Consider the following 72089-nt stretch of genomic DNA (forward strand, 5'->3'; position numbering starts at 1 on the left):
TAACCTACTAATCTCACCCCTTTGCTCTTAGTTTAAGGTACTGTTATCAGTATCTTCTGAGGAAGTAGAAATACTGTGTCCCCACCTCACCAAACTAACATTTAAGCTTAACTGGAAGTCATCCTAGGATAGATAACATGTCATATAGTCTGACATTGGTTTGCTGAGCTGTTAGGGTCACAGAGTATTTGAATATATGGTGGTTGAGTCAAATGAGAGTTGATGCTCTCTCCGAGCTAAGAATGCTTACCAAACTACCCAAGCAGAATCACAAACATCAGGCAACTTACCCAGTCAAATCACACGTAATAAAATGTAAGTAATCAAAAAAGCATAGAGGAAAGTCTGGAGCATTCTATATGACTTCTCACATCCTACCTTTTCATGTTGAACTGGTCCCGTCTGCCTGAAGAATAGACGAGAACTCTAAACGAGGTTTGTGAGCCACTTTATACATTTAGGATGGTAAGTTTTAAAGATCATTGCTTTCTACACACAGACAGCCGTAGGAATTACATGACGTTTTCACATTTTACGATGTCGTAGGTTCTATGTGATTTTAGCATAATTTTAAGCCAGAAACAAACTATATTGAATATTGCATAGATAAGGACTCCCCTTCTAGCAAATATCACTGGTCTATTTACCTGAAGGGTCAGTTATCCCACTTACAGAGAGATTAGATGGCATCAGTTGTCCTTGTTTCTTTGCCTCAGAAGCATCACCCTGGTACTTAGGGTAGAAATGGACCACACTTCTCCCTTAGAACTTTTCTCACTGTCATCATACTGTCCTAATTTACTTTCTGTTGCTGTGACAAAATATCCTGACCAAAAGAAACTTTCAGAGGAGGTTTATTTCAGCTTAAATTTCAAGGTCATAGACCTTCAATGAGGGAAATCAGAGCAGGAACTCAAGACAGGAACCTCAGCAAGAAACCATGAAGGAATGCTGATTACTCGCCCACTCAGTGGCTCATGATTTTTGACATATCTCAAGTACACCTGCCCTAGGGATGTTACCGCCCACAGTGGGCTGGGCCTTTCTACAGCAATTAGCAATTTTTTAAAAAGTGCCCCACAAATATCCCCACACACCAATATGATCGAGACAATTGCTCAGTTGAAGTTTCCTCCTCCTAGGTGACTCTAGGATGTGTCGGGCTGGCAAAAAAACAACCAGCACACATGCATGTCCTCATTTATTCTTATTAGAGAGGAATAATCCCAAGTTTATACTAGTAAGTACCCTACACTTGATTCTCTTGGCTATTCTTTCCACCACACCTTCTGATGGGTTTTATTTTCCATTTCCTGGTGTGTCTTCTTTTGCTGTGCCCTCTGATACAGCTTTAATGTACAGGTCAGCATCTTCCCTGTACCATTACTCCCTCCCTTCCACACCCACCACAGCCTTTTGCTAAGTGCTAGGGATTGATTCTGAAGCTTTACCCTGTGTTCTACCCCTGAGCTAAACTTCCAGTCCAGCACTTTTTCTTTACTATATAAATAATTTATTTTCTCCTATTAACAACATTTCTTAGTTGTTATCCTAAAAGTATTAACATCTCCTTTGTCCTTATGTTTACAATGTGAAATTCAAAGTATTTAGTGCTAAATGTGACTGTTAACTACTAATATGTATCATTTGGGTATTCCCTGAGCTATGTAAGGTATTTTTGGCTGCTCATTAACTATCCCCATCTGCATGTTTCATAAGTGCTTGAAACTTTAAAATCTGAAACTAGAAATTGTATCTATTTCTGTTTTCTAGTATGTCTTTATATCTTTTCCAAAACTGTAGTGAGTCAAACGCACATACCTGGATGTGCAGAATAATAGTCATGTAAAATATTCTTTTATCCATTGAGCATGACATCTGCTCAGCAGAAAGCAGTATTATTTCTATCTTCAAGATAACTCTCAAATCTATTTGCCTTTCAGAACAATAAGATTGCTTGCCCTGAGTCATTTATCATGTGAGTCCAGTAACTCAACACCCCAAAAAAGTTGTATCACACATTTTCGAGTCATCATAAGAAATAGCTCCAAATCCTGAACCCAAGGTCTATGAAATCTATCATCTTAGCATGCTGGTTCAGAAACCTCGAGATGGAGAAAATGAAAGAGTAAGTAGTAATGCTATGGACTCTGACACTGAGAGTGCTGCACGGTTTCTTTTCGTTTGTTCATTTCGTCTTTGTCATCGCGATTGTTCTAGTTTTTGCTCATGTCTATCAGTCTTTTATGCACAGCAATAGTTTTCCTGGTCTTCAGTTCCTCTGGTAACAATTTTAAGCAATATTTGGAGGTAGATAACAGAATTGTGAAATCCCAAATACATAATTCAGGTTGGGACAACTTTGGACTTCTGCAGGAAAGCCAAAATGATAATTTTCCATCAAGAAATCATATTAGTATCTAGTTTTCAGAATTCTCTAACAAGTCTTAAGTGGTTAGAAATGCACCACACTCAGTTATGTTCTTTCCCTTAAGTCTGGGCATGTTTATAATAAATACACATTATCTATGCATAATAGTGCAAATTACAGAAACACTATATTTATAGGGAAAACCTGCAAGCTAGGAACTTATCATGAGTTGGCTGATGCTGCAATCTTGAGAAAGAAATCCCTTCACTAGACAACCTCAATTTAGACTTTTAAGCTCTTCATCTGACTAAATGAGGCTCACTCACACTGGGAAAGGCAATACAACTTAAATATCACACATAGAAAGAAAATGGAAAGAAATAAATGAAAATGTTTTCTTTAATGTGATAATAGCTGTATCAGTTTTAAAAAATCTCTCAAGCTAGGGCACTGACCTAGCTTACATCAAGCCACTGAATTCAATCTCTAGCATTACAAAAGTAAACAAATAAACTATAAAAATTATTGCAGATATTAATCACACCTGCATAGCATTATCCAAGCACCTGCATTAGTATTTGATTATCCACTGGACACTATTTACTAGCTAAAGCCATATATAAAAAAATAATTCTCGCAACCATATGACAAGTTCTTACGATTTTTTTCCCTCTGGGCATAATTAGTATGATTCATGTAAAAACCAAGATAAAAATCTGTCAAAAGGGGAAGCATTTTAAGAAGAACTTCTTGAATTGAAGAGTGTATAATTATTTTTAAGTTTTCATTCATATGCTGTTGAGGATGGAAACAATAGCATTTCACAGTCCAAGAAATGTGCTTCGTTATGCCAGTTCACTTATGAGACGTTGGTATCACAAAGAACTCTTCAGATGACCTGGGAATAATACCTGGAGATGTAAGCCATGATCATACAAGTGGAACTGAGTCACACTATTAGGCAAGTTCACCAAAGAAGTAAATGTAGATACAGAAAAGAAGAGACACTAGAACTGATCCCCTGTATTCTCTAGGATTCGGGAACCCAGAGATGATGAGAAACACCAAAGCTACTTAAGTATCACCCACCAAGTTAGAGGGGGGAAACATTCTAGAAGCAAAGGGAACATAAATTAAAGAAGAGAGCATATCAAATGCAAATAATCTGCTATAATAGGTGAAGCTATCAGGCTAAATAAGAGGAGCATGGGCACTGATTATTGAATCTGATAGTCATTACGGGGACCTTTCACATGCATTTTTACTGGAAACTGATTGTGTCAGGCTTTGCTCACAATGCAAACCAGTAAGTGAAGTCATAGCTAGAATGTAGAGCCATGGAAGGATTATTTATTTACTTGTGCAAGAAGAATAAAAGTAAGTGTGTAGGAAAGCTAATGAGGGACCTTGAAAATTGTAATGGGAAATGATGATAAATAAAAGTGGAGAGCTGAAAAACTTCTGTCTTTAAAAAGGCAAAAAAGGGTAGGATGGAGTCTCTGTGGAGGAGTCAGCTATGATAGGAGCAGAAGTATATTGGTAATGGCCATCCAGGTACAGCTCTGTGAAGACAGACACTGACATCAGTGAGTAGCTGTGGAAATGCTGGCTAAGCTGGCTGAGTCTCACAGGATAAACAGGACCACGTGAGTTAGAGACAGTTGATGAGGAGGAGGAGCACAACAGATAAGAAGATAAAAACTTTAATTCCCAGCACAATGACACTCGGCTCTCCTGTCCAACTCTGCTAAGTCCAACTATAAATGCTTCTCTACAGCAAGAGACAACTAAGAGAGAACTCAGAAAGGCAGAGAGCGGAAGCTGAAGTAAGTGCTCAGGGACACAAGAACCAGAGAAATAGCCAAGTAGCATGAACAGCCCTCCCCAACCCATAAAAGCTGATTCTGGCAACTGTTTGCTAGTTTTCAGCCTATCAAGGGAGGGCAGTCCAGGTAGGTTTCTTTCTTCCCCTGAACATCAAAGATGTCCCATCATGAAGAGCAGCAAAGCTTTGTGGGCATTTTCTCCATAGTTGGACTTGAATAATTTTTAACAAGAGCCAAAGGAAGAACTCTCAACCCCTGCTGCCACTTTGTCCCCATTTGCAGACACTGGTGGCACTGAGAGAAGGAATTCTGCAATAATACTTTACCCAGAAGTCCCTTGTTCCTGAGGATATGAGACTCAGGTTTTTTTTTTCCTGATAAAATGCTGGGTAACTGCGAAGTCCAAGTACCTGACAACAGTAAGAGGTTCTGAATGCAAAATGACCAAAAGCAAATTCAGCATCAATGGTGTAATGAATCTGAGGTGTTCCCAACAAAGCTTACATGTGTTGTGTCGTGAGACTTCATCACAGCGTTGGTTCTGAATACATAAAAGACATTGCACTGTGCAAGACACCATATTGCATGACCCCTTGACCACTGAAATGGTTCAAGATGATTAAATGTCATGAACTGAAGGGCTTTACTCTCTGTAAAAAAAAGTTTTCTGCTTTTACAGAAAAATATTTAATTATGAAAAACAAAAACATTTTATATTTTCCTTCCATTACTCTTCAGAATTTTGATATCAAATTAGGATATGGCTGGCTTCTATTGTTAGAATATTTGACCTTAAAAAAATGTTTGAGTTGCTACATTGAGTTTCATTTTTAAAAACTTAGCTGAGCTGGGTATGAGGGCACATGCCCTTGATCTCAATACTTGGGAGGCAGAGGCAGGTGGATCTCTGTGAATTCAAGGCCAGCCTGGTCAACATAGCAACTTCTAGTCAAGACTCTATAGTGAGACCTTGTCTCATTAATTAATTAATTAATTAATTAATTAAAAATTGACTAGATTTTTACTTTGAAATAGGAATGCCCTATATTGCTGCTGCCATTTTATACTATGTGTTTATTGAAAGTTATGTTTTCAGCGTTGATAATGAAATCAAAATATTGATCAACTCTGAAAAATATTGAACAGGCTCTATGTCCTTCAGTATCACAGATTGAGGTGAGTTTAATTCTTTATGTAAAAATAAACAAGCACACTTACCTCATTAGCTTGTAAAGTTGTTTTTATCTTGTAGAAAACAGTAAAATTATATGTATACCACAGACTTTTTAAAGAACTTATTCATGGTTTGCGATCAATAAATGATTGACTTGTATACCTATTTTATATGTCTACATACCCAGGTCACATAAAATACTTCTTAGATTTTGAGGGGTAGTAGTAGAAAAGGTTAAGAAGTCCTGATTTAGAGTCTCCATGCCTGGGGTCGGGGGTGGAGTACTCTTATTAGGAAGCAGTTGCTGACCCAGGGTAAATCAATTGAAAAGAATAGCATCACAAAGATTTTGAAAGTTAAATTTTACTGAAACCGTGACCCATAAAAATAGTTCAGGGCTAAAAGCTGAAGACAGAGATTCTGAGTCCCAAAATAAAAGATTTAAATAAGACTCTGTCTCCTAACTTAACAGCAAAATGATAGACTGAGATTGTCTAAACTATGTGCCATGGGGTGGGGAGAGGGAAGTTTGGAAATTACGTAAATATAGTACATTTGTATGAAATTCTCAAAAAAAATTTAATGAAAAACTACCTCTGGAAATAAGAAATTAGGAAAAGAAAATTAGGAAAGCAGAAAATGTCCATAGTAAACAAAAAAAGCAGTATCCAGGACTTATAGAATTCAAGTGATGGTGCCACTGAGAAAGCAGTTACTAGAAGTAAACAGGTTTTTCGAAACACAACTTTGAGATATTTCTATAGCTGACTGCAAATTATCAAAGTATATGAGCACATGATGCTGCATGGCTGTAATCCCAGCACTAGAGAAGATGAAACAGGAGGATTAGAAATGTGAAAGTCAATCAAGAAAGTAAATGACTAAATCAGTACCCTAGAGTTCCATACAATAAAACAAGAAAAATGGTACATATATAAAATTTAACAGGAGGAAATAAATGATAAAGACCAAAAAAAATCAATGAACCATGGGAGTTGGGGGTCTCAATGAAACCTAAAGCTAGTTCTCTGGCAAGATCAATAAAACTAATCACAAGACATATGGTTTGAGAAGTAAGGAAAAGAGTAAAGTAATATACATATATATGTGTTAATAATTATACCAGAGGTAGAGAGAAACCTGTAGTAGAACTTTTGTTTATGTGTGTTACTTTTGTTTATGTTGCATTTGTTTAACTCTGTGAAGCTGTGTTACTGTGCCTGTGTAAAACACTTGATGGTCTAATAAAGAACTGGCCAATAGCAAGGCAGGAGAAAGAATAGGCAGGGCTTCCAGGCAGAGAGTATAAATAGAAGGAGAAATCTGGGAAGAGAGACCTAAGATCTAGCAGATAGAGGAGGCGGAGGACATCAGTGGCGAGCCACCCAGCTGCACAACCTGAAAGCCATGGAGTAAGAGTAAGACTTACAGAAGTAAGAGAACAGGAAAAGCCCATAGACAAAAGATAGACGGAATAAGCTAAGGAAAGCTGGCAAGAAAGAAGCAAAGCTAAGGCCAGATATTCATGAGTATAAACCTCTGTGTGTGATTTATTTGGGAGCTGGGTAGTGCCCCTCCCCCCAGAAAAGAGCAAAAACACACAACAATAGAAACCATTATAGACCATGTGGTCATAGAAAGGATTAAATTATATGACAGAAATACAAAAAGCCTTATCTATATTTAGGAAACAGAATACTTCTTTTAAAACTTTCCCTGAAACAAAAGTCTAAGCCTAGGTAGCCATCACTGGTGAAGTTTATAAAACACAATGGGAAAACTATTGTCATTATGAAACAATATCCTTTAGGAAAATAAAATTCATCATATGAGGCTCCATTACACAAATACCAAACCAGACAAAAACATGAGAAAAAAATTACTATTGGTTTTCTTCCTCATAAAACTAAGTTGTCAAAATTATTAGTAATTCATTGATCAATAGGTGTTAAGTTAGAGTGAGATAACTGTGAGCATTCTTAGCTGTCAAGTAAGTGAAAATTAAAACTACTTTGACATCCCATGCCACCTTGGCTTTGACCAAGAAAACAAATGATACAAAATGCAGGCAGGGATGTGGAGAGACTGGAGCAAGCTACTCATTGCTGGTAGGAATGCAAACTAGGATAGCTGTTTTGGAAATCTTCTGGAGGTTCCTCAAAACATCGAATTCTCTTTCCCTCGCCCCCGGTGGTTTGTTTTACTCAGGAGACAGAGGCTAGTGGATCTCTGTAGGTTTGAGGCCAGCTTGGTCAACATAGTATATCCCAGGAAAGCCAGAGCTATATAGAGAGACCATGTCTAAATAATAATACAAGTACAATATTACCCAGCTATGACACAGCTCACAGATACTTAAAGGACTCTACAGCCTGCCACAGCTAGATAATTTACATATCCCTGGGTTTTTTTTTTTGCTGCATTATTCATAATAGCAAGAAAATAGAACCAGCCTAGATGTCTCAACAAAAGAACGGATAATTAAAGTGTAATGTATGCCCATAAAGGAATTTTACTCAGCTGTAAAGAAAATAAATTCATGGAATCTTCTGAAAAAGGAAAACAGATGAATCTAGAAACTGTTATGTTAGGTGACAAACTCAGAAGACAAAAATTGCATCTTCTCATGTATGGATCCCAACTTTCAATGTTTGTGTAAATGTACATGAAGAGCTGTCTGTCAGTAGCTAACAGTTAGATAAAGCCCTGTGAGTCCCTCCCTAATCCGTAATTCACTATGATAGGCCAGTCTTTTATAGGCTCATTGTAGGCAGCTGATATAAGTTCATGACTATGGTGGATGTGTCATACCCAGAAGACAGCAATTCACAGCTCCAACTCCTGATTTCCAGCTCTTAGATTCTTTCTGCTTCCCTTTCCACAATATCCCTGAGGCATAAAGGAGGTAGCACAAATGTCCTTGTTAGGAGTAGTGATTGTCTTCTGCTGTGTATCCACTGAGACACACACTAGGATAGTTCCAAGCACATGTTATTAAATATGGATGATCCTGGTTAAATGCAATGATTCCAAATAAATTTTAAAAAAACCATAAATATGGGGAAGGGACATGCAGAGGATTTTATAGGGGTGAGAGGGAGATTAAAAAGAGTTGGGGATTGACTATAGTCATAAAAACATACTTTCTACATTACGAAATTATAAAAAGAGCAAATTCAATCAATTTATTTCAATTCAATAGAGGGGTGTGATAGTGAGTTAGATTATGAAACTAGGTATAAGACCATGTGAGCAAGAGTTCTTCCGGGGAATGTAAAGAACATAGGTGACGTGAAAGTAGAAGGGAGGTGACTAGGAGTGGGACAAGGGGAACGGGGAATTTGAGAGAAACAGAGAGGGAGAAACAAAAACAAATTTCATTTAGAATTGCCATAATGAAGTTTAATTCTTTGCATTACAATAAAATTTGTACTAAAATAAAAATTTTCAAAAGTTGCAGTCAAATAAGAAAAATGTAATGGTGTGTTGCTGGAGAATTTCTCTCCAGCTCCCGCCACCAAGTCCCGCCAGTCCCAGAGCTCACTTATAAAATAAACACACAGACTCTTAAATTATTTAAACTGCTTGGCCATTAGCTCAGGCCTGTCATTGTCTAGCTCTTACTCTTATATTTAGTCCATTTCTATTAATCTTTACTTTGCCACGTGGCTCATGGTTTACCGGTACTTTACATCTTCCTTGTCCTGGTGGCAGCTCCAGGCAGTCTCTCCCTTCCCTTCCTGTTCCCTCAATTCTCTTTTCTGTTAGTCTCGCCTATACTTCCTGTCTGGCTATTGGCCAATCAGAGTTTATTTACATATAGCGATATCCACAGCAATGGTGTAATGTACAGCAGGGTGAGTAGACATTTACTTCCCCTAAAATATCTGGGAGAAAGGACTTTGACTATGTAAACCATAAGTGGTGAATCTTTGAGGAGCTAGAAATGTTCGCCCTGATTTGACCAGTTCACAATATACTTGAATCAAAAACACACATAGTACCCCTCATAACATGAACAATTTTATGACTCTTATTTTCAAAATTAGCACTTTGAATTTGTAAGCATATAAAAGAACAGTATATTATGACCAAATAAGGATGTTTAAGGATATGAAGTATTGGTTTAATGTGTGAAAACCATAGAGGACAGAGAGATATCTCAGTGGTTAAGAGTGTTTATTGCTCTTCCAAAGGACCTGAGTTAGCTGCATCCAGCTACCTCCAACTCCAGTTCCAATATATCTGACATTATTCTGACACAGAGACAAACCCAAAATCATATAAAAATAAAACATTAACATTTGAAAACTAGCCCAAAAGCCTCATCACGTTAGCGCATCAAAAATGATACATGTATCATCTCAGTAGATGAGAAAACCTGCCAATGAGAAAACTGCCAAGGAGCTAGAAATGGAAATTGACTTTCAAATCAGAAAAGAAAATCATCCATGGAAAACCCACAGCAAGCCTCATATTTAATAGTAGAATTCAGAACTGTTTCCCATACATTTGGGAATAAGGATAGTATGTTCGCTCATGCATTTTTACTAAAAAAAAAATCCACCTAGTGCATTCTTTAAAAAGTATTCATTTTTAGATTAAAACATAATTACATCATTTCCCCCTTCCCTTTCTCCCCTCCAAAACCTCTCAAATATCTCTCCTTGCTCTCTTTCAAATTCATGGTCCCCCTTTTCATTAACTGTTTACATACATATAGATATATATTTCTAAATGCATAAATACAACCTACTTGTCTGTATATTACTTGTATTTATGGTTTCCCTGATGGCCATTTAGTACTGGATAACCAATCAGTGTGCTCTTCTCTGTGGAAGACTATATCTACTTCTCTCAGTATTCCTCAGTTGCCTGTAGTTCTTTGTCTAGGGCTGAGGCCTCCTAAGCATTCCTTCATTCACGATGAGCATGTTTACTGATGTCTTCCTTTTTCATCTCATGGTTAGATAGCCATGCTCATGGGTGTACATTCTAGCATTCCTAGGAGATACAGTCTCATAGAAAACTCCCTGTTCCACTAGCTCATACAGTCTTCCCATGCCCTCTTGTGAAACGGCCCATGAGCCTTGGGTGTAGCATTGTATTGTAGAAGTGTCATTTGGGGCTAGGCTCTGTAACTCTGCATTTTGATTGGTTGTCATTTTCTGTAGTGGTGTCATGTCAGTCTTTTGCAAAGAAAAATTTCCTTGATGAGGAGTAAGGACTATACTTTTCTATGAGTATAAAGACAAATATTTAGAATGTCTTTAAGGACTGTGATGGTTTAGTAAAGTAGTGGTTGTATGTTCTCCAAGACTTCACTAGCCCTGGATAGTTGGCTACAAGTACCAGGCATGATTTCCCTCTTGTTGAACAGATCTTAAGGGCAATTAGAGAGCTGTTGGTTACTGCCAAAGTATGCATCTCACTACTGCAGCCCCCTGTTATGCTCATCATTGTTTTAGTTCATAGGTGACGTAGCTGGGCAGGACTGTTGGTTGCTTCCTTCATTTGGAAATACCAAGGCTATGAAAGCCAGTCTTTAGGAGAGAAGTTTTCTGATCATTTCCAGCCCAGGGGTCTCTGGGTTTGGGGTCTGAATTGTGTGGTATCCTCACAATAGGAACTTACCTTTCACCTCTAAGGGGCAACCAAGGGCAATAACAATAACATAGCCTGCATGTTCCGGCAGTCTCTTGGACAACCCTATCCAACAATTGAAAAGAAGGAGGTTTCTCATTCCTGGTGTTGGGGTCTTTTGGCTCTCGGAGGGAGCGTTGTCAGCCCAGATGGGAAAATTTCATTTATACATCAATTTACATGTATTATAGAAACTTGTAGTTGTATAGTAAATAGATTCTTTATGATTTTTTCAGATGTACTGTTATTTTACCTTTCTTATGCCTTCTTTTGTATATATTTCTCTCTCACCCATTAATTAAAATCCTTTTTTTTTCAATATGGTCTACAAATTACTTTTACTCTTCTATTTTCCTCTGTATTTTTCCACACTCCCTCCCTCTACAATATCCATTTATACTTTCATGGTTTCTGAAGTTACTCTGTCATGTACTCATAGCTGAAGATTTCTATCTAGATGCCTCAGCTGAGAGAAAGGATGTGACATTTGGCTCTCTGGGTTTGAGTTACCTCATTCACTATGATCTTTTCTCATTCTATCTCTTTAACTGCACATTTCATAATTTCATTTTTCTTCACAGCTGAATAGTATTCCATAGTATATATGAATCATATTTTCATTATCCATTCATCAGTTGAAGGTCATTTAGGTTGTTTTCATTTTTTATTTATTGTGAGTCAAGTACCAATGAATATGGCTGGCAAAGTATATGTAGAGTAGGATATTGAGTCCTTTGGGCATATGCCAAAAAGTGGTATGCCTGAGTAAAATTTATTTTTATCTTTCTGAAAATTATCCACACTGATTTCCACAGCAGCTGTATCAGGAAAGCAATGCTTGTCTCAGAAGGAGTCAATGGAAAGAGAATAAAAGATAGGATGAATCATAACCAGAGAAAAGAACATCATGTAAGTTTAAATGCGCATATAAAACTCAAGGAATGAAAAACTGATGACAGCTTCAGGGAAGAAACTGTCGTTTCTCCTGCTTATCAAGAAAAGGAACAGAAGGGGAAAGAGCTTCAGAATAAACAACTGTTGTCCATAGATTTACTATACAAAGTGTACTTTAAGTAATAATGATAGCCATAAATTCACTTCATTTCAAAATAGTTATTTTCCATGCTATAGATTTGAGTGAAAATAACACAAGGGACTTTAAACTGCGATGGCTTTTATTCATTGTCCAACCTGCATGCTCCTTCTCTTGGGATCCTTTTCTTTTAATCTGCTCATGAAAGTTCTTCCAGGTAGCATCTCATTTTCCAAACACTGCACTTCTAGAATCTCCTAGTGTATGGTTGCAAGCTTAAGTTAGGACCTGGCTATAGCTCAGGAGGAGGGGTTTTTTAACTCTATTTTAATGGTACCTTCTATTTTGAAAGTGGAGATCGGCTCCTCCTTGCTCCTAGACACATCTGCAGGAACAGGATCTGCTCCTTCAGAGTTTCTATCACCTGTCAAAGAAGACTCTAATTCTTTCTCTGAGACATTTGCTACTGGGGACAATTGATGTTCTTTTAGCAGAGCCTTATCTTCAGGAGTTTGTTCAGAAGCTGGAAGTGGAGCTTCAGCTGGTGTCTCTTGCATGGGCAACTCCTCAATAGGAACCGTGTCAGATTTGGAAGGCTGTTTAACAACAGGAGACTCTTCTGCAGGGATCTCAGGTGGTGGGAGCTGAACTTCAACAGAAGCCTTTTCAAGGCTCTCCTCAACTGATGTCAACTGGGCCTCCATAGTAGTTTCTTCTATAGGATCCCCCTCAGATGAAGGAAACCCAATTTCAGCTGCAGGGCCTTCTCCAACTGGGACCACTTCAGGAAAGACCTCCTCAGCTGGTAGAGATTGAACTTCAACAGGATCCCCTTCTAGAGGAGTCTCTTCGGTTTGTGGAAATCGAACCTCTGCAGGGACCTCATCTACAGGAGCCAATGATAGAGGCTGAACTTCAGAATCCTCTTCTGCAGGAACCACTTCAGCTACTGGAAGCTGAACTTCAGCAGGGGCTTCTTCTATTGGAGCACCCTCAAATGATGAAGGCTGGACTTCAGCAGTGGCCTCTCTTGCAGGGGATTCCTCAGCTGGAAGAGCCTGAAATTCAACTGGGACCCCTTCTGCAACATCCTCCTCAGCTGGCATTGGCTGCGTTTCAACAGGTAAATATTCTAGAGGGGTCTCTTCAGCTTGTGGAATCACAACTTCTTCTTCTAGAGGAAGACCTTCAAGAGGATCCCTCTCGAGGGAAGGAACTTCTGTGGGAGCCTCATCAGCTGGTGGAGGTGGAACTTCCGTGGGGCCCTCCTCAGTTGGTGGCGGTGGCACTTCTACAGGGCCCTCCTCAGTTGGTGGAGGTGGAACTTCTTCTGCAGGGGCCTCCTTAGTTGGTAGAGGTGGAACTTCTTCTGCAGGGGCCTCCTCAGCTGGTGGAGGTAGCACTTCTGCGGGGGCCTCCTCAGTTGGTGGGGGTGGAACTTCTTCTGCAGGGGCCTCCTCAGTTGGTGGGGGTGGAACTTCTTCTACAAGGGCATCTTCAGTTGGTGGCGGTGGCACTTCTGCAGGGGCCTCCTCAGCTCGTGGGGGTGGAACTTCTTCTGCAAGGGCCTCCTCAGTTGGTGGGGGTGGAACTTCTTCTGCATGGGCCTCCTCAGTTGGTGGAGGTGAAACTTCTTCTGCAGGGGCCTCCTCAGTTGGTGGGGGTGGAACTTCTTCTGCAGGGGTCTCCTCAGTTGGTGGAGGTGAAACTTCTTCTGCAGGGGCCTCCTCAGTTGGTGGAGGTAGAACTTCTACTGCAGGGGCCTCCTCAGTTGGTAGAGGTGGCACTTCTTCTGCAGGGGCCTCCTCAGTTGGTGGGGGTGGAACTTCTTCTGCAGGGGCTACCTCAGCTGGTGGAGGTGAAACTTCTTCTGCAGGGGCCTCCTCAGTTGGTGGGGGTGGAACTTCTTCTGCAGGGGCCTCCTCAGTTGGTGGAGGTGAAACTTCTTCTGCAGGGGCCTCCTCAATTGGTGCAGGTGGCATTTCTGCAGGGGCCTCCTCAGTTGGTGGAGGTGGAACTTCTGCAGGGATGTCTTCTACAAGGGTGTCTTCAGTTGGTGGAGGTGGAACTTCTGCAGAAGTCTCTTCCCCAGGGGCTTCCTCAGCTGGTGGAGGCGTAACTTCTGCTGGAGCCTTCTCTGCAGGGACTTCCTCAGTTGATGGAGGCTGACCTCGTTCAAAGATCTCTTCTGAGGGAAATTTCTCATCTAGTACAAGAACGATTTCTGCAGGTACTGCTTCTATTGCTTGCTCATCTAATGGTGGCTGAACTTCCACAGGTATTTCTTTAGAAGCCTCCTCAGATGGTAGAGATTGAACTCCATCAGTGGACTCCTCAGCAACAGCAGGCTCTACCTTGCCTGAGCTTTCAAGGAGAGCCTCAGTTGCTAAATTTTGGACTTGAGCAAGCACTTCTTGTGAGAGTGCAAGTAGAATTTCAGTAGGAAGTTCTGAAGGAGCCACTTCAGCTCCCTGTGGTTGCTGTTGATCATAAGACTTATCTGAAAGAGCCCCTTGCACGGACAGATGACTGATGTCAACAGGAGCTTCTACAGAAGGAAGCTCATCAGCTGGTAGAGCCTGGATCTCACCAGAAAACTCTCCTTCAGTGAAAGGCATTATGGCATCCGAGATTTTTTCAGTTGACAGTACCTCTATTTCAAGACAACCATTTACTTCCAACAAGGAACCCTCTTGGGCAACAGGTGTTGTTTCCTCCTTTGACTTAATCAGGGAACTGCCTGGCATAGACATGATAGTAATTTCTAACTCACTAAAGTATGTCTGCTGTTCTTTGTCCACTTTATCTATAGGGCAAATGTTCAACAGACTCCAGTCACCAGTACAGCTGGTCTGCTGAGATCTGTCTATTAAGTGACTTGTGGGTCTGTTTGCTGGAATCTCTACTTCTAGAACACTCTGTGGCAATTCAGGAGCTGTTTCTCCAACACGGGCTGGGGGTTCTTCAAGGGTAAGGGTTTTATCAACGAATAGGACTTTTTCTTCCATAGGAACGTCTGTCTGTAGAGATTTATCAGTCATTTCCATGCCACGCTTTCTCTTTGTCCAAGTTTGCTGAAGTTGAGAAGAAAGTCTAAGAGACTCATATTCTTTACCAGAGGGTTTGCCTTTGCTTCCAGAAATACTACCAATACTGAGGGTAGCTTTGGGGGCAGGAGGTTGTACTACAGCCACAGGTTTCTTTTTTTCTGTCACATCTGTCTGCTGGGACTTGTCTACCATCGGTTGGCTGGGTCGTCTTCTCCTTCTAAATTCCTGCCTCCCTAAGGAGATAGGCTGTTCAGGTTCATCACTTTCTTCCATTTCTATGACCAATGATATCCAAATTTCTCAATCTTCAAGTTATTAATCATTAAGAATCATAAATGTACCCAGTGGTTAAGTCTTTGCCCTCCTTCATTGAGTTTTTCTATTGAGCTCAGGAAAAAAATAATTCATAAATTATTTCATTCTTCACTACCCTCTTGTTGGATCCCACCTTACTCATTCATCATCTTTCTTGGTTAGTCTCTATGAGGATAATCTCACTTTTAGAAGTTTCCCTCAATGGTCTGTGACATCACAGCCACTTCTCTTCATAAGGTTCCGGAAGTTATATTTTCAGCAGTTTTAAGCTTGGTGTATTCACATAAGCAATGACTAAAAGTGAGGTGTCTAGCTTTAAAAAAAAAAAAAAAGCAAACACGTTGAAAGAAACATTTCTTTCCCAAATGAACAAGAATTTAACTCCAAGAACACCACTAATTGTTAAGGGTGATGCTTTCGAGCTTGCAACTTGGTCCTTTTCCTCTTATTAACAAATCATAATACAGAACTCGGTGTGCTGGAGAAGGTTGTCGATTATTAGAGTTAACATATGTGTAGGAATGTCTGCTAAACGGATGCTTATAGGACTTGAAAAAAGCTGCTACTTTTTAGAAGACTCATGATTTGAAAGTCAACATCCATGGAAGATCCACTCCTTTGCTTTTAAACTTCAGTGACCACAGCCACGTACTACCAAAAGATGATTCATGTTTTCAGTCTCAAACAACTTAAGGTATTTCTAATTTTATTTCTAGTTATTTTAGAAAGTAGTTTTATCCAAAGTTCTAAAGATGTGAAGCTACTGAGTCTAAATATAAGCCAAGGTAAAAAAAAAATGTTTTTAAAGCAGTCTCTATAGATTCTGCTGAACAACCACATAAAATGAATGCTACAATTGGAAAAAATCGTCTTTCTAGTAATGAATGGGACTGGTTTTATTGAGGGGTTTGATAGGGACAAAAGGTGAATGAGGGAGGCTGAGAGGAGAGGGCATTCAGAATATATTGTATACAATTTATTAAACTGTCAAATAACAAATTAACTGATAAAAATTTGTATTGAACTGGAAAAGAGAAAACTCACAGAGGCATATCATAGGTGGCAAGTTCAGATTTTATCACATTCAATATGTGTGTGTGTATTTTATATATATATATATATATATATATATATATATATATATATAACCTATTACTCATATATAACACAAGAACACTACAAGATATAGATTGATCAAAAGACATGCAAAAATACTATTCATCTGACAAAAGCAGGCAAGACAAGAATAAAGTTTTAAAATGTACTCACAAGGGTCAAAATAATGAACAATTGCTAAATAATAGCATTAATTTAAAAATATTTCAAAATTTTCTTCATTGCTTCTAGACAACATGAAAGCAAATTGAACAATGCCTGTTGACACACAGTGGTGCTATGGATGATATACAAGGGTGCTATCCCTTGTATCTACCTCCAAATTCATAAATTGAAACCTAAGCCCAGAGGTTCTTCTAGAACCTTCTAGAATAAAACCATCTACAAAGTAGAAACACAGATCAACTGGCACATTGATTATCTTATACTTTCAGGTCTCCAGAACTCTGAAAATATATACTTGACTTTAAATTCAAAATAATAAATGAATATTCCCAATACAAAAATATATTTACTTATGATATGATGTCATATCATATGACAAATACCTGTGATGATAGATATGCCAGTTATTCTAATCATTACACATTGAATTCATACGTTGAAATGTCAGCATATGATTGAATCTTAACCCATGTGTATGTACAATTACTATGTCAATTAAAAAAAATTTAAATTAAATGAATAAGAACTTTATCTTACCTAATTATGACTGAATTCTTTTAGTATATTCTTTGTTTCTACTAGTAATAGTGAGCTCATAGCCACGATTGATCATGCATACACAATCAATTAATGATTCTACCTAAGATTCTAAACAGGCTTGTGAGGCACTTTATGGAACATTTTCTCATGCTAATTTTTTTTCTTCTTCTTTTTTTTTTTTTTTTACTGAAAATACATTCTTTTCTCAAGCAATATATCCTGATTACAGTTTCCCCTCCCTCTGCTCTTCCCAGCTCCTCCCCCACCTCTCCTCCTCTACAGATCTACTCCCTTTCTGTCTCTCCTTAGAAAACAGCCGGCTTCTAAGAAGAGATCACATGACAAAATAAAATATAATAAGATAAAACAAAAACCATCCCATCATGGTTGGACAAGCAACCCAATAGAAGGAAAAGAGCCTCAAGAACAGGCACAAAAGTCAGAGACATGCTCATCCACACACTCAGGAGTCTCATAAAAATACTAAGCCGAAAACTACCACATGTATGCAGAAGACATGGTGTAGACCAGGTTAGGCTTTGTACTTGCTGCTTCAGTATCTTTAAGTTCAAATAAGCCTTGCTCAATTGATTCAGGGGGTCTTATTCTCCTGGTGTCCTCCATACCCTCTGACATGGCACTCTTTCCTCTTCTCTGTGGTCCCCTGAGCTTTGAGGGGAGAGATTTGATGGAGATACCCCAATTAGACCAATGTATTTCCAAGGACTGTCTCTTGCTGTGGATCTCAGCACCTGTTTCTGTCCACACCAGGAAAAAGCTTCTCTGATAATTTCATACTTTTTCTTAAGGCCTACAGATGCTTTCACAGATGTTTCAAGTGGTGATCTTATTACCCTCTGTTTAAGGTTTGGAATTTAACCCTTTTTCTTGGTAATCTTACATGACTTAGCACTTCTCACTTGATTCACACCTATTGATTATTAAACTGTGATACCCAAATGAAATTGAAATCCTAATCTTATTACCTGTAGATGTGACATTATTTAAGAATAGGGTGTTGACTGGGGGCATGAAGATATACTCCTTTAATCTCAGCACTTAAAGAGACAGACACAGGCAGATCTCTGTTGAAAGCCAGCCTGGTCTACAAACAGGTTCTAGGGCCAGACAGAGCTACATAGGGAGACCCGGTCTTTTTTTTTTTTTTTTTAAGTCTCTGCATATGTAATCAAATTAAAATGCTAGTCTTATGGGAAGAAGAATATTTAGACACAAAGACAGAGAAGATGGGGGTAGAAAGAGGCGTTTGCAACACAAGGTGGGAGGATCTAAAGTTACCAGAATACAGGAGGAATAATGAAGCCTCAACCCCAGGAGAGTGCCTACCTCTGCCGCCAACTGTATTCAGGATTTGTAGCCTTCAGGAATGTGAGCAAATGTATGTCTGTCGTTGTAACCCACTTTTGGGGACTTCCTTGTAGAAGCACTAGGAACTACTGTAGCATGGTTTCCCAGTTCCACACTCATGACTTCTGCCTTGCCGGCACTTCAGGCTGAATAACTGGGGCATTTATATTCAGACTCAGAACTGACAAGTATTTTGATACTGTACATGACATATTCCCATAATCAAAGAACCAGAGGGATTTTCTAAAAGGCTTCTGCCAGTTAATTTGCATTTAATTTTACCAAAAATAAATTTTCTGAATAATTTCATTTAGAAGTTTAATGAATTTGAAAGCCATAATTTAGAGGTATCAGACATGCTTCAAACTAATATGGACCTAATATATAAACTGTGACCTATAATGCTTTGTTCCTAACTGACTAGATCAGATAAGATAAAGCCTGGAATATGTTCTTAGATCAGTGGATGATAAGGGCAGAGGGTATAAAATGTAAATCTCTGTGTGTGCCTAAAAGTAAATTAAATTAAAATGTCAGGAGAAACCATAAAATTATGCCAAAATATCACATAAAGATCCTTAATGTCCAAAACACTTTAGGAATCAATATGAAGATAGAGACAATAGAAGACCAAAGAGCACTAGTAAAAACAAAATTATAGATGAAAACAAATGACCGACAAATACATGAGAAAGATTACCAACAATTATATTTTCAAGAAACTTGAATATTGGAAATAATAGCTACCTCAAGAAATATTTTTCACGTGTATATATTTCAAAGATATTTCAGATGTTAGGAAAAAACAAACAAAACAAGATGGCATGGTTTCCTGCCCTCATGGACCTTACCTTTCTATAGGAAAACCTAGTGTACACAACCTTAACCAGACATCTGCAATGAAACGGTATGTGCTGGTGGGTCTGCAGGAATCATTGTGTATACGAACTCACTGTGGCTCTGACTGTATGCATAAGATCTGCCCAAGATCATGTCAGTGAAATCTCTCAGCAGGAATGGGGTAGGGGCTTAGGAAATCCCACCTCTAGCTGAAGAGCTATTGGTACTTGATGGCTTCTGGGAGGAGAAAAGTCAGTGTTCTGTGGGGATATGGCCCCCGAGAGACTCCTCATGCTCCAGCAGAGTGTCCTACACCTATGTCCGTACAGGTAGCCCTAAGTGGACTCTGGAGATTTTTTAAAGAAGAGCACATGAAGTTGGTACGGAAAAGTATGTGGAGAGAGGAGGGGAACTGGAGGGGAAGGAATAGGGGCTGGACTTGATCAAAACCTACGTGTGAAATACTCAAACAAAAATGTGAACTGTTAGAAGTACTTTTAGAGGATGAGGAGAAAAGGATTTGTAGGAAAGAGTATGGAATTGAGAAACCACAGAAAGTGGGGGTTGTGTTAAGAAGCAAATGCCACATTCTTGGGAATTATGAAAGAAAGGAGGCCAGGAGTGGTGTGGTGGTACATAAAATGTGCTGGAAAAAGTTAATAAGGGGCACCGTGACTTACAGAATATATCAAGAAATACTGTTTTATTTTAAACACTAGAAAATGATTTCTGTCCTCTGTATTCAGATAGTTATAGGAAGAGGAAGAGGGGAGATGAGAATTCGTTTGTACTGCTGCATTGTAAATGGCCACAAATGTAGCATCTTTTTTTTTTTTTCATGCAATAGCAAACTTTATTCAGGGCATCAGACAATTTATAGTCTCTGTGTTAGAAGAGTCACTTGAGTAAAGTGTAGCATCTTAAACCAATACAGATGTACTATCTCACAGTTTCGATAAGAGCCAAGGCTAAGAGCTGAGGCAATCAACTGAATGTACCAGGCTTTGCTGACTCCCCATAGGAGGCCTTACCTTTTCAGAGCAGGGAATGGTGGGTGGGTTGGAGGTGGGGGGAAGCTGGGGAGTGGGAAGAGAGGTGAGAGGAGGATCTGTGGTTGGTATGTAAAAATGAAAAAAAAAAATCTTAATAAAGAAAAAATACAAAAAAAAAAAAGAGCTGAGGCAAAGATGAGCAAGATTGTCTGTTATGAATCCCAGCAGGCTAAATTGTATCAGTTGGGGGAGAAATTGTGACCCATGTTCAAAGCTTCTTTCTGGCTCACTGAGCACCAGCAGAATGCTTCAGAATGCCTCTAGCCATGTTTTTCTTGCTGGCCGACAACTGAATCAGCTTTCAGCTGCTGTCACATCCTGGTCAAAATAGTAACCTCACAACATGGAAGGTTACAAGGACAATATCTTTTCAGTGTGCTAGAGGAGAAACTTGTACTTTGCCATACAACAAAACCTAATTAGGAAAGTGAATAGTCCGTGTGATTTAGAGACTCCATGCACACACGTGTTGTATACCGGCAGGGTGTGGGGCAGGGATCTTGGCCATCATAGAGGTTTATGTGCCATAAAGGTAAGAATAAAATTCCAACAAGCAGGCACGGTGCTGACAAGAAAGGAAACCCCATAGCAAAGCCCTCACCAGCATGCATTTAAAAGCCAGGTAGAGTTTGGACTGGAAAATATGACTGCAAGTAAATAATGAATGGACAGCAGTGTGGATAGAAACACGAAGAATGGATATATTGGTCCATGCTGTAATTAACAAGACTTGGATTAGAACTAGGGGACAAAGGAAATGTAGGCTTCTGGGGAAGAGAGAGTCGGTTTTCTTCAGGCATGTGGCTTATGCTCCGGTGGACCACATTCATACCGATGTGCATGTGGGCAGCACTAATTAGACTCAGTGGTTATAAAGGGAACTGGGAAGGGAAAAAAATGACATAAAGTTCGGAGGGGGTACGGTGATGGCATCTACAAAGAGGGATGGATAGGATCAAAATGCATTATATAAGTGTATGAAATTCTCAATAAACAATTTTTTTAAAAGGATGATTATCTAGCTAGTGGCTTCTAAAGATGTGTGAATGGAAATACCATTTACTGAAATGGTGAGAGAGTGAGAAACAAGGATCAGCTATTAAAAACAATATCCAGGCTTAAATTTGAACATTTTTATTTTGAGATGCCTATGGAAAGAAAAATGGAGGTGTTAGGAGATTTACTGGATGAACAACTCCAGATATCATAGGAACGGCATGAGATACACTTGCGACATCATTGGAAATACAGGCAATATTTACAGTCATGAGTTAGATATGCTGACCTAACAAAGTCCAAAAAGATACCTACAATTGAGCCTGCTAACCAAAGAGTATTTAATGTAAGACAGGAAAAGAGGCCAGCCAAAAAAATAACTGAAGGTAAATAGAAAACTGGGAAGCTGTGTTGTAGACACTACAGCAGAAAATGGTTCAAAACAGTGGTTACTCTTGTTGGATGATGTGAGGGGTCTGATCTCTACTTTATGTGTCAGTGTGGTTGTTAACTAAATGGACCTAAGGTATTCTCATTGAAAAGTTTAGCTTGGAGCTATGTGGCATATACTGGAAGAAGGAATCTGCTCACAGGTAGATAACTCTCAAAAAGCTTTAAGCTAAAGATGATAGGAAAAAAATATTTAATGTCATACTAAAAAATTGGATACTTCCAATTTTAATCATAAGGGAATAGCAAATAGCATACTTTTATTTTTAAATATTGTATAACCATTAAGAATTATGCTACTGAAAATAGTAGACAGATAATAACCATGAATACATACTAATTTTAAAAGGAAGACACAAATTTTAATAAGCTTATTTTCATAAGATAAATACATTACACATATATATGCATATGTTTGTGTATACATGTTATATACACAAAGTTCTCACTGAAAGAAATAAAATGATACAGTTATAGGCTATATAATAAAGGATACATAAGTTATTTTGTATTTTATCTTTTCTATGTTTCCATATGTTTCACAGTAAATAGTGTTTTTATTTTCATTGGAAAAGGTAAGGATTATTATGATATAGTAAAGTTCTGAAGCAATTAAAATATATACTGTAAAAAAAATAGAACTAATCAGCATTAACAGAATTTTGTCAGCAAAGCATAAGTAAAAACCATCCAACTAGTTGAATCTTCAAGCCTTACAATTGGTTTTTTCCAACTGTGGTCAGGAAACCTGTCTACAAATTCATAGAATCATAATAATTACATTGCTTCACATTTTGGATGTTGTCCAGGGTAATGGAGCAGAGAAGTACAAAGGAACTGGAGACTAAATACAACCTAAAGCCATGTAGGATGTAAGACAAGTGCAAGGTGAAATTCAGAAAAAAAATGAGAAAGAGGAAGTAAAGCTCAATGGGGAGAACTGGTAAGTCATGGAAATAACAAATAAGGAGGACAGTCACAGTACTACCTGCTTGGGATAAAGTCAAGAATGTACTTGAAATGAAATGGAAGTGTTAATTTGAAGAATTCAAAGGCATTTTAAAATTAGATGTTGAGATAACCAAAGACAGTTGACTGAGAATAGTGACTCCCCATTCAGTCTGAAAACTGTCATTTCAGTACATATGCAGAAACAGCCAAGAAACTATCTACTACAGAGACAAGAGGAGACAGAGACTGAGCCAGACTGTGCTACAGCAGGGAGAAATTCAGTGGTCCCTTCATGTCTATATTTTCTGTGTTTATGGAGTCAGTCAAAAATATTCATAAAGTGGGATAGAGAGTTGGCTCCGTAGTTAAGAGTACTTGTTGCTCATGCAGAGAACCTAGATTTGGTTCCCACCAACTACATGATGGGTCATAACCATCTGCAACTCCAGTTTTAAGGGGTCTGTTCTCTTTACTGACCTCTAAGGGCACCAGTCATGTATACATGCAGGCAAAACTTTCATACACACAAAACAAGGCAAAACAAAAAAAAATCTAACAAAAATTATTTTTATGTTTTATGAAAAAATGTGACAAACATGTATGGTCTTTTTTTATGTCATTATTTCCTAAACAATTATCTATACAACATTTACATCATATTAGGTAGTTTAAGTAGTTTAGAGATGACTTAAAATTTATGGGATGATGTGCATAAATTATATAAAAATATTGTGCCTCTTTTTCTTTTATTATTATTATTGTTACATATATATGTGCGTGTGTATGCTTGTATATATATATATATATATATATATATATATATATATCGTCATCTATTGTTAAAGTTCACATGAGCTAAAAGAGAATTAAAAAGAGGGAAGAAAAGATCTGTAATGGTAGATAGAATACATCAGAATAATACATAATTTAACATTTAAAATACATATATACATATATATACTTATACATATATATAAGTATATATATGTGTGTGTATATATGTGTATGTATGTATATATATATATATATATATATATATACATACACTACTGAGTCCATTTTGTTGTCGTACATAAAGATTTCAAGGCTGACAATTCTGATGAACAACCAATAAGGGGCCCATCACCAAGAGAGGCTAATTCTCCTTCTCTCATTACTTGCCTGTAGTCCAGGTGTGAGGTCCTGAAAATTCCCCCTCTTCCATGCTAATATGTCCATCGATATTGCCATGTTCCATCTTGTTCACATAATCATTTTTAGAAGAAACTGTTTCACTATAGACTTCTTGGTATTCTGGCTCTGACGGTCTTTTGGCCTCCCTCTTGCACAATGTTCCGTGAGCTATAGATTCAGGAGCTGTGATGTAGATGTATAAGTTGGGGCTTGCTTCCTACTTTCCATTGATCTCTGCATTGTACCTCACCAGCTTCCCAGGGCTAGTGGGGACATGGAATGTAGAAAACAATCTACTACCACCATTTCACTAGATCAGCATAATCCCTTGCAACATTTTAAATCTTATTTATTCTTACACCCACAGAGAAGTATAGCTACCACTCGCTTCCTCTGAGAGTTAATATTAAAAAAAAATTCATAAAACATCATTCAAGGAGAATCAGTATTCATGTTAACAATTTGCAAATATTCAGAAATCATTTACCATCTACTTAAATTTTTAAATTACATATTATTCTGATGTGTTCTATCTACCATTACAGATCTTCTCTTCCCTCTTTTAAATATCTTTTACCCAAAGATTGCAGATCATGTGAACTGTAACAATTGATGACTTTACTTTTTTTGGACTTTGGTTATATTCAGCAAATTAAGGACATTTGGTAAAAGGCCTGATGGAGACTGAATAGCAAGGATCCTTGGCTCCTGAACTGAACAGTTGCTTGGAAAAGGCCTAGTGAGGTATTTTCTCAGCCAAATGTCCCAGCTTCTGTAAGATCTCATATACCCCTATGCATACAGTGAATATGTGTGTGTGTGTGTGTGTGTGTGTGTGTGTGTGTGTGTGTCTGTGTCTGTGTCTGTGTGGTGTGTCTCCATTTGTCTTTCATGTATTTTTCCTTCCTTCCCCATTCCATCTTTCCTCTTAATTTTATTTTTACTTTCCACATGGATAGTGATATTACTGATTTCAGTTTACTGTCCTACTACTCTGGAAAGATAGATTAGATAGATAAAAATTTGGTCACTTATTTATGGTAAATTGGCCAAATGGATTATTTCCCTATGAAACCATTGAACAACAGATCCTTTATAAATTTAATGATCTGAAGATCTTTTAATGTCATAACCTTTGATGTGATTATATGGCATATAGTTTAAATTATAACTTCCAATTGATAAGAATACACAGGTACCAAAATTCTCCTTCCTCTAATTGACTTTAGAAAATGGTGCTGCTTTCTTAGCGTTCAGAATGTTCACAACCTGCTCTAACCAGACAAAGGAGCTGAAAAGGCAGTTTATAACAATTAAAAAAATAAGTTCATATAAGAAAATGAAATGAAATATTAGTTTTATTATACCAGGCCCTTAATAAACAAGCAACGTTCTAGGGGCCAGAGGAGGGCCTAGGGAAATAGTTACCCTAGTTCCTCTACAATGATGCAGGAGTTCCCCTTCAGAATGGAGAGAACTTGGCAACGAAGGCCAAGTAACTGCGATGCAAGGAGAACGATGTGAAGAAACAAGACACACAAACTGGGAGTCCAGCCTCTGGTCAGAATTCAACTTCTTACAGAGTAATGTCTCTTCCTTGGCCCAACCAAAACATTAGCAACTCTAGCTGCTTTAATTTATTCAGAAAAAAAGTTCTAACACAAAGGACTGAGACAACTTTTCTAGGGCACAATCATTTACCATTGAAAGATCTTTTTTTTAAACATTCCTTTTTTTTTTTTTTTTTTTTTTTTGGTTTTCCGAGACAGGGTTTCTCTGTGTAGCTTTGCGCCTTTCCTGGAACTCACTCTGTAGCCCAGGCTGGCCTCGAACTCACAGAGATCCGCCTGGCTCTGCCTCCCGAGTGCTGGGATTAAAGGCGTGCGCCACCACCGCCCATTCCTTTTTTTATTAAGAGATTTTCTATTCATTTTACATACCAACCACAGATTCCCCTGTCCTCCCTCCTCCCACTCCCCAGCCTTCCCCCTCCAACTCATCCCCCATTCCCACCTCCTCCAAGGCAAGGTCTCCCATGGGGAGTCAGCAGAGCCTGGTACATTCAGTTGAAGCAGGTCCAAGCCCCTCCTCCCAGCACCAAGGCTTCACAAAGTGTCCCACCATAGGCACTAGGCTCCAAAAAGCCAGCTCATGCACTAAGGACAGGTCCCGGTCCCACTGCCTGGGGGCCCCCTAAACAGTTCAAGCTAAACAACTGACTTGCTTATCCAGAGGGCCTAGTCAATACCATAGGAGCTCCTCAGCTATTGGTTCACAGTTCATGTGTTTCCACTAGTTTGGCTAGTTGTCCCTGTACTTTTCCAGTCATGGTCTTGATATCTCTTACTCATAGAATCCCTCCTCTCTCTCTCTCTCTCTCTCTCTCTCTCTTTCTCTCTCTCTCTCTCTCTCTCTCTCTCTCTCTCTCTCTCTCTCTCGTCGATTGGACTCCTGGAGCTCTGCCTGGGACCCAGCTGTGAATCTCTGCATCTGCTTCCATCAGTCACTGGATGAAGATTCTATGATGACAGTTAGGGTATTCAGCCATCCGATCACCAGAGTAGGTCAGCTTAAGGCACCCTCTCAACCATTGCCAATAGTCTATGGTGGAGTCTTTGTGGATTCTTTGGAACCTCCCTAGTACACTGCTTCTCCCTATTCCCATGGTGCCATCATTTATTATGGTATCTCTTTCCTTGTTCTCCCACTCTGTTCCTGATCCAGCTCGAACTTCCCACTCCCCTAAGCTCTCATCCCCTGTCCCTTGCCCTCCATTATGCCCCCCACCCCTAGTTTGCTCATGTAGATCTCATACATTTCTCCATCACTGGGTGATCCGTGTGTCTTTCCTAGGTTCCTCCTTACTAGCTAGCCTCCCTGGAGTTGTGGTTTGCAGTCTGGTTATCATTTGCTTTACATCTAGTATCCACTTATGAGTGAGTACATATCATGTTTGTCCTTCTGAGTCTGGGTTACCTTACTCAAGATGATATTTTCTAGTTCCATCCATTTGCTTGCAAACCTCATAATGTCATTGTTTTTCTCTGCTGAGTAGTACTCCATTGTGTATATACACCACATTTTCTTTATCCATTCTTCAGTTGAGGGGCATCTAGGTTGTTTCAAGGTTCTGGCTATTACAAATAATGCTGCTATGAACATAGTTGAGCATGTGTCCTTGTGGTATGATTGAGCATTCCCTGGGTATATGCCCAAGAGTGGTGTAGCTGGGTCTTGAGGAAGATTGATTCCCAATTTTCTGAGAAACCACCATACCGATTTCCAAAGTGGTTGTACAAGTTTGCACTCCCACCAACAGTGTAGGAGAGTTCCCCTTGCTACTCATCCTCTCCAACATAAACTGTCTTCAGTGTTTTTGATCTTAGCCATTTTTTTTAATCTTAGACAGGTATAAGATGGTATCTCAGAGTGTTTTGATTTGCATTTCCCTGATGACTAAGGATGTTGAGCAGATGATACGATAGTATACATAAGTGACCCCAAAAATTCAACCAAGAAAGATCTTTTTCCTCACCCAAGGATGTAGGATCCCTACATGGATTTAACGTTTGTTCCCAATTCCTATTTCTTGAAAAGCTAACAGCAAAGAGAAATTTCTTTTGTTTTGTTTGTTTGTTTGTTTTTTGTTTTTCAAGACATGATTTCTCTGTGTAGTTTTGGTACCTGTCCTGGATCTTGCTCTGTAGACCAGGCTGGCCTCACAGAGATCTGCCTGGCTCTGCTTCCTGAGTGCTGGGAATAAAGGCATGTGCTACCACCGCCCAGCTGCAAAGAGAAATTTTTAAAAGCCCATTTTTAGATTATAAACCATACATATATAAAATATTATATTTTTCTTCCAGACAATTTATAAGTACAGAGCATTACTTCTCCCAATATGGAAAATATAGGAGTTAAAATCTTATTAATGTGTTTGTAGAATGTGGTTACTTGCAGGACTCCTGTTAAATTCAGTCTTTTCCTGAACTACTAATATATGACCCTGTTTGAGGAAATAATTATTCCATGTATAGCAATATGAATGAATTCCTTGAATGAAAATTGTGTTATTCCATCAATACTTTTAAAAACTTTTTATTTCAAATTATATAGATGGGGCATCATGTAAACATGAAAATGCCTAAGCTCTTCTTGGACTTTTTCTAATTATAACAGAGGCAGGAATGCTCAGACAGAAAAGTAACTATTGAAAATGCAAATTCAGCTATTTGAAAGGCTATTAAAAATTCTTTATTATAAAAAGAAGCCTAAAGATTTTAAACATGCCAAGGAAAAATGTTCTTAGAATAATCCTCTAGGGACAAATTATAAACTTGCTGAGAAAGAACTTTAGCGGGATGTAAGCATCCCTGCTTCCCATTCTGACTTGAAATCGTGGAAGACTTGCAGATCGTTTGCACAATCATAAGCACCAGCGGTTTCTATAGAAAGAACATCAGACTTCAGTTTTACTCAGAGAAAATCTGATATCTTATCCACTTATAACCTCCCTCCTAGCCCTCTTCCCTCTGTGACATTTCACTTGATGACAGACTGACACATTTTAGAAATAAAAAAAAAGCTTTTGCAATAGGGTTGTAGGATTTGAGCTATAGCTTAATTTTATCTAAGTAGCAGAGGAACTCAAAAACTTGAGTGAACCTTGACTGTTTTTCTCACAGGGACAGAACATCCCAATTGTCACCCAACACTTGTTTGCTTTATACAGCTCTGTGTTACCAATTATTTTTATCTTCACATCTACTATTTCTGAAAGCATAAAGCCCAACATACACATAACAAGAAACCATTACAACAATTGAGAAAAATATAAGACAATTAGTTTATTTTATGGAAATTTCATGTATGAATACTGTATTTAAATCATTTCCACCCCGCCTCTCAACTCCTCCTGTGTCACCCCCCATTCACTCTCAAATTCATATATTTGAGACCCCTTATTGTATATAAATATGTATTTTACACACACATATGACCTACTCAGTCCATTTAGTGTTGCTCAAAATCATATGTGTTTAGGGCTGAGCACTTGGTATTGAATAACCTATCAGGGTGTTTGTCAGTGGAGAAGACTGATTCTCCCTTTCTCAGTGGTTCATTGATTACTTGTAACTCTTCATCTAGGGATGAGGCCTTGCAAGATTTCCTTCATCCATGTTAGTATGTCATCTGGTGTTGTCCTTAAGCATGTCTTGTTTAGGCAACCATACTGTTGAGATTTCGTGGGTAAAGCCTCTCGTCACATATAGAAGACACTATCACAAGGTACCTACACTGGTCCTCTGGCTCTTACAGTCTTTCCATGCTGTCTTCCATAATGTTCCCTAATATGTACGTGTAGAAATTTTGTTGGAAATGTATCATTTGGAGTTGGGCACCCCAGGGTTTGTTGTTCTCTGCATATTGACCAGTGGTAGATTCCTGATTGCTGTTCACAGGGAGCCCAAGAGATTCCTAGAACAATAGGCTTTGTCATTGTCCTTGGTTTCCTCCAAAGACATAAAGGGAAAGCCCTATAGCTCAAGACACAGCGTACTTAAGACACAGTGCTTGGAAGAATGCAGCTAGAAACAAAACAGAACGCCTTCTACCTAAGGACTATCTTTCCTAGAATCTGAAGCTGTTATTCAAAATGCCTAAGGAGGAAAGCAATATTCCTACCAAAGTGTAATTCCTATGGTAATTCCTACCGCAGACCATCGTGGAAAGATATCCACAAGGGTGAAATAGCAGCACTTTTATCTTGGTGGTAACTAACAGATGTCTAATCAGACTTATGGCCCACTAAATTGGACAGAAGTCATGCCTGGTATCATAAACCTAGCCAACTACCTGGGGCTGGTGAAGTAATAAACTCTAAAGAACCTTCTATTGCAATTTCATTAAGTGCATATAATTTCTGTGTTCTTAATAGTTACCCTTATACCCACAGATAAGTATAGTTTCCACCTCTCATCAAAGGAGTTTCTTTTTGCAGCAGAAGGGGACCTTTACTAAAATATTCTTGTCTACTGGATTGAATGCATAAAGGACTAAAGTTCTAACTCAGCATAATCAAGCAAGTCCTTATACTAGATGTGCCCAGCCCTTGCTAAAAGGCCAAAGCTCTCTGTAGACAATAGAGGCGATTTGCACACACAAATGGAGCACAGCACATGACTCTGGAGATTCGCTCTAAAAGTCTGACTTGTCAGCTCTAGCATTACAAAGCACTAAACCCAAACACTGTTCTCCAATGATAACATTGTTCCTAACTACTTGGCACCAAGAGTCGGGCTGGAAACCACTGACAGCAATAAAAAGCAAACCGAGGAAATGGGATCCCTTTTCTCTCACATTTTGACATGGCATTACACTGTATGTGTTCAGCACACAGCTAAATCCTTTTAGCTAAGCATGAAGCCCTCAGGGCTTGAAAGAAAAGTTTGATGATGCATTTAGAAACACTGGAACACATCAACTCAGTATAAGTTTTTCGGCTTCAATTATGCAAACAAGCCACTATACACCACCCTTCTATTTCGTGTTCAGTTATAAGAGAGCTGTGTAGAACAATTCTAATGGCACCTTCAGAGTAAATGCCAAATCAATTAACAGAGATCAAATCAAAATTGGCTCAACCTGCAGCAGTGAATTCAAGAAGGCATGAACTGAAATTAGGTATATTTGACACACCCTGAATACTGATGTTGCATTAAACAAGAAGAGGAATTTCTAAATTTTGAATAATGCAACTGGATCCAGGCTACATGAATCACACAGTACATCTGAATCTGTAGAGTAAGGTTATTCTACACAGACATTTATGCAATTGTAAACACAAAGGCCTAATTCTAATACTGAAATTTCCCTTAATAAGATGCAAAATGACTGCATAAGACATTTGGCTAAAAACAAAAGTCTTTCTGAGAAGAAAAGTATTGATTCAATTTTCTAGTTAGCTTGTAAATATGTGTAGTTTTCTTCCTTTCATCAGCTCAGACTTCGATAGTGAAAAGAAAGAAGAAAACGAATAGATCCTGGCAATTTTTTAAAGAGTACCATAGGTGATATGAGTAAAAAAGGCAGAAGACTCTGCCAGTAAATGTAAGTTATTTCAAAATATTCTCAAAGTTTGGTTTCATTGTGGAAAAGCATTTCAAAATGCACTAATATATCAGAGCCCCCATTCCTCTCTGTGTTCAAGCACATCATTTGAAATTGTCAACCTGCACAATGAGAACACCAGCTGATAGGCCAACATGTATAAAGGGAATTCCCACAAGGCCTCATCTCCAGATGAAGAGCTACAGACAACTGACCACGGCTGAGAAAGGAAAACCGGGGTTCCTCATTCATGAGCCTCCTAATTATTTACTCAATATCAAGTTGTCAGCCCTAAAATCATATACATACCAGAAAAATAAAACAGACTCAGAAAATTGTCCTTATATATTGGTATATACATTTACAGGTAACAATAGTGAAGAAGAAAGTAGTAAGCTAGTGAGGGGTTATAGGTCAGTGATAGAGCATATTCCTACCATGGACAAGGACCTGGGTTTGATCCTCATAACTGAAAAGAAAGAAAGAAAAACAAAACCAAACAATTAAATCAAATATAACTTTCCAGTATGTAACAATAACATATAGGCAAAAGTAATTCCCAGATCAGTTTGTGCTTCTGTTGAGGAGAAATTTTCTTTTTTTATTAATAAAATTTATTTATTCTATGTGTTTTTCACATCATGTATCTTGATCCCATTCATTCCCCATCCCTCCACATCCACCCTCCACCCCTGCATGCCCCTCCAAAAAATAAAACAAAATTCAAGAAATAAAATGAGAAAAAATTAAAGGAAAGGAATTAAAAATCTTGTCGTGGAAGCTACAGTGTAACCCAACAAGTCATGCCTTGTGCCTCTTCGTCCATACATCTCTACTTGCGTGTGTTCATTGAAGAGTCCTTGGTCTGGTTCAAGGCTCCTGATCTACATTACACGTTGGATGCTGGGCCCCTACTGGGACTCTTCCTGGAGATTCTGCTCTTGCCCTGTGTTGTGGAGATTATGCAGCTCTGAGTCTGCAAGTTAGGTCCCTTCATGTGCCTCAGCAGATCATAGATGGGGTGGATGTTGGGGCAGGCCAAGTCATAACCCTGAGTCTGGGCCTGGGCAGCTGTAGGGGTGGTCCGCCAGATGGGGAATGGGAACAGCCATCCCATGCTCACGATTTTGGGTGTGACTCACCCACACTTCCGCCAGCAGGGTTGGATCTGTTGTGCTGCCCTGGCAGGGTACAGAGCCTGCTCTCCTGAGTGTTGCAGCTGGTGGGGATTGGAGACAGCTCTCCCACTCTTGGACCAGCTCTCCCACCTGCCCCAGGCATTGGTGGGCAGTGGGGAGGGCTTCTTTGCCCCGTCCATACCACCACAAGACAGATGAAAAATGGGCATCTCTTGTGCTCACACCTTCAGCCTGGCTCACCCACGTCTACACTAAGAGGGTTGACTCTATCGTTTGGCTCTGTTGAGGTGCAGGGCTGGCTTGAGGAGCAATTTTCAATACTGAGCAGATAAAATCTCAAGAACACTGAGCTACCAAACTAAAAATATTACCAATTTTCCTGAGTGATTATGAATGACCCTGAAATAAATGATTTACATATATTCAGTTAATTGAATAATACCAATGTCAGAACACCTGGTGGAATTTTAAATAATGGTGACATACTTACAACAAAAGGACACAAATTTGGAGCCTTTCCACAATAGGAAATTCAGATAAAGCCTGAAGAAAGAAGATGAACTGGGACCATAAGGATATATGGAGGTGGACATGCTCCTTTTCCCCAGCCAAAAATAGTCCCTACACACAATGTTTACCTAAATTCTCCAGAGTGATTTATTCTTTTTCGATCAACTAAGATATGTTTGGATGACTTTGGGGGATGCTGAAAAATAGAATTTGATAATGGCCTACTGCATGTCAAGGAGAATGCTAAGCATTTCATCTGAATTATTTACTTAGTAAATATCTACTGAATATAGTAGGAATACTAATAGCCTGCCCCAAGAAGTCTATGTGCTAATATCCAGAACATGTGAACATACTTGTTTATATGGCAAGGGAGAATGGAAGTTGCATGCAGAATTAACATTGTTAATCAGCTCAACTTGAAATGAGGGATTATCATGGGTTATCTTGGAAATCAAAATGCAACCATGGAAATCTTATAAGTCAGAAATACTGGCGTAAGTGATTTATAAAGGCTGTACAGGTAGAATGGGGGGGGGGGGGTAGGAAAAGGAGCCACGAGCCAAGGAATAGAGAAGCCAGTAGAAGCTGACAAAGGCATGATACTAGACTCTGAAGCCTGCTTACACCTTGATTTTGTCCCAGTGAGACCCAGTTCAGACTTCTGACCGAGGGAACTATAAGAGAGCACACTTTTGCTAAGCCCTCAAATGTGGGGTGATTTACTGGAGCTGCAGTGGGGAACCAAATTACTACCTTGTATTCTATTATTTGACTTAACCCTAACAGAAGTTTATGAGTTGTTACTGCTATTTACATGAGGAAAGAACGGAGTGTAACAGGACTCAGAACTACCCTAGGTCAAAAGTCACCCACTTAGTACTGTGCTTCACTTCTTACATGGCTTGACATGTCCAGAAACTCAGTACTCCAACTCCCTGCCATGCATTTATTTTAGTAAAAGTGTCCATCAAATGCAAGAACATTTGGAGAGAAACTCAGGAGAAATGTCCTGTTGTTCAATTTTATACTGGGGTGAGTACGGTTAACAGTAGCAAACTGCTTATTTTTTTTTTTAAGGCTAGAAAAGAACTTAATTACTTTTATGCTTTCATGCATCTGTCAAAACAAGTTTAATTTAGGGGTTCGAGAGATGGTTCAATGAGTAAGAGTGCTCCTTCTCCCAGCACAAGGACCTGAATTCAAACCCCAATGCCCACTTTAAAAAGCAGACATGGCTGTACATGCCAACAGTTCCAGCATGTGAGGACAAAGATGGGTGAATCCTGAAAGCGCACTGGCCAGCACAGCTGAAAAGTCAGGCTCCCCACTCAGTGACAGTCTCTGACTTGAGGCAACAAGGTGGAGAGCAAAAGAGGAAAACCAATGTCCTGCTGTGGTCTCTACTTGGGTTCACAAGCATGCACACCCACACACTAATGTGCAAGCATCACACCCAGCGTGCACCATGCATAGCTGCACACACACCACACACATAAAAATAGATGCATTTAATTTTCAAGGGAAAAAAAATAAGCTTTAAACTTTACCAAAAAAAAAAAAAAGTGATAACCCTAAGGTCTTGCTGTGTATCAGCGCACGCAACGCTGGTGCAGAATGGGACGCTCTGAACCCAGACTGGATGGGAGCGTGGTTTAAAACAGTGGGACAGTGACTGAGAGCAGGAGGGCTAGCCACGTCCTGGTGAGCAATGAAGCAGGGAAGCAGCTGACAGCTGCTGATGACAAGCAGATTGGTTCCTGCAACCCATCAGACTCCATCAATGACAACAGGACTCTCAGTAATGGCTCCTACCAGGAAAGACAACCAATACCATTTCTCAATGTTGACAGATGTAAAAGAAACATTCCTATTTCTGGTGACTTGTCGAACAGAGGCAATATAATGTATGGACTGACACCCCCTGGACATAGATTCCTCTGTTGAAGAACATTAATGTGCCTCGCACTCTATATCATTTGAAGTGTGATTTTTTTTTCCTTTCTGGTTTTTGTTATTTTTCATGGAAATAGGCTTTGAATGATGTCTCACGCTAAGCATGAATCCACTCAGATGCCCCCATTCCAGGTCTTCCAGTTCTCTCACATATAACCAAACCAGATAAATTGTAACTTGTATAGTTACAATCTCAACAAGTAAATTGTGTATCTAGTTTCCAGGAAAGTCCCTCGGATAAGAGATCCCTTTAAAATTCTCTCAGGATCTCCAGGACAGGTTTCAGTTGTATGTAAGGGTTTAGCATGAATGTCTTCTGAGCATGCCCCCGCCCTCGCCCCACCGATGTAATTCAAGGAAGTCACCCCATGCCAGAGTGCATTCAGTCATCACTACTGCCATTGTGGCCCACAGCTACAGATGCTGCCTCTGTGATTAGGCACATGCACAGGAGCACATGAAAACCCGATTGATCTTAGTAATGCCACATACCATGGATTACTGATATCCTCTTGTACATGTGCTCAGAGCTGAGCACTGCATTCACACTCAAGGACAACACAAGGCCAATCCCCCAAGTCTCATCTCCAAAAGAGCAATAAACTCTCATCTGAAAGACACTCGGGAGACAACAACGATGCCAAGTCGGGGCATAAAAATTCTAATATGAAAAATATTAAACATCTATTAGAAAATTGAAAAGACAAAAGGGAATATTAATAAGCCAGAGAAATAGTTGTGCAGCAGTTAACACTCACGGCAGTTAGGGGAACAAAGAAAATGTAATGAGAAAAAATGTAGATGCTTAGAGGAGAGATCCATAGAGCTGGAGATGCAAAGGCCCACAGCCCTTGGTGCTGGGGCGGGGGGGGGGGGGGGGGGGGGGGGGGGGGGGGGGGGGGGGGGGAGGGGGCACTGCTCACTTGGTGCTTGTGTCTCAGCAACTGTTAACAGAACAGCAAGCTGGTGACAGTCACCGCCATGGGAAAGGACTTCTAGAAAAAAACTGCTTAGCTGAGGTGAGACAGTTGTTCGGGGGAACTACTGAATAAAGTAGGCACCGGAGAAGGAGTGGTTCTCCGCACCTGCTCCTCTAGCCTTACAGAATTCTAGAGCTCCCTAGCCCAGCCCTAACAGGAGCCAGCCTGCCTGCAGCAGGAAGGCATCTTGCAGTGCCTGGACTCAGACTCAGAGAGGCAGCTGCCAAGGCACCAGCATGTGGTGTCCTGTTCGCTTGTTTCTCCATTTGTTCACTCATTCATTCGGACGTCTTTTAAATGTAGCATATTCTAGGCATTTCTAGGCACTAAACAGAAGAACAAAGTCCCTGTTTTTATGGAGCTGACATTCTGATAGGGAGACAATAATAAACAATATGCAAATATTTACTATTTAGGGTGTTAAAATGCTTTGAGGACAAGTACACTGAGGTAAAGGGGTATACGGAAACAGAGACAGAAGCAGTACAGACCAAGGTAGTGTTGTGGTTTGAATGTGAAACCGCCCCCACATGCTACTGTGTTTGAATACTGGTTATCCAGCAAGCTGTGCTGTTGGGGAAAGTTCTAGAACCTTTACAGATGGAACCTCGCAGAGGACGTGGCAGGGGGATGGGTCTTGGTGGGTTTTATAGCTAGGTCCCAATCGCTATCCACTTTCCGCTTCCTGACTACAGATGCAGTGTGGCCTGCCGGCCTCCTGGTCCTGTTCCCATCCTTCCCTGACTGTTGCCACGTCTGTCCCCATCATGATAGACTCCACCTTCAAACTGCAAACCTTTCATAAGCACTTCCTCTCCCCATCATGATAGACTCCACCTTCAAACTGCAAACCTTTCGTAAACACTTCCTCTCCCCATCATGATCGACTCCACCTTCAAACTGCAAACCTTTTGTAAACACTTCCTCTATAAGTCACTTTTCTCAGGGTAACTTGTCACTGAGGCCAGAAAAGTAACCAATCCAGGCAGTGTAGACAAATGGTGGCGAGAAAAGCCATGCTACCCGGACGGGAATCCTAGCTCATGTTCTTAGGCAAGCTCCTTAACCCCTTCTACCTCATTTGCTTTGTATCACAGAAGAATAATTATGACGTAAAATATCAGCTTCATTAACTGCTACAAGCATTAAATGTGCAGGTGTCTAGAAAGAATTCAGAACACAATAGCATTTTGTTAAAGAGTTTTATACTAAGATAATAAAGTATAAATAGCCCAGGATAGTAGATATATATATATAAAGGAAGAGACAAAGATGCTGAAATCGTAACAATGAAGAAACTCTTCTCCAGGTCAAAACAAATCCTTCAAGCATAGGAGATTCAGAAGGGAAAACCACTACCTTTGAGAGGGCTGCGGATGAGGTGAGCTCTTCACAGAGGGACAAGGTTTAAGGTGGACTGAAACTATGAAAGCTGGGCTGGAGAGAGGGCTCAGCAGTTAAGAGCACTTATTGATCTTCCAGAGGACTCAGGTTCCATGCCTGGCATTCAAGTAGGGTGGCTGATGGCTCACAACTACCTATAACTACAGTTAAGGGGGATCTGACACCTTCCCCTAGCCTCAACAGGCACCCATTCATGCATAACAGGCATTCACACAAAACACAAGAATAAAAATAAATCCTTTGTAAAAATATGGACCAGGCTAAGAACACTGCACAATAAATAGTTATGGGAGAATTTTAGAGACAGGACAGAGAAGAGGGAAGGAAACGTTTATCACTTACTACTTTACTTTTAACAAAAAGAAAACACCATGCTAAAATAACAGTAGTCTCCTGATGGTAAGAACAACAAAACAGTTATTACATGCAATAACAGGTATTTCCATAGCACCATCCAGTTCACAAAATGTTTCCCCATCCACTCTTCCGTTGCTCAGAATAAAAACTGTGAAATTGGTGGATAACATGTATCTACAGTGAAAGGTAAAGAGATGGGTAAACCTTGTGGTAGTTCAGTAACTACCAAATATTTGACAAGTGCTAGGGGAGGGAATAGATACAGAAAGCTAAAATGAAACCTTAGAGAACATATGGTAGACACTAAGGTGTTTTCATATCATATATGTGAGATAGTAAGTGGCTTCTAAGCTAATGCAATATCTAAACTTAAAAAGAACCTTTAGAGCCAATGAAATGGCTAATCTAATCAAAGCGCTTACCATACAATGCTGATAACCTGGGTTTGATCCTAGGTACCTGAGGTGGAAGGAGAAAACTGACTCCTGAATGCTGTGCTCTGAACTCTACAGGTGTGCCATGGGACATGTGTACCCACACTTACACATATTATACATAATAATAATAATAATAACAATAACAATAACAATATAAGTCTTTAAAACCCTGTAGTAGAACAGTGTTCTAGTTAAAGTCACAAATTACCTGGCAGGTAGTATGGACCTTTGGTGGTTCAGTCACAAGGCCGCTTCACAGACATCCTGCCATACTGGAAAACATCACACAACCATGACTTCTCCACATCCATTAACATACTGAAACCATAATGTGACAAAGGCTGAGAGCCCACCCACTGCCCTATGTATGGTGACTCACGGTGTCACTTCAAGAAACTCCTGGGGAATGGCCATGTGTGTTTCACACAGATTAAGAATTCAGAATGTCGGCCGGGCGGTGGTGGCGCACGCCTTTAATCCCAGCACTCGGGAGGCAGAGCCAGGCGGATCTCTGTGAGTTCGAGGCCAGCCTGGGCTACCAAGTGAGTCCCAGGAAAGGCGCAAAGCTACACAGAGAAACCCTGTCTCGAAAAACCAAAAAAAAAAAAAAAAAAAAAAAAAGAATTCAGAATGTCACAACTGGATTCATAGTAGCTTTTCTAGGATAACAGAGTCAGACTTGGTTTCCTAGAGTTGAGCCGGGTCTTAAAGACCATCATCCAGTCTTTCAGTTTACTGCATTTGTACATTGAGATAGAGTAAAGTGACCTAGTCAGGAACTCAGGCTCAAAGTTGGATAGTGGCAGAGGGAGAACTAGATTCTCATATCCTATAATGAATATGGAATCCAGTATTTTTTTCAACTGTGTCTGACTCCTAAAGAGCACTGGGAGAATTGGACAAGAAAGAGAAACAACCCGAAATCAAAACAGGTGCAGGAGAACAAAGAGCAGTGGGCAGGATAGGTGAGACAAAGGTACCAACCACATCAGTCTGTTCGGTCATTGTGAAATGTGAACGTATTTCTCAAATGATGGCTTCCAGAATTTAATGCCCACAGCTTCTATCACCCCCACATTCACGTTCATTTGTAGATATGGCAAATTGTGACTTCATTTCTCAGTGTTGGTATTCCCTCAAACCCAGCTCAAAGCTGGGCACATGGACATTAATACTTTCATCCTATTTAACTGCTTAAAACATCTGCCAATGCACCCAATTAAATATGTGATTTACAATATTTTCCTTGGCTCATCAAAGCAATATTTATAATTATACCCTAAAGGGGTCTACTGATGTTTTGATTTATCTTACTCAATATCAACTCCAAAGATTGTTAGTTTATTTAGAAAACACTTGTTTTTATGTCATCAGTTGGGATTTTTGTAAAAAATCGCATCAAAATTAGGATTTAGATTAATATAAAGCAACACATTTGAAGGTTATGGAGCTTTATTTCATGAAAAATTAATTTAAGGAAAGGTTATTCTACACAAAATGCCACATAGCAATTTATCAGACTTCAAAAGCAAGGAGGAAGAAGAAAATACACAGAGAGCTACATGCCAATGGAGCACTTCTAGTTTCTATGGTAACCAACATAAATGAATACCTTTTTTGAAATGAACTAGCAAAGTTAGTGAGATGTAAATTTATAAATACAGAAAACTAAAGGCCGAATCCTGTGGACACTAAGAAGTTCAGAGTTTTTCCATAAATGGAATTATATCTGAAGATACACGTTTGTGTGGAGTGGCTGTTCATAGGATTTTTTAAATTCGTTGTTTTATGATTAATTTTCTACAGCATAAATATTTTTCTGTAATTAGAAATGACTTTCTCATTGCTTCCAAATCACTGAATATAATTCTAGTGGAGAAGCCAATGAAATCAAATTCATAATCCTCTATCAATCCTTTCTTCCCGTATGTGGCAAACTATCTCCAGAAATCAGGACATCTGAAGGAAAACTCTTTAAAGAGGCTAAAATATTAATAATAAAGCCAAAAGGATGAAAGTCATGCATATCATCTGCTTCTCTCTTATCCACACATGTGAAACATTTTCTTTGCTGTAAAGACTATACTAAATATGTTTTCAGCCTTATCGATGCAGAAAAGGGAAGAATTTGTAATTATTTTCAGAAACAAACCAGAAAACAATGCCTAGGTGCCCTGTTGCTTTTTTACTAATATATTCCCGATTTAGACAGACATCAGTTTATTCTCTGAGTGAATGGAGATGGAGAAAAAATATATCTAAGGAATCTAATAACCATGAGTTACAATGATGAAGATGAACAGCGATGGCAAAATTTTATGTAAAATTGTCAGGAAGAGAAGAAAATTCCACAGTGTGCATCATGAAATACTCTCATTCCAATCTTGTCTCATTAGCATAGGATTGTCTAAAACTAGGTTGGTGTCTTTGGGCTCACTGAGTTAGAATTTCAACATGCCAGTTCTCCTACTTTGTGTCCACTCCATCACTTTAAAAGGAATGATATCTAAAGCTGTTTCTGTGTGTTGTTGCCTGTGAATGAACTGATGATACAGCTTCTCTAAGTCTTGTTGTGTGTGTGTGTGTGTGTGTGTGTGTGTGTGTGTGTGTGTGTGTGTGTGTGTGGTGAAGGTGCATATGTGGTCAGATGAGATACATGTGGAGGTCAAAGGACGATCTCGGATTTTCTTCTTCCACAGGGACCGTCAACCTTGTTTTTTGAGACAGTCTCCTCCTGTCCTGAGAGTCACCAACGAGGATAGACGGGCTGGTCCATGAGCCCAGTCTCCTGTCTCTACCTTACCAGATCTGGGATTACAAGCACATATTGCCATATCTTGGTTTTTTTCAAACATGGGATCTAAAGAATGAAGCTCAGGTCCTAATGCTTAGCCTAACAAGCACTTTTCCAAGCAAGCTTCATCCCAGCCCCTAAGTTTCATATTGTAACAAGCTATTCCTACATTATCTACAAAGGCAGCTTTTTATGCATGATGGTTCACTAAGATATTCTCATTTCTCACTATCCCTCGGTCTCTGGAAACCAACACTTCATTTTTGCTTCTATGAATTCAATACCATGTATGCATGCTTCATGTGACATAGTGTTCTCCAAGCTCATGTATGTTGTCATAAATGTCAGGACTTCTTTCTTACAGCTGAATATATCCACTGTTTCATATGACAAAAAAAAAATGGGTTGTTTGTATAGCTTGGTTATTCCAAATAATCCTCTGTGTACATGGGTAATTCATCTCTTTTTGAGATACTGGTTTCATTTCCTATAAATATTACCTAGAAGTGGGATTGCTGGATTATATAGTAACCTTTTTGTTACTTAATAGGTGAATGATGATATCCTCTTTTGTTTTGATTTGCATTTACTTGATCATTAATGATTTTGATCATTCTTTTCATATATCTGCTGTCTATGTTCCTTTGGGTGTGTATTTATTTCCTTTCCCATTTATTTTAAACATTCTCCTCTCCCTCCCTCTCTCCTCTCTCTCTCTCTCTCTCTCTCTCTCTCTCTCTCTCTCTCTCTCTCTCTCTCTCTCTCTCTCTCCCCTCTCTCTCTCTCTTTCTCTCTCTGTAGTGCCTTTGGAGGCCAGAAGAGGATGTTGGATCCTCTGAGGCTGAAGTTGCAGGAGCTGTTTGGAAACTGCCTGATATGGGTTCTGGTGAGCAGTGGTGGCACACGCCTTTAATCCCAGCACTCAGGAGACAGAGGCAGGCAGATCTCTGTGAGTTCGAGGCCAGCCTGGTCTACAAAGTGAGTTCTGGAAAGGCACAAAAAGCTACACAGAGAAACCCTGTCTCGAAAAACCAAAAAAAAAAAAAAAAAAAAAAGAGAGAGAGAGCTCAAGTCCTTCTCAACAGCAGCAAGCATTCTTAACCACTGAATCATGTCTCTTTTGCTCATTTTTAGATGGGCTCTGGTTTTATTTTGCTAATAAGTTGCATGAGTTCCTTAACTATTTTAGATACTTGCCTTTCATTGACTACATAACTGGCACATAGTTCCTCTCATTCTATGTGTTTCCTTACCACTTCATTCTTCCATTTTACAGAAGCTTGCTAGTTTCATACAGTTCCATCAACCTTCCATGAGACATGTCTGATGGACTATATTGTTTGTGTCTCTCTGCTTCGTGCCTTTCTGCTTTACTGTGCATGCTGTGAGAAAAATAAAAATATAACAGGATGCTAAGAAAACATCTTTGGGGGTCATCCATGGTGAAGGCTAATTTTCCCTCTTTCAGCAGTCAATAGTGGTGTGGAGGTTTTTTGCTTTGGTTTGGGTTCGGTTGAGTTATTTTTGGTTTTTTTCCTGAGTCAGAACCTCACTAGGTAGCCCTGGCTGGCCTGGAACTTGCTATGTAGTGCAGGCTGGTCTGGAACTCACAGAGATCCACCCTCTTGCCTCTATCTCTCTGTCTATCTGCCTTCTGCCTCCTGCCTCCTGCCTCCTGCCTCCTGCCTCCTGCCTCCTGCCTCCTGCCTCCTGCCTCCTGCCTCTGCCAATTGCTGTTATTAACGGAATGGACCAACACATATGACTAGTGGTAGGACCCCATGAGATGTCCTTTTTTCAAGTTAGCACATCTGTTTATATTATCATTTTTTTAGGTCCTGTTTAAGTAGGCATGTAGTTGATGTGTCATGGGTGTAGCTTTCTTGTCATTTCTAGAAAACAATCTCGTAACAGATGTTTTGGTCCTTTGGCTCTTAGAATTTTTTCTCTGCCTTGTCTTGGTGCTCCCTGAGCTTTGGGTGTAGGAATGGTGCTGCAGATACATCTAGTTAAAGCTAAGCACCACAAGATCCATTGCTTTCAGTTCTATGATCTGTTGTGGTTTTCTGTGATGGTCTCTGCTCATTGTAAAGAGGAGCTTCCTTCATGAGTGGTTATCCAATACAAAGTGGACAGCCCAGGTATCGTAGAAACCCAACCCACACTAAATGGACTCTGCAACTGTATTTATGAATCTATATGTAACAAAAATCAAAAAAATGACATCAATTCTAAGAGTCAGGGAAGAAATGGGATGGGTAGAGGGAGGGGATATGAGAGAGGTTAGAGGGAGGACATGGAAGGAGGGATGTGATTCAGTTATATTTTGATTCAAAATAATATAATAAAAATATAATATGGGAATTTCTTTAAAAAAGAAAGAAAATAACTTTCTGGCTGAATTAACAAGTAAATTTAGATAGATAGATAGATAGATAGATAGATAGATAGATAGATAGATAGATCATACCTTAAAAGATATAACAGAAATATTCACACAATTTACACAATTTCACAGCTTCTATACCCTTTACTCATACTGAAGTTCTAAAGTGATTTAAAATTTTGAGGGATATGAAAGGAATCATTAACAAAATGTCCTTCCACCCCAGGGAGAAGATCTCGGCAAGGAACTTCAGCCTATTTGCTCTGTCCTTTACCACTGGTGTTCGCACAGACCTGTGTGATTAGCTCACAACGTCATTCAGTCTGGCTACTATGCCAGTAACAGAGTGAGGCAAGAATCCCTGAATTGCACCTAGTCATCTCTGATTTTAGGCTTTGTCCACAAAAAGCATTCCACGGAACAAAACCCATCACTGCAAATCTGAATGTTTATAAGAGACTGAAAAAGCAGCAAATGGCTAGCTATGAATTTGATGCACAGTCCTCTTTAAGGAAGACGATCATCACTGAAATATCCCTGGCACCTCTGAGAAACAGACCTATTGGTAAGTATCTGGTAAGCACAGAGGAGAGCACGAAGTCCAGATCAAGATGACAATGTCAGCGAAAAGAACTTGACTACTTCTTTGCTATGGCCCTGCCTCCTGAAGGGCCAATAATAGGGCTTGTGAGGAAAAGAAGGAGGAAATAAAGTGTGCACTAGGAAAATCTCTAACTTTAAAAAGAGTACAGAAGTTCAATTATGAAGACTGAGTTTTTTTATTGCTATATAGAAACCTATCTGTGAGCTCTGTGCAACCAGCTTCTGCATTCCCTGATAGAGACAACATACATCATGGGATCAGTGCACTTTCCAATCAATGGACAAAAGAAAAAATAAGTCCAGAGTTTAGATTTCAAAGTATCACATATGAGATGAGTTATAAAGAGTTAGACTTATTTACTCCTACAGATTGTTCTTGTTCAAAACAAACCTTATACTATAAACTATGAAAGATAAATCATGAGTGAAAGGTGGCTACTAAATACATAAAGCTAAGTCACGATTTAGCTACTGCCGAAGCATACCATGATAATTAATGAGAAGAATAAATTTTATTTGTAAGTGCATATAAACACAGAAAACAACTGCACTTTTACTCAAGAGGATAATTAAAGTGAAAACAAGAGGAAGCCTATTATGAGCTTTTATTTACAGCTCTTCATGGTGCCCTTTCAGTTGTTGCTTAATTTTAGCAACTCTATTCCTTTCCGTGCAAACATTTTAATTCCAGCAATGTTTCATAATCTAACCTGTAAAATCACATTAAGATAATGCATGATTAAACTGTATCTTCACTTTTTTTACACTCATTATACACAATAGAATAGACTCCCAAGAAATAAGGAATTATCACATTATGTATTGTGTCCATTTATTTGTGGAACTGGAGCATGAAATAAACTCTTTATCTCATTAACTCAAGTAGAGAGCCTTGAACAAGTATGTTGTACATTGATTCCTGGTAACCAGTGTTTAGCAGGCAGGCAGGCATGACTGTGAACATGATTAAAGAATGTAGAATCACCTTGATAAAATCATAGTATACACTACTTTTATGTCTGAATCATCACAGTGTCTTTTTGTAATAGGGATTAGTTAAATAATACTTTTACATATATTTTTAAAAATATATTTTGAAATTTTCCAATACTGTACCCTTTTAAACCCCCCCATGGTAATTCAAATGAAATTTTACAAGATGTTATACAACTAGTTAAAGCTCTGGCTTCCTTGGTCCAGGCATATTCTGTTCCTCATGAGCTCTTATAACAAGTCATTGATGTTCTATCAAGAATGAACCTGATAAACAGTGGTTAACACTACTTGGTAATGCTAGAAGGAAATCATATCCACAGCATATTAAAATCATCATTTTCTTTAAGGTTAAAATACTAAAGATAAATCAGTTAGAGAAGAGGATAATGTTGTATTCTCAGACATTACCAACAAGACAATTTCTGCTACAAATCTGCTACTTCATAAATATACTTCCCAGTTTGTGTGTGTGTGTGTGTGTGTGTGTGCATTTATATGTGGTGAATGCAAGTGTGTGCAGGTGTGTGTGTGCGTGTGTAGAGGCCACAGGTTGTCCCTAGTTTTCTTCCTCTGTTATTTTTCACCTTGTGTTTTGAGACAGCATCTCTCACAGCACGTGGGGCTGGCCAATTCAGTTAGATTGGCTCACCAATCAGCCCCCAGGATTCTCTTATGCCCATCTTCCCACTCTGAGATTACAGTTTTTTATGTGATGAATAGAAACCCAAGCCCTCATGTTCATGTTTGGGCATCCCTTATTCACAGAGTCACATCTCTAGCCTCAGACAACCCAATTTAAATAACAAAGCTTTCAATTCAATGTTTAAAAAGCATTATCAAAATAGTAATAAAAGCAAACGCCAAAGTTTCTATAGTAGCTAACCAATAAATTGGTATAGTCACTCAATGGAATACAAAGCAAAGAGAATGGATCCTTTGCAAGTTGACATTAAGATTAGTCACATAAACATGTTAAGCCAGAAGAGACTCTAAAGAATATATGATGTATGGTTACACTTTCACAAAACACAAAAATAAAAAGAAAATAAAAACTAAGTTGCAAAATTAGAGATAAGAACTCAGTTGTCTTTGGTGAACACGACAGTGACAGGAAAGAGTAGAAGAAAAGAACGTGACAGAGGTTCTGGGATGCTGATTGCAACCTCTCTGTGAGATACTAGCTCGTGGATAGTGTTGCCTTTTCAAAAACTCAGTGATTTGTATGTGTATGATACATGCTGCTTTTTATATGTATACATCAATAAAAACTTAAAATGTAATCTTACAGATTAAACATTATTTAGGTTCTATCCTTAATAATCACAAATCTGTGTGAAGAAAGGCCTAGAAAACAAATGTCCCATGGTAGAGGACAACAAATAAACAACAGAGAGAGGACACATTAGCTGAGAGAGATAAGAAGAGAAAGAGCCTTCTACCCCAACCGGGAAGGATCCCCTTCTCCAAGATCCTTGGCAGACCCTGCAGTCTCCACGCCCTGCCCCCACGCCCATCTGCCTGAGCCCCAAGTCTCTTCCTGAGACTTAGAGGCCGGCCCCCAGCTCCCATCTTGCCCAGGACTTCCCTTCTGAAGCACAGGTGAGTGCCCTAGCTTGCCCCCGACCCCATCCCTGGGCACCAGCCACTCTGGGGAAGACCTGCCCAACTTGGCCCCAGGTTCTGCTCCCCGGGCAGGTGCCCTTCTAGCCCCACTGGGAAGGATCCCCTTCTCCAAGACCCCTGGCAGACCCTGCAGTCTCCACGCCCTGCCCCCACGCCCATCCGCCTGAGCCCCAAGCCTCTTCCTGAGACTTAGAGGCTGGGCCCCACAGCTCCCATCTTGCCCAGGACTTCCCTTCTGAAGCACAGGTGAGTGCCCTAGCTTGCCCCGGACCCCATCCCTGGGCACCAGCCACTCCGGGGAAGACCTGCCCAACTTGGCCCCAGGTTCTGGTCCCCGGGCAGGTGCCCTTCTAGCCCCACCGGGAAGGATCTCCTTCTCCAAGACCCCTGGCAGACCCTGCAGTCTCCACGCCCTGCCCCCACGCCCATCTGCCTGAGCCCCAAGCCTCTTCCTGAGACTTAGAGGCCGGCCCCCAGCTCCCATCTTGCCCAGGACTTCCCTTCTGAAGCACAGGTGAGTGCCCTAGCTTGCCCCCGACCCCATCCCTGGGCACCAGCCACTCCGGGGAAGACCTGCCCAACTTGGGCCCAGGTTCTGGTCCCCGGGCAGGTGCCCTTCTACCCCAACCGGGAAGGATCCCCTTCTCCAAGACCCCTGACAGACCCTGCAGTCTCCATGCCCTGCCCCCAAGCCCATCCGCCTGAGCCCCAAGCCTCTTCCTGAGACTTAGAGGCCGGCCCCCAGCTCCCATCTTGCCCAGGACTTCCCTTCTGAAGCACAGGTGAGTGCCCTAGCTTGCCCCCGACCCCATCCCTGGGCACCAGCCACTCTGGGGAAGACCTGCCCAACTTGCCCCCAGGTTCTGGTCCCCAGGCAGGTGCCCTTCTAGCCCCACCGGGAAGGATCTCCTTCTCCAAGACCCCTGGCAGACCCTGCAGTCTCCACGCCCTGCCCCCACGCCCATCTGCCTGAGCCCCAAGCCTCTTCTTGAGACTTAGAGGCTGGCCCCCAGCTCCCATCTTGCCGTGGATTTCCCATCTGGAGGAGAGAGAGAGAGAGAGAGAGAGAGAGAGAGAGAGAGAGAGGAGAGCACCCATCCTCCCCCGGACTTCCCTTCTGAACAAGAGCTCCCATCCTGCCCCGGACTTCCAATTTGGACAAGAGAGCTCCCATCTGGACAAGAGAGAGAGACTTCCTGAATCTGTCAGCTCTGTCTGAACCAAGTGTGCGCATAAGGCCAGGAACGAACCACAAGGAGATGGGAAGACGTCAAGGCAGAAACACATACAACAAAATGAATAGTAATACACCATCACCAGGCCCTAGCCCTCCTCCAACACCTAGACCTGAACATCAGAAATTGGAAGAAGCAGAAGAAAATAGCCTTATGAATGTCATCATGAAGAAGCTAGAGGCTCGTGTAGAGGAAAAGACAAAAAAATGTGAAGAACGCTGTAAACAACTAGAGGAAAGGGCAAACAAATTAGAAGAAATCAAAAAAGTCCTGGAAGAGAACAATAAAATACTGAAAGAAAATCAAGAAAAATCAATGAAACAAATGAAGGAAACAGTCCAAGACCTGAAAAGGGAAATAGAAAAAATGAAGAAGACACAAACAGAGGGAATGCTGGAAATAGAAAATCTGAGAAAACGATTGGGAACTTCAGATGCAAGTATAATCAACAGAATGCAAGAGATGGAAGAGAGGATCTCTAGCGTTGAAGATACAATAGAAGAAATAGATTCATCAGTCAAAGAAAACACTAAAGTCAACAAAGTCATGAACCAAAATGTCCAAGAAATTTGGGACACCATGAAAAGACCAAACCTACGAATAATAGGGGTAGAAGAAGGAGAAGAATACCAACTCAAGGGCACAGAAAATATATTCAACAAGATCATAGAAGAAAACTTTCCCAACTTAAAGAAGGAAATGCCTATGAAGGTACAGGAAGCCTATAGAACACCAAACAGACTAGACCCCCAAAAAAAGTCCCCTCGCCACATAATAATTAAACAATTAAACGTACAGAATAAAGAAAGAATATTAAGAGCAGCAAAGGAAAAAGGCCAAGTGACATATAAAGGCAAACCTATCAGAATAACACCCGATTTCTCAATGGAGACTTTGAAAGCCAGAAGGTCCTGGACAGATGTAATGCAGACATTAAGAGACCATGGATGTCAGCCTAGACTAATATACCCAGCAAAACTTTCAATCGTCATAGATGGAGTGAACAAGACATTCCATGACAAAGCCAGATTTAAACAATATTTATCCACAAACCCAGGCCTACAGAAAGCACTAGAAGGAAAATTCCAACCTAAGGAAGTCAGATACAACCTCGAAAACACAGACAATAGATAAAGCCACAGCAGTAGACCCCAATGAAGAAAAGTACACACACATCACCACCAAAAAATAACAGGAATGAACAATCACTGGACATTAATATCTCTCAATATCAATGGACTTAATTCACCTATAAAAAGACATAGGCTTACAGAATGGATACGAAAGCAGGACCCATCTTTCTGCTGCATACAAGAAACACATCTCAAATTCAAAGATAGACACTACCTAAAAATAAAAGGCTGGGAAAAGACTTTCCAATCAAACGGTCTTAAGAAACAAGCGGGTGTAGCCATCCTGATATCCAGCAAAATAGACTTCAAACTAAAATCAATCAAAAGAGATCAAGAAGGGCATTACATACTCATCACAGGAAAGATCCACCAAGATGAAGTCTCAATTCTGAACATTTATGCCCCAAACACAAGGGCACCCACATATGTAAAAGAAACATTATTAAAGCTCAAATCACATATAAAACCCCACACATTAATAGTGGGAGACCTCAACACCCCACTTTCACCACTGGACAGATCCCCCAAATCGAAACTTAACAGAGAAATAAAGGACTTAACTGATGTCATGACTCAAATGGACTTAATCGACATCTACAGAACATTCCATCCTAACAAAAAAGAATATACCTTCTTCTCAGCACCCCATGGAACCTTCTCTAAAATCGACCACATACTTGGTCACAAAGCAAATCTAAACAGATACAAAACAATTAGAATAACCTCCTGTGTTCTATCAGACCACCATGGTCTAAAGTTGGATTTCAACAACAACAAAAACTACAGAAAACCTACAATCTCATGGAAACTGAACAATACCCACCTGAATCACCAATGGGTTAAGGAAGAAATAAAGAAAGAAATTAAAGACTTCCTAGAGATCAACGAAAATGAAGACACCACATATCCAAACCTATGGGACATTATGAAAGCAGTACTAAGAGGGAAATTCATAGCACTAAACGCCCACATAAATAAGCTGGAGAAATCTCACACTAGTGACTTAACAGCACACCTGAAAGTTCTAGAACAGGAAGAAGCAAAGTCTCCCAGGAAAAATAGATGCCAGGAAATTATCAAAGTGAGAGCTGAAATCAATAAAATAGAAACAAAGAGAACAATACAAAAAATTAATGAAACAAAGAGTTGGTTCTTTGAGAAAATCAACAAGATAGACAAGCCCTTATCCAAACTAACCAAAAGACAGAGAGAGAGCATCCAAATCAACAAAATCAGAAATGAAAAGGGGGACATAACAACAGACATTGAGGAAATCCAGAGAATCATCAGGTCATACTTCAAAAACCTCTATTCCACAAAACTGGAAAACCTAAAAGAAATGGATAATTTTCTGGATAGGTACCACATACCTAAATTAAATCAAGACCAGATAAACTATTTAAATAGTCCAATAACCCCTAACGAAATAGAAACAGTCATTAAAAGTCTCCCAACCAAAAAAAGCCCAGGACCAGATGGTTTCAGTGCAGAATTCTACCAGATCTTCAAAGAAGAGTTAATACCAATACTCTCTAAATTGTTCCATACAATAGAAACAGAAGGAACATTACCAAACTCCTTCTATGAGGCTACAATTACCCTGATTCCCAAACCAAACAAGGATACAACAAAGAAAGAGAACTACAGACCGATCTCCCTCATGAACATTGATGCAAAAATACTCAATAAAATACTGGCAAACAGACTCCAAGACCACATCAAAACAATTATCCACCATGATCAAGTAGGATTCATTCCAGGGATGCAAGGATGGTTCAACATACGAAAGTCTGTCAATGTGATACACCATATAAACAAACTCAAAGAAAAAAACCACATGATCATCTCACTAGATGCTGAAAAGGCATTTGACAAAATCCAACACCCCTTCATGATAAAGGTCTTGGAGCGATCAGGAATACAGGGAACATACCTAAACATAATAAAGGCAATTTACAGCAAGCCAACAGCCAACATCAAATTAAATGGAGAGAAACTCAAAGCAATTCCACTAAAATCAGGAACGAGGCAAGGCTGTCCGCTCTCCCCATACTTATTCAATATAGTACTTGAAGTTCTAGCCAGAGCAATAAGACAACATAAGGAGATTAAGGGGATACAAATTGGAAAGGAAGAAGTCAAGCTTTCCCTATTTGCAGATGACATGATAGTATACTTGAGCAACCCCAAAGATTCCACCAAGGAACTGATACAGCTTATAAACACCTTCAGCAACATAGCAGGATACAAGATCAACTCCAAAAAATCAGTAGCCCTCCTATATACAATGGACAAAAAAGTGGAGAAGGAAATCAGAGATACATCACCCTTTACTATAGCCACAAATGACATAAAATACCTTGGGGTAATACTAACCAAGCAAGTGAAGGACCTATATGACAAGAACTTTAAGTCCCTGAAAAAAGAAATTGAAGAAGATGTCAGAAAATGGAAAGATCTCCCATGCTCATGGATAGGCAGAACTAAGATAGTAAAAATGGCAATCTTACCAAAAGCAATCTACAGATTCAATGCAATCCCCATCAAAATACCAACACAATTCTTCACAGACCTGGAAAGAATAATACTCAACTTCATATGGAAAAACAAAAAACCCAGGATAGCCAAAAGAATCCTGTACAATAAAACAACCTCTGGAGGCATCACGATCCCTGACTTCAAGCTGTACTATAGAGCTACAGTAATAAAAACAGCTTGGTACTGGCATAAAAACCGACATGTGGACCAATGGAATCGAATTGAAGACCCTGATATTAATCCGCACACCTATGAACAAATAATTTTTGACAAAGAAGCCAAAAGTGCACAATGGAAAAAAGAAAGCATCTTCAACAAATGGTGCTGGCAAAACTGGATATCAACATGTAGAAGGCTACAAATAGATCCATATCTATCACCGTGCACAAAACTTAAGTCCAAGTGGATCAAGGACCTCAACATAAATCCAGCTACTCTGAACCTGCTAGAAGAGAAAGTAGGAAGTAGTCTTGAACACATTGGCATAGGAGACCACTTTCTAAATAGAACACCAGTAGCACAGACACTGAGAGAAACAATCAATCAATGGGACCTCTTGAAACTGAGAAGCTTTTGTAGGGCAAAGGATACGGTCAACAAAGCAAAGCGACAGCCTACAGAATGGGAAAAGATCTTCACCAATCCCACATCTGACAGAGGACTGATATCCAGAATATATAAGGAACTCAAGAAATTAGACATCAAAATGCCCAACAGTCCAATTAAGAAATGGGCTATAGAACTAAACAGAGAATTCTCAACAGAGGAAACTCAAATGGCTGAAAGACATTTAAGGAATTGCTCAACATCCCTAATCATCAGGGAAATGCAAATCAAAACAACTCTGAGATACCACCTTACGCCTGTCAGAATGGCTAAGATCAAAAACACTGAAGACACCTTATGCTGGAGAGGATGTGGAGCTAGGGGAACTCTCCTCCACTGCTGGTGGGAATGCAAGCTTGTACAACCACTTTGGAAATCAATATGGCGCTTTCTTAGAAAATTGGGAATCCATCTCCCCCAAGATCCAGCTATACCACTCTTGGGCATATACCCAAGGAATGCTCAACCACACCACAAGAGCACTTGTTCAGCTATGTTCATATCAGCGTTGTTTGTAATAGCCAGAACATGGAAACAACCTAGATGCCCTTCAACTGAAGAATGGATAAACAAAATGTGGTACATATACACAATGGAATACTACTCAGCAGAGAAAAACAATGACATCATGAGGTTTCCAGGCAAATGGATGGATCTAGAAAAAATCATCCTGAGTGAGGTATCCCAGACTCAGAAAGACAAACATGGTATGTACTCACTCATAACAGGATACTAGATGTGGAACAAGGATGACTGGACTGCTACTCACATCACCAGGCAGGCTACCTGGAAAACAGGACCCCAAGAAAGACACAGGGATCGCCCAACGACAGAGAAATGGAATGAGATCTACATGAACAGCCTGGACATGAGTGGGGGTAGTGAAGGGCGAGGGTCGAGGGAAAGAGAGCTTGGGTGAGTGGGAGATCCCAGCTGGATCAAAAACAGAGAGGGAGAACAAGGAATAGGAGACCATGGTAAATGAAGACCACATGAGAATAGGAAGAAACAAAGTGCTAGAGAGGCCCACAGAAATCCACAAAGATACCCCCACAACAGACTGCTGGCAATGGTCGAGAGACAGTCCGAACTGACCTACTCTGGTGATGGGATGGCCAAACACCCTAATTGTCGTGCTAGAAACCTCATCCAACTACTGATGGATCTGGATGCAGAGATCCATGACTAGGCCCCAGGTGGATCTCTGGGAGTCCAATTAGCGAGAATGAGGAGGGTTTATATGAGCGAGAATTGTTGAGACCAAGGTCGGATAAAGCACAGAGACAAATAGCCAAACAAACGGAAACACATGAAATATGAACCAATGGCTGAGGGGTCACCAACTGGATCAGGCCCTCTGAGTGGGTGAGACAGTTGATTGGCCTGATCTGTTTGGGAGGCATCCAGGCAGTGGGAACGGGTCCTGTGCTCATTGCATGAGTTGGCTGTTTGAAACCTGGGGCCTATGCAGGGTCCCTTGGCTCGGCATGGGAGGAGGGGACTGGACCTACCTGGACTGAGTCCACCAGGTTGATCTCAGTCTGTGGGGAAGGCTTTGCCCTGGAGGAGATTGGAATGGGGGGCGGGCTGGGGGGAAGGTGAGGGGGGCGGGAGGGTGAGAACAAGGGAATCTGTGGCTGATATGTAGAACTGAATTGTATTGCAAAATAAAAATTAAAAAAAAAAAGAACTTAGAAAATATATCAGCTCTGGAAAAAATAGAATTTTTACAAAAAGGAAAATTTTGTTAGGAAGTAGAGTGGTAATTTTATTTCTTATTCTTTTTTTAATGAAAATCAAGACATTATTCTTAAAGGATAAAAATCTGACATTTTTGAAATGCTTTTTTCTTTCTAGTAGTTCTGAATTTCTTGTAATTTGTGGCTGAAACACTAAAGTCTAGATATAAATTTTGGCTTTCATGCACAGATACACGTATGTGCATACAAATATTCTTTTCTCTATTCTGTTGAAGTATAATTACTTGAATAAATATACATGTAGAAATGTAAAAAAAAAAAAAAGAAGAGAAAGACGGACTTATGCCATCTGAAGGTATCCGTAGCATCAGAGAAACACCAAGGCATCTAAAAGGGAAGCCGTGAGTGGTCATCGTTGATGGAATTACATAATGTTCTTGCCTTTTACTTTTCTTTCCTTCTTGCAACTGAGGAAAATACTGGCCTTTCTAGAAGATGTGAATCAGGGAGGGGTGTGTGTGTGTGTGTGTGTGTGTGTGTGTGTGTGTGTGTACACACGCATGTGTGCAAGAGAGGGGGAAAGAGGAAGGGAGGGAATAGAAGAGCAGAGAGGAGAGGGAGAAGAGAAAACAAAGGAGAGGAGGGGAGGGGAGGGGAGGAAAAGGGAGGAGAAGAGGAGGGGAGGAGGAGAGGGAGAGGGACAGAAAATCAGCTAGAACCACAGGAAATGAAATATGAAAAAAAGGTAACCTACCACATCTTTTGGGTTTCAGGTACCCTAGACTATTTCTCTTTTCCACTCCAGTGTAATTTAGTCGTAGCTGCCTTTTATAATACATTTAAACAGATCTAGTCTGCACTCAATTTGCTGTCCCTGAATATGTCAAAATTGCATCCCCAGGATCCAGTGGCTGTGGAATTTAGATATTTGCCTCAAGCTTGGCACTTCACTCTCTGTCTGATAGTCCTCTGACACTTACAGGTTCTGACACCTCAGCCCTGATCCTCGCATCTCAGGTTCTTACAAAGAGCCCAAGTTTGGACAGGACTCTGACCTGATCTCAAAATTTGCTTTCTCGGCAGTTTTTATTACTATTTTTTTTTTAATTTTTATTATTTTTAATCTCTTCCACTGATGCATATAGATCCTCTTCATGTTTTGATCTCCAGAAATGTTTTTGAAACACAAAATATTCACTAAGGCTGTCTCTTACCAGGGAATCAGCTTCAACCAAAAAAAAAAAACAAAAAAACAAAAAACTGTTTTAGATAATTGTGTTGGTAAACTCAGAAAACTTAAGGAGTATTTGTTCTGGATTTCAATGTAAATAATTTCTCCAATCTATTTACATGTATACAGGGTCTCTCTATTGATATAGATACTCATAAAATACCAGCAAGGAGTAATCATTATTAATTTTAAGAGTAATAAATAGCTTAACAAACATTTTACTTACCTAACATGGTAATGTTATAATGAACTGGCACAGTCAAACAATGGGATACACAGAACCATGAGAATGAAATATCTAATTTAAGTCACTCAGATGACAAAGATCTTTCCTTAGCCAAACTTTAATCAGGCTCCCCTGAGTGCTCTTCGTGAGTCCTAGACACTGACTCTTAGTCTGCCTCAGTCTAGCTCAGATGGAGCAAGAATCCTACTAGGTCAATTTAATGAGAAAGTGCCCACCCTCCATATCTATTCAAATTCATCATCTCCTCCTCTTGATGTGAAAATTATCGACCTGATTTTATCAAGAATCCCACTAGACCAATTTAACAAGAACCTCCCTGTTCTTCCTAGTAATTTTTTTCTTCACTGTTCCCTTCTCTCTGGACTTGGCTATAAACCCCAGCTGCCAGCTGTATTCCGAATAAGTTCAGTCACTTTCTGCTGCTAGGAGCATGACTTATATTACAATAATATTGTACCAGGACTTCTTCGCAGTTTTAGCAAGTGTCAGAATAACCATTCTTCAACACAGCTCTTCTATAAGGTATAACATTGGTATGCCCGCTCTATCAAGTGAAAACTTTGAGAGTTCAAATTAAGCATTCAGGTATTCACAGTAGGATCCTGGATTTAAAGTAAGACCTGGTGACTTCAGGGAATGATCTTCAACATTACTCTTTAGATGAAAATGCTATTCAGCTTCAAAATATGTTTTATCTGCAGAGTTCAGGGAGGATAATGTTAGGCTTGGCTTTGATAGTTTATGAAGACAGATGTTAGAAAAAAAGAGAAGCAGACTATTTTTCAGACAACTTCCATAGAATTAGAACTCAGTGCCATGAAAATTTAGCAAGTGAGAGTTAAATAGGAGAAATATTGCTTTAACAATACTTAGTGATAGTAAAAACCTTTGCATTCCGTAGGTTTTGGTTGACAAAATGTAGTCTCTGTTGCTGAGAATATTAATGAAAGCAAACATGCTAGTTTTTACCCTTAGGTAAGTGAAATACACATCAGGGACCATTTTATTACATTTCCAGGAAGCCTTTCATTAGATGGAATTTAGTTCCTTCAGTCTCTATGCAAGGCAGTTTGGGAGGTTAAAACAATTTCATGGGTGTTTCTAAAAGTCGCGCTTGGGGTTGGAGCAATGAGTTTCAGAGGTCATCTACCCATAATAACAAAAAGAATTTTATTCCCACTCAAACAACTAACAACAGTATGGTAAGGAAACACTTGCAGTATCAACTGTGAAGAAAATGGGGCATGGGCTCTAGAGGTCTAAGACAAAGAAAAGAAAAGGAAAGTCTGGAAATCAAGAAAGTCATTAATCTTGACCAGCAAGTTCAGGCTTCCGAGGACTTGCCCAGGAGCCTGGGTCTAGGGCATTTCTCAAGTTTTCAGAGACTATCTCTTAGCCTGCAGAAGGTGTCGTAGCTCCATACTAAAGACATCTACATAAATTTCCTAGTATATGAGTATGGTTGGTAAAAAGCTGTATCTTCTCCCATTCTACCAGTTGGTCATGGAGTCCCACATTTTCACTGGGAAGATGGCCTGCCAGCCGAAGCTGCCCTCACCAGGCTTCCTTTCAGACACTTGTGTTCTTTCCAATAGACTAGACTGTGAGTAGAAGAAACATGTGTATGTTCTGAGACTAGTCTACGAAACAGATAAAGATGCTCTTTTACTTTGCCCTCCTCCCCGATATTCCCTTGTAACGTGGACAAGATGCATGCAAGCCAGTTCCATTCAAGAACCAGACACAGATCAGTGGCTTGCAAAGTGCTATTTGTATACCAGAAATATCAACATCTTCTGGAAAAAGTCAGAAATACAAACTCTCCAGACCCAGGCCTGACCAGATCGGCATACCTTGCAGGTAGCTCTAATGTAATTATAATGATAGCCAGCTCAGAGATAGGAGAACAATAAACTGAAAAGAACCAAGGTCTTTAAATTATCTTGGGGAGCAAACTTCTTACACACCCCAAATTTTCCACCTATTTCCAGGTTATGACACAAAAAGTATTGGAGGTTCACTCTTTTTTTAGCAGCTAAGTCTGCATTCTAATTAATACAGAGCTCAAATAAAAGTCATTGGCCCAACTCCAGTCAACAAATGAAAGGCTCTGAGTGTTTTGGCACTTCAGATTCTATCTAGTCCCAAACAGGGCTCTGTGTCAATTCTAATTATTACCACAGCTTACTGAGACAGACATGGGGAATTCTTCACAGTCTTGAAAATGATTCTGGGCACTGCTTCCAAGATAACTCCAAATTTACTGATTCTTGGTCCAAAAAATGAGAGAGACAGGAACAAAAGTACCCTTGATGATAAGCCACAGGAAATTCCAGCCCTGTGACTAAGATAGTCTCAGATGGAGAAGAAGAACCCAAATATACCCCTTATCTTAATACATGCAGATCCACAGACAGTAAAAATCCTTGGATTCCACCAAGACAGTTACACCATCACCTCAGCTACACAACTCATCACTCAAAGACCAAAGACCTTCAGTTAAATTCTCATGAAGCAGTGATGGTTCAGCTCCAACTCTCTTGGATAAATTTGATCTGTACTTTATTTATTGCTCTACCTAACAGATATTTATAGACAGCTACTTTATACTAGTATCTTAGTCCATTTTGCATTGCTACAACTAAACATGTTAGGCTGGGTATTTTATAAGGCAAAAACAAAAAAAAAAATTCTAACACGAGTTTGGGAGACTGAAAGTCCAGAATCAGTCCCATCTGGTTACTGCTAGTGAGTTTTTTAGCTACCTCATGACACAGTAGATAGCATCACATAATGGGAACATATGAGACAGCAAGTGGTCACATATCAAGAAAGCAAGAGCTCAGGTTACTCCTTTATAACAACCCAATCTTGCACAAACTAATCCACACTGGTGAGACCTCACCCACTTTCCAAGATTCATGAGCATTAACTGCTCATGAGGGCAGTCATGACTCAAAGACCACTCTAAGGTCCACCTATTTTAGGTCTCACCACCTTTTGAGAGTGTTACACTGGGACTAGACTATCATCCAGCACTTGAACTTTTGGGATACATATAAACACTAAATTACAGCAGCCAGTTATGTTACTCCTCTGAACATGACAAGGCTTATAAGCCAGGTGATCAGATTTACAAACAAAAACACTCTCAGCTATAATGCAGTAAAATAATGACTGGAATGTGTTTGCAAATATTCTTTGGGGAAAGCATAAGACAAAAATCCTATCAAAAGATGAACCGATTTCTTAATGATGTTGGTGCCTGGATTATTTCTTGATGGAACATCAGAAAGAAGATAGATAAAGTAATTTCTGGGGCAATAAAAACATGGATAAAATTACAAAACAGGACTGGTGCCATAGCTCAGTAGATAAAGATATTTGCAACCAAGCTTGAGAACCTGGATTTCTATCCAATGACCTATATAAGAGAAGAACAGAACAACTTCCAAAGTTGTCCTCTGACCTCCACTTACATGCCTTGAAGCATGCATACACACACACACACACACACACACACACACACACACACACACACACACACATGCACACACACACTGGTACAGGGAGAAGAGAGAGAGATTTAAATTCTCAGCTTCATTCAGACAAGAATACATTTTCTTTATTCTTGCCATGTCATCACTGAAAGATGAGATGATCCAGCTCACCACATTCTCACCATAACCATTGTCTTCATTACCAACCCACAGACCCTTTCCCCCTAGTTCATTAACTTTAGTCTTGCACTAATAGAATCCATTCTTCATTTGGCAAGGAAATCAGAATGTATGAATTAATTAATTAGAACTGATTCAGGAAATATTTCAGGAACACAGCTGTCCTAAAAAGCAAGATATCATAAAAGTTCTCCAGAAAGAGTGAGAGCCCAAGAGAAAGGTTGTGGAGTATTACAGTGTGAAGCCAGCATTATTGACTACATTCTACACTCACAAGTCCAAAGTCAAACTCTCGGCATTTACCAGCTGTGTGACTCTGCGGAAATGCCTTACCTCTCTGTGTCTAGTTCTCCATCCCTCACAGGGACACCAATAGCACTTCCATTGTAGATTTGTGGTGCAGGATAATTATGGGAGTTAATATAACAAAGTGCATAAAACATCTCCTGCCATATAGGACCTTCTACCAATCCTGACAACCAATTAATAGGCTTCTATCAATCCTGACAACCACTGTGCCATGCTGCCTCCTAAGACAAAGAAGACGGTAAAAACACTGGAACACTTGAATCCTGACTCTGTCCTTCCCTGACTGTGGCCTCAGACAAAGTGCATGATGATAATGTAAATGACACCTACTCCATAACTTTCTTAGAAAGAGTACAGAAAATAGCAAATATCCATTCTTCAGAATCAGCTAGCTGTTACTGGTCATAGAAGCTATCTCAGGGTATAAAGGAACGGAGAGGTAAAAATGAAACACGCACAAAAGTACAAATGCTGATGGAACTCATGCAGGTTATAATGTCACACTGCTTAATTGACAGTTCTGCTAAGAAAACAAGCTAAGGGTGAAGAGGAATGGATAAATAGGAATTAATAAAGTGAAATGGCATTGTTCCCAAAATCAACCTCTATACCCACTGATTCTAAGAACATTTAAGATCTTCTCTTGTTCTAAGATGCAGAATCACCCTGCTTGTTGCTATTCAGTATGAAATTTAAGAAGCAACTGTCAATCTTCAATGACAACTTAGAACAAGGGTCTTGATTCCTAATATGAGCTTTTTCAAAGCTTTGCAGTCTTTTAAAAATGTATCTATCATAACAGAAAATTAAGTTAGGTTATATAAATTGCCTCTTAAATTTTATAGATTATGCAATTGAGAGCATACAAATCTACCCAAGTCCCATGACTTAAAAACAACAGACCTAAATTGTCCTGATTTATGATTTATGATTCCCTGGTCTTTCACCCATGTTTTCTCTCTTCTCTGTCCTCTGTCTCATGTTTAGTCTGGTACTAGAAAGATGTTTTTCCTCTTTTATTGATTCATTTCTCTGGAATGCACGCATCTCTTTATCCCTGGGAAGGTGAAACTAGCACACACAGAAAGTAAAATTAAATGCAGGAACACAGAAAGTGGCCATGCTTCATTAAGATCAAATGGAGTAAGCCTATGTGTAGCAGAGCAACGGTTTTGCCATAGCTATCTGATTTTCCATCTTACAGAATCTGTATGTTCTCTGCTCATGTCTCATTAAAAGTTGCCATTACTTCCCTGGGGTGATTTAAAAACTCTGCAAGACATGGGCTAGACTTACTGTCCGACACATGCGAACTTAATTGCACTGGAGGTTTGTTAACCTATTTACTTTCTTCAGTACATTTTGTGCTTATGATAATGAGGACTTGGAATAGACCCTGGTCAGTAGGAAAGACAGCATCACCTGCTTTTCAATTAAATTATCCAGCTCAACAATTTCTTATTTACACTAATGCGACCACCAGATGGAAGGGAGGGCCTAGCGTATCTACAGCTGACGCTCCATTTTCTTTTCCAGATCCTAAGCCCTTACAATATCCCTCATTCCAATCTGCTGGAGGAAAATGTCCATTTTCTTATTTTAAGAACATGATATCTTGGTGGAGGTAAAATTAAAACCTTAGTAAAGTATACATCTTTGGAAAAGATTTTAAAAAGAAAATCAAACCCTAAACTTTTTATTGCACTTGCTTCTCAGAATATAAAAGACAACTAATAAACAAGTTATATTTCACTGCTACCATAAAGACAACTAAGCACATTATTTTTTCAAAATATACAACTTAGCACCATGTAATATAGTTGCCAACAATGATAATACTTATTTATTATTAGATAAATATGGGCAAAAGTAAACAAAAAAATTCTCACAGCCCCACTTTACTTGTCCACAGATCTTCCTATCATGATGGACCACAGATAAGGATGGGTAATAACTGAGGTCTCAATGGTCAGCCACACAGAACTTCTGTACCCTTTTAAGTACTAGTTCAGAAGGCACTATAGGGCCTTCTTGGGCCTATTTTTGGGCCAATCATGACAACAAAATACTCTGCTATACATATTCCAAACTCTGTGTACCTCCAACCTAACATTGTCTTCAGAGCCGGGCGGTGGTGGCGCACGCCTTTAATCCCAGCACTCGGGAGGCAGAGCCAGGTGGATCTCTGTGAGTTCGAGGCCAGCCTGGGCTACCAAGTGAGTTCCAGGAAAGGCGCAAAGCTACACAGAGAAACCCTGTCTCCAAAAACGGAAAAAAAAAAAAAAAAAAAAAAAAAACATTGTCTTCAAGAACTAAAAATTGCCCTGCCAGGGAAGTAAACAATACACCTCCCGGCCTCTGGAAATTATAATGAGGGGCTGGTTAGTTACCATTCCTATAATTCCTGAGAACATTTTGTTCTTTATGAGGTACTTCAGTTAATGTGTTTAATTAAAAAACAGCCAGCTAGCCATAAGCAAATAGTCCACAGAACTCTCTGACCAAAATGATGCATTTTACCATAGCTTATCCACAGCCCAGCCAGGAGTAATTACCTAGGTAGCATAACCTTCCTTGTCCTCTATAATAATAGAAGTTTTCAGGACATCAAGCAAAACTGCCTCCTAGCCTCAGTCACATTTCAGGTTTAGTATCTGCACTGGCAAGACAGCTCAGAGGGTAGAGGCACCTGTCACCAGGCCTGACAACCTTAGTTCAATTGCTAGCCCAGGTGATAGGAGAGAACCAACCCCTGCAAATTGTCCTCTGACCTCCACACATGCCCTGTACATGTATACATGCACATGCATGCGCATAAGCACACACCACACTCAAATAAAAATTATAATCTCATCTTAGACAGTATTTATATTTATTATAACTTACTATGAACAAAGTTTATTGGAGTTATATTAAATGTGCATAATTTCTTTCAAGCCCTACATTTGCCCTCTTTCCAATTGCAGTTGGGAAGATTGTTCCTCTACCCATTTTCTGCCCTTGTAAGTCCTTGTAAGTATATTTTATCAGTTTCCTGTGTTTACTATGGGCTCTGTTTATCAGAGAGCAACACTGAAAAGCCCAGGTGGTTTAATTTTGGACACACAGCTGCAGGTTACAAATACATGACCCATGGTGTGAAACCAAAGAGCATTAATCACAAGAAGATTTCTTATAGTGTCAGAAGAGAGAAATCTGTGCCCTGAAGAGGCAGTGGATCAAGGAAGCATGGGGAGAGGTGACTGCCTAGCCTGCCTGAAATCCAACACTGAATCTTCAGAATCTTGCTTTGTCACGGATAGGCAGCTCTGCTCTAAGTCTGACCTGTGCCTGGAACCTCTAGTGATGTGAGTCAATAATCTAGCTCTTAGGCTAGATTATATTACATATAATATAGGGACTTCTTCATGACACAATTTTTATTAAACAATTTTAGTGACATTTAAATAATACTTAAAAGTAAATCACAATGCAAACTTTTAAAAGAAAGTTAATTTTAGTAAAGACACTCCCCCAAAATATGTAAAGTCCATCTGTCTGCACCACAAATGCAGATAATTTGTTAATATCCCTCGGGAAAGGGAGTAATGTGGTGAGTGCCACTGAGAAAAATTGCATTGTTTCATATCTTAAATTAGACCAAAAGTGACTCTGTGAAACACATTTGAAAATTTTTAAAATAGCGTTAAAATCTGGAGATAGCAAACCAAAGAATACATTTTTATCATAATGAGACCCATCTGAATTTCTATGAAAAACAAAATCTCAAAGACCGTCCATTAGATAGTAATAACAGTTTTACTCAAAATGCATAAGACCTCTGCAGTCACTGTTTTGTTTGTAATGCATGAAGAAGCCTTGCCTTGTTGACATTGTAAAGGGAGGACAGGTGGAGACCTTGCAATCCTCTCTATTCTAAAGAGGGAAATATTTGCATCGAAACCCATAATTTTCTGTCACGCTAAGAGAAAGGATCATTCTCATTCCCTGTGTCTCTTCAGAGCTGACACAGAGTGAGCAGCGAACGAAAGAAGTGTTTAAAAAAGCTCATTTTCATGCACTACAGGTTCTAACCTTGTCTCCGGGAGCCAAGGTTGGTGTGTCCCATGCCAAATTAAATCTGAGATGCACGCAGCAATGAAAGGGGTAGCATTCCGTGAAAAACTCCACTTTTCCGTTAAAGTAGCTAAGGTTTATTAAATACGCACAAATTACAATGGCGGTGTGACTTGGCAAATTGGGGTTTTCTTGAAATGTTTAAGCACTGTACTGTAAAGAATGAAACAGCTGAAGGCTTTCACAGCTTGTTACCTGCATCTTTCCCTCAGAGCTTGTGCTAGTAAGTAAGCCACACACTTACCAAAGATAAGGAATTTTGGTTCATATTCCAGCTAGCGACGGACTGAATATATTTGAGCAAATTGTCTTTGTCCAATGACCCTGACTAATTCTCCTGCTCCTTGGATCGGCGTTACACACCTTGGCACTTTATGACTCACAAGCATTATGTTTCTGAAATTACTACAGCCTCCCCATGCAGCCCAGCCTTGAGCACAAAGATTGTGTGTATTAGAGTAAGATGCATCTCATTTTTGAAACCAAGATTAACAAAAGCTTAAGGAAACAGAAAGCAAATAAAATAAAAGATCTAAAATAAATGTGTTTGAATACAGCAACTAGCTGGGTTTTTTTCTTTGAAAGTTAACTTTTTCTTTTGCAGATGACAAATGTAAAGAAGTTCCAGAGGGAAAAAATGTAGGAAATATAGAAAATTAAAAGAAAAAATTTATTTTCATAATCCATCTATCTAAACATATTACAACTCTAAAGGCACAACATTTTTCTCAGAATGTTAAAATTGAGATAAAGGGATAAACTGAGATAATCTTGTCTGGTTTTTTTCTCATATAATATATCCCAATTGCAATTTCCCCTCCCTCCACTTCTCCCAGTTCTAACTCCCCTCTTCCCCCAGATCCACTTCTCCTCCATTTCACTTCAGAAAAGAGCAGGCCTCCCAGGGATATCAACCAAATATGGCATAACAAGATACAATAAGACTAGACACAAACCCTCATATCAAGGCTAGATGGGGCAAACCAGTAGGAGAAAAAGGGTCCCAAGAGCAGGAAAAAGAGTCAAGTAGAAAACATTTTTCAAAATGTTATATTTTAAATATGATTTTTAATATCTTTTAAATTAAAACTTTTATCTATTTGTTGAGTGGCATGAGAGGTATGGCATAGTGTGTAGTGGAGGTCAGAGGACAGCTTCCAGGAATCACTTCTCACCTTACACTTTGCTGTGGCAGGCTCTCTTCTATTGTGTAGGTACAGAGTGCTCTAGGCTCTCTAGCCTGTTTGTGCCTCCCATCGCACCTTAGGACTGCTGGGATAACAGATTTCATGCCACCACATCCAGTCTTTTGGTGGGTCCTGAGAATGGAAATTAGGCTTGAGGGGAAGCTGCTTTTACTTATTCAATATTTTACATCACATGTACCGCAAACAATTCTTACATTATTAATTATAAAATATTATTATTAACATATTCGTTAGACTTTTTACTTTAACCTTTACATTGAATATGTATTTAATAACCAACTCCCAGAACAGTGCAGAAGACATCCAACACTGAAAACATGTACTTAAATGTAGGACAACTCAAAAAGTGCAGTGAATGGAGCATATGATGGAGATGCTGCAAACAGCATTTAGTTGCCATCAGGAAGAAATTTACTTATTTCCTTTTGTTTTGTTAATCCAAATTCTGGTATCCAGAAAAATTTAGCATGTCTGTTTATGGCTATTATCAAGTAGGAATGTATTCACTGGAACATTCAGAATTACATTAATGGTTTACATACCCACATTTGATTTAAAAATTCACACAATGAAAATGGAAGAATGGCCAGCACCCATAATCTTGTATTTGTCTGATTCACAATCATATATTTAGGTACCTTTTGGTCTCATAGTTATTGAACATTCAGAACAATACTATCAGAAAGGGAGGGACAGTAATTTTAAGAATGTGATGTTTTCTCTTATAATGGCTTCTTAAGTTCATGCTCATATTGTATGGGAGCTGTTTATATTTTGACATAACTGTCACACATGGATATCCCATAGGTCAGTGTCTTTGAAAATGCCCACCAGACAGGATTCATCTGCAAGATTTGCCTGGAGCCCTTCCTATTTTCCCCTGCATCCTATCTGTCACAGAGTAAGCGATTTGACTCCATTGTACCCTCCTATCATGATGTACCACAGGTTTAAAGGCAGTGGAGCAAGCTGTTCATGCATTGAAATCTCCCACCCCACCCTTTGCCCTGCTATCTTAGCATTTGTCACAGCAACAGAAACACACATTTCGTAACAGTTACATATCTTCACATGCAACGTGGAGCAAAGCCATCATCATCCAAACTCCCAACAGAGTAAAAGAGAGTGAGAGAGAAAGAGGGTAAAGATAGAAAAGGCCAGAGGTGTGTCAACATGAAACCATCTTTGTTGAGCAAGAAAGAGAGATCGCCAGTGTTAAGGGTAGAGATGAATTGAATGCTATATAAAAATTTTGAGATTTCCTTCAATAATTCAAAATTGCAGTGATGCAAGCATGCAAAATGTTAGCAAGTTGAGTTTGTCTGGAGCTGGAATTTTTCTGTCAGTAAATCAAGGAGAAAGAAGAAAAGGCCACTGAAGTTGTATAGTTGAGAAATTACATGAATAATGAACTTGAAGCTGGATACAGTGGGAATGAGAGGAAAGTGCTGTTCCAAGAGCATACTTTAGTGAATTTGTGTAACTGAACAGTTAATTTGCTTACATTTTACTTGGGTATTTAAATTGTGTACCTGTGAAAATAATTCTTCAGTGCAAACTTTTTTTGTTGTTTTTTTGAGACAGGGTTTCCCTGTGTAGTCCTGGCTGTCCTGGAGCTCACTTTGTATACCAGGCTGGCCTCAAACTCACAGAGATCTACCTGCCTCTGCCTCCCAAGTGCTGGGACTAAAGGTGTACACCACCATCACCCGGCTGAGATATTATCATTATTAACTGCTGCTTGTTTCATAGCCAGAAATGATAGAATTCTTAGAAAACTTATTAAAATGGAAAAAACTGATGATTTTCAGACTAACTGAAATATAATCTTTATTGATCCCTTTCTCAAATAAATTGAAAAATAAATCATTGATATCAACATTTCAACACAAATAAATAAAATTTAAAGTTATCAACATTCTTGAATCATATTTTGTCTTCAAATAATTCCTCTTAGTCCATCTACATTTTTCTCCCTTAAATTTTTCAAATGTTTTAATTATGTGTATGTGTGTGGGTGTGTGCACATGAATGCCAGTGCCTCAGGATGCCAGAGGTATCAGACACCTCTGGAGCTGGTATTACAGGTAGATTTGAGCTGCCAAATGTGGGTGCTGGGAATCAAACTTAGGTCCTCAGCAAGTGCAGTACGTGCTGTTAACTGATGATCTAGCTCTCCCACAACCTATAATTTTTAATCTTTTTAAAACAGTGTCTCAGTGTGTTACTCTGGCTGTCTTAAAACTCACCATATTGAGCAAGCTGGCCTCAAACTCAAAGATCCTCTTGCCTCTGCTTCTCTGCTTCTCTGTCTCTGCTTTGTGTTAGGATTAAAGCCATGCACCACTATACCCAGCTAAATATTTGTTCATTTTTATTTTATGTATGTGGGTGTTTTGCCTGCATGCATGCATGGTACCTATGGAGGTCAAAAGAGGGCATTGGATCTTCTGAAACTGGACTTAAAGATGGTTGTGAGCCGTCTTGGTGCTGGGAACTAAACCCAGGTCCTTGGCAACAGCAGCTAATGCTCTTAATTGACGAGCCATCTCTCCAACACCAATTTTCAATTTTTTTTTAATCCTATTTTTTAGTGAGTGTTGAAATGGATGTCTGGTGAGTCATGTCTGGTACAAAAATGCTCATTCATATATGTCATGAGGGAGTTAACATTGACAAAGACATAAAGATTGATTTTTCTACTGTTCTAAGATTTCTCTGTATGCCTTAGAAACACACTTTAAAAAAATAAATAAAGGCAGCTTGCCCTCAAGTCATTTACAGTTTGGTTGGAAAGACAACTGCCTTAGCAAAAATTTATTAAAAGTGACTGCCAAGGAAACACCGATGTGAACACAAATTATTAAAAACCCAGCCAGAACAAGCTTCAAAAATTCTAAAGAAAATAAAGTAGAAGTGGGTCACCTGTGTCATATTGTTCCGCTGCTGCTCCTCTTCCCTGACCCTCAACCTTGCCCTGCTGTATTTCTAGTCTCTAATATGCCCACCCAATTGCAGACACTAGAACCTGAGCAGCCTCCCTGATGCGCCTGCATTATTTCTCATTTGGCTAATCTGATCCACATTCTGACTCACAGCAAGCTTGATTTTCAGTTAGTCATACGAGGCTCCCTATTCCATTTGGAAAGAACAGGACGAACAGTTCACTTTCAGCGAGATTTCTTTCCTCTCCAGATATAAGAAAATGGTCCTCTAAAAATCTTCCAGTGGTGGGAAAAGATTGAAGGAGAAAACATCATTACATCTTCACCAAGGGACAAAACCCAGAAACTCCCAACTTGAATTCTCTCTCCTCTTTAGATAATAAGAGATGTATTTGTGTGATAGTGTTGACTGTGTTGTTTGATCAAATACTCTATCCTCACAGCCAGTGGTTTCATTGTATGGTGATCACACCCACTCTGTAGACAAGGATCCTTTAAATCCTCATAGAGTTAAGCAACATATAGAGTTAAATAATGTAAAGTTATGGTGGACTTGCTTCTAATGGCTGCAATAATAATGGAGCAACAAAAATGAGAGAACAATAATCAGGGAAACAGAAAATCAAAATATATAGGAAACAAATGAAAAAGGAAAAGAATGTGACTGTTGAGTATATTAGAAACACTTCAGTATCTGTTCCGACAGAAAGTGGAAAATCTGACCACCAAAAAGAACAAACAAGTCAACTTTTTTACATTTAATAAATGGGTACTTGACAGCTGAAGTCATAGCTAGGTATCTGTAATTAATGGCAGAGACGTCCGGTTCAGGAATTATTCAGACATCCCAAGTCCTTCCTCAAGGTCTAGCCTGGTGAGTAGCCTGATCTGACCCTCATTTTCCCACAACCTGCCAGATCTAGCCTGGGTCTTACAGCCGGTGCCCAGACCTAGTTTGACCACCCAGGCTGCACTATTGCAAACTAGGCTTCCGTCTGGACCTACCCAACCTGCATCCACCCACGGGTCCTTTTGTTTTCCTTAACAATACCTGAACAGTGGTATGGTTTGGGAGTTGTTTGCTTGTTTAGTTGTTTTTGTAAGATTGTTTGTCTATATTGGTACTATCAAGATTAAATTAAGAAGATGGACACAAGATGGAAAGAAACCACGTGCAGGCCTGAAATCCTAGCATTTCAAGAGGGAGAGGCAGAGACAGGATGATCCCTATACATTTGAGGCCAGCCTTAGAATGCATTATGAACTCTAGAAAAGGAAGAGTCACATAGCAAGACCTTATCTCAAAACTCTACAAGGGTGAGGAGGGGCAGACTTCTGTTGGTTAAATCCAAGATAGTTCCTAGAAACTGCATCCCAAATTGAAAACGTGCCCTGAGCGTGGTCCTGGCTTCATTCATCAGCATCTCTCAACCCTCATTGAGGTCCTGGTGGTGGTCCAGCTTTCCAGGGCCACCTTGTTGGTCTTCAAAACCTCATTCACATCTGAGTCTACAAATCAATGCTTCTCTAATATTCCACCTGCACTGAGCACTTCTGAAAGCTCTCCTTTGAAGTAAGAAGCTACTATGGCCTACCTGGAAAGAGAAAATTTGGGACAACCACATATTGGCTTCAAATATTAAGTTTGATTATAGTAAGAGTGCACCCTGAACTTTAGTTATAAAATGAGAAATATTTTTGAGCTCCCCTCATAGAATCCTAATAAAGACTACATTTGATTATATATATATATATATATATATATATATATATATATATATATATATATATTATGCAATAAGTGAATAGATATTTTATGGTCTTATTCCTGTGTCTCTTCTAATTCCATCTCATCTAATTTTCTTCCGTCTCATCTTCTGCTGAGATCTATGCTCCATAGAATGACTTCATAGTATACAGCATTATCTTCATGTGTTAATTATTACTTTGGTTGGTTTTTTGAGACAGGGTTTCCCTGTACAGTCAGCCTGACTTCACAATCCTCCTATCTCAGACTCCCAAGTATGGTGATTTCAGATGTGCACCATCACTCCCAGCAATCAGTTTTTAAGTAGAGAAGACTGATGTATTTAAAGCCTAATTACTGAGCTCCCTTGTACCCCAAACAATCGATAGTCTATATTGTATGCATTATCTATATAATACCAATGTTTCTATTTTTCCTTCCTTTCCCAACCTAATTTATCAAAAAGAAATTATCCTCAAAAAATAAAATTATTGCATCTATAACTGTTTGGAGGCACCTACTGAGCTCAGCTGTGGGTTAATTCCATGTAACCACCACTTACTGCATAGATTAAAAAGTAAAGTTATGCACTCTACTATGGTGTCTATTTGTCTATTTGGTTACAGATTACAGTCTATCATTAGGGAACCAAAGGCAGGAACTGAACCAGAAGGTAGGAACTGAAGCAAAAGCCAAGCTTCTTGGCTCCATACCCTTGGGATGGCCCTTTTCACATCAATCAGCAATCAAGAAAACAGCCCATAGACATGCCCACAGACCAGTCTGATGAAGAGCATTTCTTAACTGAGATTCCTCTTCTCAGGTGTGTCTAAGTTTGTGTCACATTTACAAATACTAAATATAGCACATATTAATCTTCAGATGTTCAACTTGCCTTTGCAAACTAGCCAATCAGAATAGGTCATTCCTCTGCTTCATGACAGTGAAGTAGGGGAGCAGAATGAATGAGTATTAGAACTGGAGAAGTTTACTATTCTAACAAAATCACAATGAAGGCTTTAATCAAACTTTCCCCAGATCCTTTCAGCCAACATTTACAAGCAGACTACCCTTTTTTATTAATAAATTTTCTGTTCATTTTACATACCAACCACAGATCCCCCTCTTCTCCCTCTTCCGCCCCCCCCCCCTCCCAGCCTTCCCTCACAATCCACCCCCAATTCCCACCTCCTCCAAGGCAAGGATTTCCTTGGGGAGTCAGCAGAGCCTGGTTCATTCAGTTGAGGCAGGTCCAAGGCCCTCCCCCTGAACCAAGGCTGTGTAAGGTGTCCCACCATAGGTACTAGGCTCCAAAGACCCAGTTTATGCACCAGGGACGGATCCTGATCCCACTGCCAGGACAGCCCTTAAACAGGTCACGCTACACAACTAACTGTCTCATCTGTGCAGAGGGTCTAGTCCAGTTTCATGGAAGCTCCACGGTTATTGGTCTGCAGTTCATGGGTTCCCACTAGTTTGGTTTGGTTCTCTGTAAGTTTCCCCATCATGATCTTGACACCCCTTGCTCATAGAATCCCTCCTCTCTGTTTGACTGGACTCCTGGAGCTCAGCCTGGTAATTGACTGTGGATCTCTGCATCTGCTTCCATCAGTTACCAGATGGAGGCTCTATGATGACAGTTAGGGTATTCACCAATCTGATTACCAGAGTAGGTCAGTTCACACACCCTCTCCACTATTGCTAGTAGTCTAAGCTGAGGTCATCCTTGTGGATTCCTGGGAACTTCCCTAGCACCCTGTTTCTCCCTGTTCCCTTGATGTCTCCCTCTATCATGGTATCTCTTTCCTTGCTCTCCCACTCTGTCCCTGTTCCAGCTTGACCATCCTGTTCCCTTATGTTCTCATCCCCCATCACCTACCATCCATTGTCCCCCTTACCCCCAGTTTGCTCATGGAAAGCTCATCTATTTCCTCTTCCCTGGGCTATCCATGCATCCCTCTTAGGGTCCTCCTTGTTAGCTGGCTTCTCTGGAGCTGTGGGTTGTAAACAGACTACCCTTTAATTATAACTTTTAAAATAGCTAAATTTATGCAAACTTTTTTCACTTCTAAATAATGTTTTTGTAGCCTACAAATTTTTAACATGATTAGTTTTTTGACTCCTCTACTAAACTATAAATATCAGTCTGTCTACTATTATTATCCATATAACGTACTGCTAGGTCACTTTATTCTCCATATAAAACCAAATAAAATAATTAAGCTACTATATAATCTTTAAGTAGTCATGTCTTAAGCTATTTCGATCTATCCTAGACACACACTTTATAGGAATTGTTGACTAGCATTCTAACTTCATAAACACTTTCAAAACTATACTGCTTCTCTTCAGTGATCTTTTCAAAGAAAAGGTAAAATACATTCTGAAAAGAAAGGCTATGTAAAGGAATAACCAAAATAAATGTTTTCCTTAGATGTATTTTGGACAAGAAAATGTGATTAGAATGAAAATAAAACATTCAAGATATTATGCATCATATACTTCCCTACCACTATGTAATGTAGCTTAGATTGCATAAGTTCATAAACATATTTTTTAAATTTATACATATTCAATTATGTATCTCAAACCATTTTTACTATTAATTCTTGCTCTCTAAGAAGAAACTATGACAAATCTCCATTATTGTCTGGCATTTCTGGTGCCAACAAATCCAATGAATCTATTGCATAGTTAATGTGTTCTGAATGCAAATTTTATATTGAAAGAGAAAGAATTCTGTTCCTTTACATTTATTTAGTGAGCATCACCATGGTAACTGAACACTTTCAGAAACCTAATTTGTGACATACACAAAAAAATGCAAAGAAAGATTTTATATTTTTTATGTTTTGCAGATTCAAAGAAAAATAGGGGCTGATACTTCTTTGGGAAGAAAAGAATCAGAGAAGCAATATGGACAGAAGTAAATTCTTTTGTTATAAATAAAGATTATGGTCTCTCAAGTCTATGATAAAAGAAATCCCTGGAGTCTCTGAGGCCTATCATGATGGCTATTCTCAGTGTCACCTTGATTAC

The 72089-nt window shown here is 39.5% G+C and overlaps 1 protein-coding gene and 1 long non-coding RNA gene across 2 annotated transcripts; one reads left to right on the plus strand and one right to left on the minus strand.

Moving 5' to 3' along the window:
* Window positions 1-12171: 12171 nt before the first annotated feature.
* Window positions 12172-15617, minus strand: Fscb (fibrous sheath CABYR binding protein). Its single transcript, XM_059279232.1, has one exon. The coding sequence runs from the start codon at window positions 15368-15370 to the stop codon at window positions 12347-12349; it is 3024 nt and encodes a 1007-aa protein (XP_059135215.1). The 5' UTR covers window positions 15371-15617; the 3' UTR covers window positions 12172-12346.
* Window positions 15618-15660: 43 nt separating this feature from the next.
* On the plus strand, window positions 15661-44613 carry LOC131924030 (uncharacterized). The gene is made up of 3 exons (XR_009382759.1): window positions 15661-16106; window positions 22749-22882; window positions 43360-44613. It is a non-coding gene; the product is annotated as an uncharacterized LOC131924030 (long non-coding RNA).
* The last annotated feature ends 27476 nt before the right edge of the window (window positions 44614-72089 follow it).

This window comes from Peromyscus eremicus, chromosome 14, assembly GCF_949786415.1.
Source record: "Peromyscus eremicus chromosome 14, PerEre_H2_v1, whole genome shotgun sequence".
NCBI classification, from domain to species: domain Eukaryota; kingdom Metazoa; phylum Chordata; class Mammalia; order Rodentia; family Cricetidae; genus Peromyscus; species Peromyscus eremicus.

What these genes read in the sequence shown, in the direction of transcription:
- Fscb (XM_059279232.1), bottom strand. Translation starts at nt 15,370, where the DNA reads ATGGAAGAAAGTGATGAACCTGAACAGCCTATCTCCTTAGGGAGGCAG.